General features: G+C 38.6%; 5 protein-coding genes across 8 annotated transcripts; 3 read left to right on the forward strand and 2 right to left on the reverse strand.

Moving 5' to 3' along the window:
• Positions 1 to 398: 398 nt before the first annotated feature.
• LOC128211765 (dual specificity protein phosphatase 2-like) lies at positions 399 to 11,988 on the reverse strand. Its single transcript, XM_052916808.1, has 4 exons — positions 11,352 to 11,988; positions 6,985 to 7,091; positions 3,759 to 3,978; positions 399 to 3,391 (listed from the first exon to the last, which is right to left on the reverse strand). Exons 1-4 carry the CDS (start codon positions 11,770 to 11,772, stop codon positions 2,979 to 2,981), a joined length of 1,161 nt encoding a protein of 386 aa, XP_052772768.1. The 5' UTR covers positions 11,773 to 11,988; the 3' UTR covers positions 399 to 2,978.
• A 6,292-nt stretch (positions 11,989 to 18,280) lies between these two features.
• On the forward strand, positions 18,281 to 21,613 carry LOC128212226 (uncharacterized). Its single transcript, XM_052917563.1, has 3 exons — positions 18,281 to 18,818; positions 19,107 to 19,203; positions 19,702 to 21,613. Exons 1-3 carry the CDS (start codon positions 18,357 to 18,359, stop codon positions 20,082 to 20,084), a joined length of 942 nt encoding a protein of 313 aa, XP_052773523.1. The 5' UTR covers positions 18,281 to 18,356; the 3' UTR covers positions 20,085 to 21,613.
• Positions 21,614 to 21,884: 271 nt separating this feature from the next.
• Positions 21,885 to 27,796, forward strand: LOC128211792 (uncharacterized). Of its 4 annotated transcripts, none has more exons than XM_052916860.1 (3): positions 21,885 to 22,072; positions 25,326 to 25,727; positions 25,945 to 27,796. In XM_052916860.1, exons 2-3 carry the CDS (start codon positions 25,361 to 25,363, stop codon positions 27,408 to 27,410), a joined length of 1,833 nt encoding a protein of 610 aa, XP_052772820.1. In that variant the 5' UTR covers positions 21,885 to 22,072; positions 25,326 to 25,360; the 3' UTR covers positions 27,411 to 27,796. The 4 variants fall into 4 exon arrangements, with proteins under 4 accessions (XP_052772820.1, XP_052772821.1, XP_052772822.1 ...); XM_052916861.1 differs by lacking the exon at positions 21,885 to 22,072 and adding an exon at positions 22,902 to 22,942; XM_052916862.1 differs by lacking the exon at positions 21,885 to 22,072 and adding an exon at positions 22,913 to 22,938.
• A 1,540-nt stretch (positions 27,797 to 29,336) lies between these two features.
• On the reverse strand, positions 29,337 to 42,215 carry LOC128210329 (uncharacterized). Its single transcript, XM_052914608.1, has 4 exons — positions 41,428 to 42,215; positions 40,957 to 41,086; positions 40,033 to 40,271; positions 29,337 to 33,070 (listed from the first exon to the last, which is right to left on the reverse strand). Exons 1-4 carry the CDS (start codon positions 41,980 to 41,982, stop codon positions 32,003 to 32,005), a joined length of 1,992 nt encoding a protein of 663 aa, XP_052770568.1. The 5' UTR covers positions 41,983 to 42,215; the 3' UTR covers positions 29,337 to 32,002.
• Positions 42,216 to 51,354: 9,139 nt separating this feature from the next.
• On the forward strand, positions 51,355 to 60,609 carry LOC128210182 (acanthoscurrin-1-like). The gene is made up of 3 exons (XM_052914360.1): positions 51,355 to 51,471; positions 59,775 to 59,973; positions 60,117 to 60,609. The coding sequence occupies exons 2-3, from the start codon at positions 59,781 to 59,783 to the stop codon at positions 60,557 to 60,559; spliced, it is 636 nt and encodes a 211-aa protein (XP_052770320.1). The 5' UTR covers positions 51,355 to 51,471; positions 59,775 to 59,780; the 3' UTR covers positions 60,560 to 60,609.
• Positions 60,610 to 72,089: the final 11,480 nt, after the last annotated feature.

Below are 72,089 nucleotides of genomic sequence, written 5' to 3' on the forward strand. Positions count from 1 at the left end.
AAAACACACGCCCATTCGCCTAGGGGTGGTGTTCATGGCAGGAAGTTTTTAAAACACACGCCCAATCGCCTAGGGGTGGTGTTCATGGCAGGAAGTTTTTAAAACACACGCCCAATCGCCTAGGGGTGGTGTTCATGGCAGGAAGTTTTTAAAACACACGCCCAATCGCCTAGGGTGGTGTTCCTAGCAGGAAGTTTTTAAAACACATGCCCATTCGCCTAGTGGTGGAGTTCATGGCAGGACGTATTTAAAACATGTGTCAATTCGCTTTGGGATGTGCTAAATGCAGGAAGTATTTGAAACACATGTCAATTCGCTTAGAGCAGGAAGTTTCATTCGCTAAGGTCAATGTAAAATCGTTACATATAGATAAAGATTATAATGCATGACAAAGGCAGTTTAGTATTTAACATTTTATTTTAACAGTGTAATTTAAATGAACAACTGTGTGAGATAACGAAGAACGAAAATGGTAAAAAAAATGAAAACACAAAAATAAGTCTGTTTAAACTCAGTAAACAGTTTTTAACTGCTAACAAAATAATGTTCAATCATTCAGCGTGTATTTGTACATTTGTACAAGTTTTACCATATAAGGAAATTATACAACTTGAATAACATTCTGCGGTTTTTAATCTGAATAGGTGTAAGAAGAGTCAACAAGATGATTAGCTTTATACAATGAGCCATCGCGCCTAAAATAAGGCTGAAATCATGGAACTACTTTTCTTCTAAGTGTGTAGGATAAATCATTTTTACCACACCCTTTATTGAACAATTGTTAATATCGCTTAACAATGAAACGATCTCCTGATGTCATCATTTCGTTGGTTGCAGTTTTTCGTCTATTTTAAGGTTCACGTTGAACAATTAATTATGTTATTTGTTTACGCCTTGTGATCCCATATATAGTTCTAGTATCATCTGAATGATTTTGATGTGAAGATTAAAAAACCCGAAAAACAACCCACTTAAAATAAGTTTACAAAAGAGAATGTTTTTGGCTTGCAAATTAGTTAGATTCATGTACGATTCAACGAAAATAAAGACAAACTTACAAATTTCTCTCTCTCTCTCCCTATATATATATATATATATATATGTATAGTGTGTGTATATAATCATTTTGTTTACTTGTTTTTTATTAGCAAGCACTATTGTGTAAAAGATATCGAAATGATAAACCAGGGTCACAAGACATCAAGTTTATTATTTGAATATGAATATAATCTCCCATGGCAGGATCAAATAACAAGCCTTTATATTGTTCACCGAGATCTTCAAGTGTCACAGTGAATAGTTGACTTCAACGTTTACATAATAAGACTGGTGACTAACAATCATTATTCATGCAAGGAAATTAATGGCATAAAATCTTGATTAGGCACACGCTGAGACAATCTTTAAAATTATAAAGGAGTGGGTGGCTAGCTGTTCCTAGCAAATCCATACACGCATAATTATGTATTCTTATTCAGCAATTGAAATGCATTCATGGTGCAAAATGATTTGTAACATATGCATACAGTTTGTGCTAATAACATTGTTAACCAATCCTTGGTCTTTTGAAACGCGCAAATATATTATACCAGTATAGATACCATTAGCATACTTTTAAGTTAATAGTTGGAGAAGTTATGGCGATAAAATATATCAAAATAGCTTGACGACCAAATTCTTTGTCATGCATAGACTATTAAAATAATTATGAACACTTTTATAGAACGGCAACAAGTCAACTACTAGTATAATCTATACTTTTCTCTGGTATTCCAGAGTTTTCTTTTCGACTGAAAAGGGGGTCGAAATTCCACACCATTTAAAATCTCAAAATGTAAACTATTTACAAAATGATGATTTTCAACTCCTATTTTAGTCCACAAGTATAGATGTGTTTAAATTCAGCCTTATTCTCTAAAAAGTATTAAAATCCAGGATCTTAAAGAGGGCTTTGCTATCATTCTTTGCTTGAAATATGCTATGGTAAACTCACAATTTTAGTCATTTATCCTATTTTATACAATTTTTTAAGGACCCTGTCCCAATCCAAAAAAAAGTGGAAAAACCACTTTCGTCATACACAAAAAATGAAAACAAATTCTAACAGTTTTAACAAAATGTAAATGAAACTGTTGAACATCAGTTATTTTTGTCTTAGAACCCTGAAGTCAAACCAAAAAAAAATGTTAATATCAAAATATAATAATTTGATTATGCAAAGTGTATGTTTCAATCTTTGGTAAGTTCTGTGAATAATAAATAAATGACATAATTATCAGAGAAGACATTAAAAAGTAGTGCTTCGTTTAATACGTTGGAGCGTTATATGTGTTTTGTACATACAAATGATATATTATGTTGATCGAAAAGTGATCAATGTTTTCATGATACAAAATGCAAATGTATCCCATTAGAGAAAAACAAATAAGGTCAACAAAGATGTGTTTATCTATGTTTTAAGGTTGGCACTGTTAAACAGGTCCTTTAAACAAAATTCGTTAAATACAAAAATTGAAGTTTCCTGACTTCGTTTAAAAACGGACATTGGACTTTGATTATGCACCTTTAAGGAAAAAAACAAACAATATCCAAACATGTAATGACAAAATGTTAATGTTTTATACAATGCCGAAATAAATTCATCTATGCTACAATGGTAATTATCACAGTTCAAATTTTGAAGACGTGATCAAATCACGCCCGTCGTTTTCAGACAATGGTTTTCAACGAAAATCAATTTCGTTTCGGTTGTCGATAGGTAGCAAGTTTTGAACACTTCCAAACGCTCGAAAGAGCCTGAGTCTGCCGTGAAGCCGCTCAATAACGAGTAGCCCGTCACGTCTACTTGACTAAAAGTCACGTCAACGTCACGCGTAGACACTATCGACTGCGGGTTTCTTTCGGATTGCCTCGAAAAAGCTGCCACATCAGCGCTAAATGGCTGAGATTTCTGATCCTCACTAAAACCTGGTGCAAGATCAGATCGGGGATACAAGCTCCCTCGGTGAAACCGGCGCAACCGCTGGTGACGTCACACTCGACGACGCGAACGTGAAGTCGAACGCACCGCTGGACGCTGAATAGTCAGACACTGACGTCGATGAACTAGTGGCGTCAAAATCCACCGAGGCGAGTGACGTAGAAATAGAACAAACCGAGTCAGAAATGTCAGACATCTTTCTACAAATCAATTCTTTTTCAAACTCTTTGAGCTGCTGCATAAAGTTGAGGTTCGGCGAGATGACACCGCGGCGCGCGCGCACGAGGTCAAAGGCGTCCTCGAGCGTCATGTCGTTCTTGTACATGATGTAGGCGATGCAGACGGTAGCGGAGCGGCTGACTCCCGCCTGGCAGTGGACCAGCACTTTCCCGTCATTGTCCCGGGCGTTGTCTGCGATGAGAGACAAGATAATGTTAAAATGAGGTTTGAAGGATAAAATGTACAATGTCATGGTAAACTTTCATTATTTTTAAGATTTTCGTAAAAATATAATGCAGTTCTCTTTTGTTACGCCGAATTTCGTCTTCATCGGTATTCTACAAGCCTGTTACTTCAGTACGGACATTCTTTAAAAGCGTAAATATTCAAACTTAAAATTTAAACAGGGTATTCAACTCAAAGAGCGGAGTGATATGAACATGCTTGGCATTTAAAGGGTCCTTACCTTAGTGTGTATGGACCAATATAGTGGCTTATGTCAAGAATATGAAAACAAAGTTTAAAAATATAAATAGATGGTTTCACTGGTACTACTTACCAATGAAGTTAATGGCTTCGAGGAACCAGTCTGCGAGATTGGCCTGGTCGTTGTCATTAACGGGGATGTTCATATAGTCAAACTCGCCCTCGAACATGTTCTTGCACGTGGTGGACACGTTCAGGAGGCATGTGACACCCAGCTCCCGCAGCACGGCCGCCTGGCACGAGTGGGTGGAGTCGCCCAGGTAGAGTCCCGGTATGATCTCAACTGGACCTCCCTGCAGACAGACAGACGAACAATGTAATATTTAATTGTACATGTGCGTGTATGTTTTTTTAAAAATAATTTAGGTACGGGTGCCATCACAAACATACTCGACAATTAAACATTGCAGACATAACAGACAGACAGACGGACGGACGGACAAGACAAGCCTATGGACAAATCAAGACAAGATGCACATACATACATAAAACAATGCCGACAGACAGTGTCAGATGTATCATGTATATATATATAGGTGTACGTGTATGACTGCTTGTGTTCACAGATATATTTAATCCTTTTGTTCTGTTTTTCAAAGTACGCGCATAGTATACAATAATGATACAATAATGATTCAATAAAGATACACACGTGTATCGTTTATTCTGATTCAGAAGCTGAAAATATGAAATACTGTTCAACATGAAGCTTACTGCGTACAGTTAAGAAAGGAACTATAAAAGGCATTCTGAAAACTGACCTTTAATTTGATATGATTTACCTAACATTGAATGTCGCATACACGTTTTGAATGCATAGCTATTACCTTTTAAGTATCATTATCATTTGATCTTGAATCATGAATTAGACCCACTTTGTGTGGGCGGCCATGTATTCGCGGTGTGCAGTTTCTCCTGATAACGCGAGCACATCTCTATATATGGGGAAAGGAAAACCGCAAACTTAAATGGATGAGTTATAACATACATGTACATTACAACCACTGTTTTGACCCAACAAACGGACACTTGCTTTCAGTATTAATTTACTTGACGACGAAAATTACGAAATACAGACTTTATTTGCTTTTTGCTTTGTAGCGACATGTTATTTTTGGCGCTAATCGTAAATTATTTCTATTATTGGTTCTTTATAGAGGAGTTGTCTATATCACTTAATGTGTATTTAAATGAACACCATAATATAGACACATGTCCATTATATGGAACGATAAAGGACTCGCATTTATGAGATTTAATAATAAAATGTCCAAATACATTGTAGTTCGTATCGAGTGTTTTCGCCATATTCGGTCTCTTTCAAAGCAAAGGTCGTGTTTCCCCAGTATATTATAGCTCAATGAAGACCACTGAAGCTTTGACAATAGTAGGTATATAAAAGTAACGATCATTTATTATATAGCAATAATGTGACAAAAATATTATGTTGTCATTTACGCTCCCTTTGATAAAAATCATTGGCGACAAACGCGGCGCAAACCGCAGTCGCCATAATGCTATTGATACAAAGTGGTTTGCGGTAATAGAGTCAATTGATCTGAGGTCACTCGTCAGTAAACCTCAGATATTACAATCCTTGCTTCAAGTAATTTATGTTCCGTGCTTTACCCACTGAGCCGATCAACTTCTATGAAAAACCGCATTATACAATAAACCTACAATCCTAAAACCAAAATTGGGTTTTTCACCTTATTGAGCAAACCTCATAGTTGCATCATGGTTATATGTAATTCAACACTCAGATATGTGTAAAAACTACACAGCTTGGCCGAATATGAAACCTCCCTTGTAAAAAAACACACACAAAAGCACAAGAAACCCTCAAATATTATCTAATTTCAATAATAGGCAGGGTGATGTATAAAACGTGCCTATAAATAGATCTGCCAAACAATATCTAACTCCCAATCCCGTTAAAAACAGTGTGTAAACCTAAAAATAGCCCGGACCGTTCCTAATGCAGACTAGGAACTATTTCTTCCTTGTGTGAAATATCACGAATATATAGTAGCTATCGGCACTCCTGAAAGCGTGGAATGGATATGTTTCTGTTCAGCACATGATGTTCATTACCTGACGGGCTAATTAATAGCGAAACACTCCCCCGTACATCTTTAATTAAGCCTAAGTACCGATAGTTATCTTTTACACGATGCTCATGTTTTTTCATCCTATTTTTACCACACCCTCATCTCTGGTGCTATAATTGAAAAATAAAGTCATCAGATAAAAAAGAGAATCGATCTGTTATCATTGTTTTATGTAACTGACTCTTAGTGAACGAAGTTCATTGAACTCTGATGTCAAGTTCGTTGATTGCCTATAGATTAATATCAAATCATCAATACATTTTCAATTATTTTGTCTGTAATTGCTTTTTCTAACATGAAAACTGTTCTTTTTGCACTTGTCTTAAATACTTTTAATTTATGTTATCTTTATTATGGACAAAATAAAGAATGTCCCTGTATGTTTTTAATAATGTACCAGCGTAATGAAGAAACTATATATAGAAATAAATACCAGCTCTTAAAACCCCCCTGAAATTAAATAACAGTTTTTAAAGATGACTTAATTAATTTTGAAAATTGTCACACGCTTTGAGGTAGTATCTCTCCGTATCACGAAAAATGTTACCATCGAAAGGCATGACGTTGTTTCAGAAAAAATCGTCTTAGGCACAGTTTCATTTTCCCGCTAGTACATGGAACACCACCCGGAAAGTTCTTCAACTTCAAAGTTCAATGATTATCTTGTGTATAACCGCGGTTTTCCATTACTTCAAAGAAACGTACGATATGTGTAATTTGTTTCATTTTGTAAATTCACAAGTGAATGTAATACTACATGATGGTGAGCATTACATAGTTTTTTGCGAAGTTTTTCACCTGCACGTGTTCAGGTGGGATGGCAGACAATTTTCGGCCGCATTCAAATTAAATTTGTCTTCATTCTAGTTCAAATTTCGTGACGCCAGATAGGTATGATTTTGCAGTATTTGAAGGCCGGGGATCGGGCGATAATTATTCGAAAATTGTTCTGTGATGTAATACTCTTTATATAGGAACCAATACACAAATAAAAACACACGATTGTTTATATTTAACTAAAGCATGACTTTCCTGTTCTACTAATAGTTAATCGATGAAAATACTACATGATTTTGTTGGACCTTTTCTGTGTTATCTTATTCACATGACTACTACTATTTGCAACTATGCATTGTCAAGCTCTTGTTCATAATTTCAACTGGAAACAAACTTAAAGACGTGTTTTACCTTGCCAGTTCTGTACTTCGGGGGTGGGGCCAGGGAGATGATTGCAGGGTTCCCATTCTGGCCCACACAGAGCGCCGGAAATTTCTCCTGGAAACTAGTAAACCCACCTGAAAACAGACAAACACATATTTTGTTATTAAATGACATACAAGCAAATATACAGCAACCAACCTTTTCAGGTAATATTGCAATAAAACATTAAATCGATGGATTATGTCTACTAAAGTATGCTCTTTCAAAGTCACGGTAGGCGATATGTGAAGCGAACTACTTTTTTGCCCTTGTCCAAAGGGACGCGCGGGTTTAAGATAAACAATTTCCGGTAATTTCAGTTCAAATAGGCCTGAATTTATTTAAATCACGGCGATACTTGAAATGATAGCTTTAACAAGGCAATTTAAACATTAAACATCTCTCCGCTCGCAATAAAGAAAGCCTGTCATTTTGATAACACGTCAAGACGGGATGTTGTTGTTTAGTACCGGAAGGAGGGGAAATAAGGCATTTCCGGCCGTCGGAAGCCTGTCATTATACATGCATCACATAAGTGTGACAAAACAGCTCGAATGATCAAATGTCCAAAGATCGATACCAATCCCAGCCCGTGATTAGGATGTATTGTTTTTCTAACATTACAAAGTCTGGGTACTGATTATAAAGTTAATTAATGTGGTCAACCTGGGATTGGAAATTGCGGTCATGTTTATAGTAATAATAATAACAAATACACGTGGTAAATGAATAATTCAACATTTTCTCACACCTTGGTCACGATGCTTGTCCATTAACATCATCATTTGCGGATAGAACGTTTAACTTATTTCTTTCTAAAGTCGAAGTAAACAAGTTTTATGATACAATCCACATTTTCTGTTTCTTTGAAATCAAAGCAGCCCACGGGGCACGCCGCGAGTCTGAGCAGGGTGGGGCAGGCGCATGTAACGAACCGTGTTTCCGAATGGCTCTTCAGTACACAGTACAGGTTAATAAACGACTTGGAAAATCATAAAAACATCCTAAATTAGCACCAAATCTCAAAGATTATCAGCATGTTATCCTAATTTCCGGGTGTTTTACCTGAGCAAGCAAAAGAACAGGTAGAGCAATAAATATCTCTTAAATCTCTTATTTTTTTCTCCCGCTATGCCGTAATTACGCGTCTGTCGGCAATATTTCTGAATTACGGAGTATTTTTTCCAGAGCAGGCACTCCCACCTAACTAGCCTGGTTATGTTACGAGATCTACTATAATCGCAAGCGGACTACTTTTATTGGAAAGATGTTTTCATTCAGAACACTGCTATATTCCGTTCAGTATGGGAAATCCAGAGCCCCATCGATCGATCGCCTTTACTGAGAAAATTGTCACAGATTTCATTCAACAACATAACTATGCCACTGATTTTCTTGAAAGGAAATACAATTTCATTCATGGGCTGATTTTGTACCTGAAATGTAGCATCCTTAAAGCGAGTGTTATGTTTTTGGTGTTGAAGTATTGTGTAATGCAATTTTACAATTCCATTCAATTTCTATTAACCGATTTTTCGAACGTTTTCACAAACGACATGAAGTAGAAAATTTGATTTAAAGTGACGTCATAGACTTCAAACTTAATAAGCGCAATGCAATTGCTCGTAAGCAGACGAAACTTTCCCTAACAGCTGACGTCAAAAGGAGAAGCTCATAATATCCGAAAGTAAGAGATTCTAAATATGGCATCAATGCTGTTTATGGTCTTCAAGGCTAACGCGTTTTTGTCATCTTTAATTTGTATGACTTCTAGCAAAAGTTCGTCAGTATTATTTACAAGTCGTCACCGACTGTGATGTCAACATATATTATTTAACAAGTTTAAGGTCATGTCGGTTGAAAACTTGCAAGTACTTTCTGATCAAATGAAGGTTAACATACACGATGTTGGTGAATACAAAAAGTTATCTGTAGCGTCAGAAAAATTGGGCAAGATTATCGTAAAAGACGGTATGACTAGGTTTGTGGTTTTCGCTATGATTTACTTAGACTTAGTAATATCCAATGTAAACAATTATCACCCGGTATGGCGCAATAGCCGATAGTTCTCAGTAGGGGGCCAAATCAGAGTCGCGCGAGTTTCATAATGGCCTATTTAATACAATTTTCGAATCAATAGCTTGGCGTGGGGGTAAAGAACTAAAGATCCCAGCGTCTTCAAATTATAACCGCTTTGAATGAAGTAAAATAAATAGAATTAGTGCCACGATAAGTCAATAAAAGCCATAGGTCGGAATCTAAGCCAAGGTATTAGCACAATAGGCGCCTTTTCCGGTTCACCATTTTGAACATCAAACACGTAGAGGGGCATGGGTTAATGTCCGAAAACGATGGCAAATTGATAATAAATACACGAATAACAAATATGATATCCAACTTAAGCACATATATTACGTAAATGGTACATGCTTTATATATTATATATGCTTTCAATTTTATCATTTGATATCGCAAGACCAACACTTTGTCATGATTTCAGAAATTTTCTGAACTTCTTCATTAGTCAAATGGGGTATATCTCCGAAAAAGCGAGATTTGTTTTACTTGAGCCACACCTGAAAGAAGCTGCAGGCGCTTTGCCGATCCCAACTATTGATCGCCGAGGCGACAGCACCATCTGCGTCCTCCCGGCGCTTACGGACATGGATAAGACACCAAGGGAAATGAAAAGCGGCCATGGTCGCTTCTCATGTGAAATATCGCATGAATACGACACGGAAAAAGTTACATAACTACCTATCATCATGATTAATTCAAAACAGCGGTCTGAGTGCAACAGGCTTTCTTTTTTTCTTGATCACTAATTGGCAAAAAACGCTTGAATAACGAAACACACTGGATTGCTTTGTACGAGGTCATACTTAGATTAACGTGAATTCATGGATGATGTATAAGTAAACGAGAAAAAAATCATGAACATTTAAGAAGGCGAATGAGTATATTTGTTTTAACTTGCGAAATTAAAAAGACAATCCACAGCTGCATATGATATAGCTTTAACAACTTTATAAAATATTGTTATAAATGTTTCCACAATGCATCTTTAATAAACGAGCGTTCTAGTATATTTCAAGGTCAGGAAAGGACTTCCATCTTAATTCAGTTATGGCCCAAAATTTATCTACTGTATTTCAAATCCATCTGATCTGCTTCAATAGTTTAATAGTAACGATTTCATCATATTTAATATTATAACCGAAGTACGAGCAACTCCATTGTTTAGCGTATCAACGCCTTAAAAGATCTCATGCAGTTCACCGATCTATAGAGACGGTATAATATTTGTATTTTGCCAAAAAGATAAATACCCCCACGCAGGTGTTACGATGAGCGTGTGTTAATACACAATCCCATTACTTTACCTTTTAAGGCCAAAAGGATTATAGGCAAGTAGATAGGAACATAATATTGGTATACTTGGCATACAGCCAGCGCTTCAATTCCCCCTGTATTTAAATTTTGAAATGTAATCCAATTTAAACTAAGGCACGTTTGCTGGCGAAGTATTGATCTATTCATATCAACAGTGTGTGTATTCATTCACGAGAATGTTGTAATTATCACTAATTAACGGTATAAAAGTCAATCATTTGCTTTCGTGAATGTAGCAAAACTGCGTAATGAATATATTTATGTTTGTTCGAGAGTAAAAAATAATTCCCATTCAAATAAAAAAAAACATGAAAAAGAAAACCCCCTGATCATATCACTTGTTTTGTGAACGGAACCTGATACTTCATTCTATTCATGTTAATACAATTGGTAGTCTAAAAACTAAAACGCCAGAGGCGACGTGAACAAAACTCGGTCATTCACCAGGTAAACAGTAAACGTAACGTCTAATTTCCTTTGCCGGCGGCGTTTTACTACAACGGAAACCGCTAAGTACCGTGCCTACTCTCAGCCCCCGCACGTGATTAAAACTTCACGTCAAGTTTACATTATGGTCTCTCAGCGAACAACTAATATATAACGTTACGCGTACACCTACATTACATATGTCCATGAGTGGGTTAGTCTAAGTAATTATCAATAACCGTGATAAACATATAGTTTTATACACACGGCAGGAAATGTCAAAATCATAGCATATCTGACATATGTCGAATAAAATTGAAGACATTTGTAATTTGATAAGCATCTATTCCTTTCAGTTACCTGTCATTTTAATGAAATTTACATCCAGGCGTGTCAAGTCCGCTCCATTTAGCTCAAGTTGGTTTTATTTATCAAATTAAAGTTGAATTGCAATCATTCTCGTGCAATGGCATATACATCTGCGCTTACAGTAACATGTGTATACTGTCTCGTACATTGTATGTAAAATGACTTACCAACAATAAAGTGGACCCGTTCTATCTGCACCTGTTGCTTCAGACTTTTCAGCACCGGATAGAGGTTCGAGTCCTTGGCCGACTCGGCCAGATCCGCGGTGTCGGCGTCATATAACACTACGCGCTCGTATTCGTTGTCAATCAACAGTCGTCGTCGGCGCTCGCACGTGACAATGTTTTCCAGATTCACGAATCCGTTTGAGCGTCGTTTCAATATAGGTGGACAGTACACATTGAGAGCGTCCAGTACGTGATTGTTGTTGTAAGCCATAAATGGCCGGCAGTCCAGCACAAGTGTCGTGCCGTCGTTGTTCTCGACATATTTTGCAGCGTCGGCGGCGGTAATGCCGCTCGCGATGTTCTCTTCCACGCCTGACATATCCATAGATATGCTAGTGCACTCTTTAATATCTTGTCTCATTTGTTCAGAACACGATCTCACAATTTCTAACCTATTCCCTCGAGTGAATGAACTACAACTGAAAAGCTATTGATAAATTCAATGACCTTATGAATGGAGTAGGAATACTATTTCCGCCACTTATGAATGAAGCCTCGCACTGTTAACAATTATCGATTATACCTCCGCGATAGTAAGTAGTTCTCTTAGCTAATCAGCGATAACAGCCCACGTATACAGATTTTCAAATGATTTTAAATAAAGACAACTCAGTCATAAGAATACAAAGCATGATGCACATGATATAAACATGAAATACTGTAACATTTATTTTATAAGCTTATGTCAAAACCACAGCTCCGCCTATTTTACCAAATTTGGCTAATGAATGAATGAATGCAGGCCCGTGAGAGAGTAAATATCAAAGGCTTGACCTAGTGACAATGTTTACATTTGGTCCAAAATTAGATAAAGGATGTCCCTGAATAAGATTGTATTTAGAAATGTGATAAAAATATCGAGCTGCCGCTTTTTGTTTACATAGATAGGGTAGGTAGAATTGTTCATATCATGAAGGGATGGACTTATTACAAAAACAGATTGACGGAATTGGCTAACATGCACATGTTTTCTATTCTACTTGTCCTATTTCATCATCATACCTATAGAAACATCATAACATCATGTTTACTAGCAAAAAACGACATAATGTAGCTCATCATCACATCATCATTATCATCATCATCATCATCATCATCATCATCATCATCATCATCATCATCATCATCACATTATCATCATCATCATCATCATCATCATCATCATCATCATCATCATCATCATCATCATCATCATCATCATCACCACCACCACCACCACCACCACCACCACCACCACCATCATCATCATCATCATCATCATCATCATCATCGTCGTCGCCAGCAGCAGCAGCAGTAGCAGCACTTCAACAACAACAAAAACAGCGGCAGTAGCAGTAACAACAACAACAACAGCTATACAATGCATTATATATAAAACAAAAGGTTGATTACAACAATTAGGTGTAACCATCATCTACACGTATCTAGATGACGGGATCAAGGCGAAGTATTTATTACAATAACTTTTGATTTATAAATATCAAATGTATTCGTTCATCCGTGATATGAATTGCTTGACATTTAAAATATGATATGAATTGCTTGACATTTAAAAAGGCGCAATTAAACGTTACTGTCTCCACAATCAAACTATTGAATGTGATCATTATCACTTGAGAACGTTAAACTTTAATATTTCGTTTTTTTTAATCAGGTTGTTGACATTTGTCGACATTGCTGGAGACATTGCGGACAAAACTGAAGGTATCCGATGATCATTGAACAGCTTTTCTGACACAACCACCTAACACTCACCCTTCTCTCCCTTCCCCCTCTCCCCCCTCCCTCTCTTTCTCTCTCTCTCCCCCTCCCTCTTTTTCTCTCTCTCCCCCTCCCTCTCTGTTTCTCCCTCTCTCCCCCTCCCTCTCTCTCTCTCTCTCTCTCTCTCTCTCTCTCTCTCTCTCTCTCTCTCTCTCTCTCTCTCTAAATAAATAAATAATTAATTTTAGATACTTAGTGGACGGTGATAATATAGAATTACAAATTTATTGAAATGCATCAGTTAACCCACGGAGCATAGTTTGTTTCACCTGGATTGATTCTACTGTCATGGGGATGTTTTCCTGCATGATAGAAAACAACAGCAACAACAACAACTAAAACAACAATGACAGTAAAAAAAACAAAAACAACAACAACAACAACAACAACACACCACCACCACCACCACCACCATAACAATCACCATTAACACCATCACCCAAACCAACAACAATAACTACACCACCACCACCACCACCACCACCACCACCACGACCACCTACACTATCAACAACAACAACAACAGCAACAACAACAACTAAAACACCACCAACAACAACGAAAACACCACCACCAACAACAAAAACAAACAACAGCATTACTCGGTAACTGTATGGTGTAAATTTGCCCGAGTGCAGGTAAGTCAAATACTTGTTTATTGTCTTAAGAGGATAAACGTGGGTAAGAAGCGGAGATTGTTACATTCAAGACAAAGCGCATTGTTGTTACAAGAAACAAGGACCACCTCATGGATCAGCTGCACCTTCCCATTCACTGACATTGAATGGTTTTGTCCAGATTTATTTTAGTTAGCCATGAATTATATTTAAACGTGATAAATTACTTGATTTGAAAATATCTTTAGGATTAAAGAAATCATAAAGTGTTCCACAACTATGCTCATCTAGCCGTGGATACTGTTGTCACTGTTATCATACGATATACAATACCAAACAAATTCAGTGCGGAATGAATTTAATGTTGAGAATTCCTTATTAAACTACAAGACATGATGACGTTTGTGTTGATGACTGCCGGACACTAGTTCACAATCCTATTTATTGTTTCATCGAGGCCGATGTAGATTCACTGGCTGTATCAGATATGTGCTACATAATTATAGTTTTAATGACTGTGTCAGATATGTGCTACATATAGTTTCAATGGCTGTGTCAGATATGTGCTGCATATAGTTTCAATGGCTGTGTCAGATATGTGCTGCATACAGTTTCAATGGCTGTGCCAGATATGTGCTACATATAGTTTCAATGGCTGTGTCAGATATGAGCTTCATAAAGTTTCAATGGGTTTATTAATTATGTGCCCAAATGAAGAGTCAATGACTGTGTCAGATATCTATCCCATAAAGGATATGTGTCCAATGTAGATTCAATGGCTGTGTCAGATATCTATCCCATAAAGGATATGTGCCCAATGTAGATTCAATGGCTGTGTCAGATATCTATCCCATAAAGGATATGTGCCCAATGTAAATTCAATGGCTGTGTCAGATATCTATCCCATAAAGGATATGTGTCCAATGTAGATTCAATGACTGTGTCAGATATCTATCCCATAAAGTATATGTGCCCAATGTAGATTCAATGACTGTGTCAGATATCTATCCCATAAAGGATATGTGCCCAATGTAGATTCAATGACTGTGTCAGATATCTATCCCATAAAGGATATGTGCCCAATGTAGATTCAATGGCTGTGTCGGATATGTGCCCCATGCAGCTTCAATGGCTGTGTCATATATGTGCCCCAAGTAGCTTTAATGGCTGTGTCATATATGTGCCCCAAGTAGCTTTAATGGCTGTGTCATATATGTGCCCCAAGTAGCTTTAATGGCTGTGTCATATATGTGCGCCAAGTAGCTTCAATGGCTGTGTCATATATGTGCCCCAAGTAGCTTTAATGGCTGTGTCAGATATGTGCCCCATGTAGCTTTAATGGCTGTGTCATATATGTGCCCCATGCAGCTTCAATGGCTGTGTCATATATGTGCCCAAAGTAGCTTTAATGGCTGTGTCAGACATGTGCCCCATGCAGCTTCAATGACTGTGTCATATATGTGCCCCAAGTAGCTTCAATGGCTGTGTCATATATGTGCCCCAAGTAGCTTTAATGGCTGTGTCAGATATGTGCCCCATGTAGCTTTAATGGCTGTGTCAGATATGTGCCTCAGGTAGTTTCAATGGCTGTGTCAGATATGTGCCTCAGGTAGTTTCAATGGCTGTGTCAGATATGTGCCTCATGTAGCTTCAATGGCTGTGTCAGATATGTGCATCATGTAGTTTAAATGGCTGTGTCAGATATGTGCCTCATGTAGCTTCAATGGTGGTGTCAGATATGTGCCTCATGTAGCTTCAATGGTCGAATATGTGCCCCATGTAGCTTCAATGGTCAGATATGTGCCTCATGTAGCTTCAATGGTCAGATATGTGCCTCATGTAGCTTCAATGGTCAGATATGTGCCTCATGTAGCTTCAATGGTCAGATATGTGTCTTATGTAGCTTCAATGGTCAGATATGTGTCTAATGTAGCTTCAATGGCTGTGTCAGATATGTGCCTCAGGTAGTTTCAATGGCTGTGTCAGATATGTGTCTAATGTAGCTTCAATGGTCAGATATGTGTCTAATGAAGCTTCAATGGCTGTGTCAGATATGTGCCCCATGTAGCTTCAATGGTCAGATATGTGCCCCATGTAGATTCAATGGTCTGATATGTGTCTAATGTAGCTTCAATGGCTGTGTCAGATATGTGCCTCATGTAGCTTCAATGGTCAGATATGTGTCTAATGTAGCTTCAATGGTCGAATATGTGCCCCATGTAGCTTCAATGGTCAGATATGTGCCTCATGTAGCTTCAATGGTCAGATATGTGCCTCATGTAGCTTCAATGGTCAGATATGTGCCTCATGTAGCTTCAATGGTCAGATATGTGTCTTATGTAGCTTCAATGGTCAGATATGTGTCTAATGTAGCTTCAATGGCTGTGTCAGATATGTGCCTCAGGTAGTTTCAATGGCTGTGTCAGATATGTGTCTAATGTAGCTTCAATGGTCAGATATGTGTCTAATGTAGCTTCATTGGCTGTGTCAGATATGTGCCCCATGTAGCTTCAATGGTCAGATATGTGCCCCATGTAGATTCAATGGTCTGATATGTGTCTAATGTAGCTTCAATGGCGGTGTCAGATATGTGCCTCATGTAGCTTCAATGGTCAGATATGTGTCTAATGTAGCTTCAGTTGTCAGATATGTGTCTAATGTAGCTTCAGTTGTCAGATATGTGTCTATTGTAGCTTCAGTTGTCAGATATGTGTCTAATGTAGCTTCAATGGTCAGATATGTGTCTAATGTAGCTTCAATGGTCAGATATGTGTTTAATGTAGCTTCATTGGCTGTGTCATATATGAGCCCCATGTAGCTTCAAGGGCCAGATATCTGTATAATGTAGCTTCAATAGCTGTGTCAGATATGTGACCCATATAACTTTAATTTTCGTGTCAGATGTGTGCATCATGTAGCTTTAATGGCTGTTTCAGTAATGTTCCCCATTTAGCTTTAATGGCTGTGTCAGTAATGTGCCCCATATAGCTTTAATGGTCAGATATGTGTCTAATGTAGCTTCATTGGCTGTGTCATATATGAGCCCCATGTAGCTTCAATGGTCAGATATGTGTATAATGTAGCTTCAATGGCTGTGTCAGATATGTGCCCCATATAGCTTTAATTTTCGTGTCAGATGTGTGCATCATGTAGCTTTAATGGCTGTTTCAGTTATGTTCCCCATTTAGCTTTAATGGCTGTGTCAGTAATGTGCCCCATATAGCTTTAATGGTCGTGTCAGATGTGTGCTTCATGTAGCTGTAATGGCTGTGTCAGTAATGTGCCCCATGTAGCTTTAATGGCTGCGATAAATTTGGGCCCCCGTGTTGATTCAATGGCTGTATAACATATGTGCCTCCATGTTGTTTTTGTGGCTGTGTCAGATATGTGCCCAATATGGCTTCAATGGCTGTATTCAATTTGAGCCACATCTAGTCAATAGTTGTGTCAGATCTGTGCACACTAAAAATTCAAAGACTGTGTCAGAAAGGAAAATTTCTTCTGTACTTGGTTCGTTGTAATGTATTTCAGCTGGATTGTGATGAAAATTCCAGGTTGTAACAGAAACCAGTTATGTGTCCGTTTCGGAAGCCAAGAGGGTGTTTAATTGTTGGAGATCGAACCAACGACCTCCGTGTTGAGAGGCGGGCTGTGTATTATTTTTAGAAATAATGCTTCAAGTTGCATTAATTTGAACAGTTTCATACTACTAGTATGCTCAAAACATTCACGGAGGCGTTTGGCAACGATGAGAAAATATGCTGTTTACATAGTTCACGTTGTTCTTAGCCTTGTATCACATATCAGCAATGACAACAGCAACAATAACAACACAACACATCAACTGAGCCGAATTTCAATTTTTATCAAATATGCGCGTGGGATTTTCCGTGAAAGTTTAAACCGTCATATTTACATCATTCTCGCATACATCTTGTGTTTTTTGAAAACGTTTTTTTTTTATTTCTTTGTTTTAAATGTGAGAGAAGAAATCAAAATCAACTATAATGAAACATGAACATTAAACGAAAATACAGTTTATAATCGGATCAATACAAGGGCATACACATTATTTTCAAAAATAGTATTTTTAATAGTAAACGAACTAAAACGCATCCTGCATTAAAAATGGGTCGGAGCAAGCCCCGAAAACCTTATACCAACTTGGGCCCAGTCTAGCTACGCCCCTGACAAATTAAAGTTAAATTTAGACTCTACCGAGGGAAGAGTTGTTGCGAAACAAGTTTATATCATCACTCAAACAAAAAAAGAAGGTAATGCGAAACACTAGAACAAACAAAGTAACATGACTAATATTAACAAAATTTGAGCTATAAATGATCATACAAAATCACTGATTTAAAAAAGTGATCATGAAAAGGCAATATTGATTTTGTCAAACATTTACCTCAATGCAATCGATATGTATATCGTAAACAAATACTTTGTTTTAACTTTCGCAACTTTTAAAAGCCGAAAACCAATTGACAGTTGCGTATGATTCATTCTGCTTTAATTAAAACCTTTCAAGTGAAAACGCATTTAAAGTTGCATAGTACCATATAATATGGCGGATATGACGTCACCAAGACGTTATCTTGAGACTGGAAGCGGCTTACGGTGCGAATCTGCGTGGAGTCCAATGCCAGAACACCTTATCAACTTCCGGGACAAGGCAGACGAGCCACCATCTCCGGATGTAGGAGTGAGCAGAGGCGGAAATGAACACATATGTAGCACGTGCGATATGACGTTCAAGACGCGCGCGCAGATGATTTACCACCAGGCGGCCTTCTGCATCGGCAAGTCGCTCGACGAAGATAGTATTCCTTCACCGGAACTGGATTCTCCGGAACCAAGTCTTGGACTTCCGGCCGAGGCGACGACGTTGGTTGAAAAATCGAATAAGTCACGGTCGTCGCAGCCGAAGAAGTCGACGGCTCGAGCTGCAGATGATGCCATTGTTGACGGGGGAGACATAGCCGGCGATGGAACTGCCAGGGAGAAAACTGACGCAGACGCCACAAAGGTATATTACATTATTATGAACTTCTTTCTTTTTTCTATGACATGCACTTACTTAATTTCAGTTTAGGATAACTCAGGATTAGGACATAGCCCCCATTTTTATTAAGAATACCAGTACTTAGTTGCAATTAGTTGTTATTCAGACATAAGGCAAATTCGCATTTAAGATTGATTTTACACACAACATAACTGGTTTCTAGGCAGGAACAGGGCCTAAGTTTTGGCCTTTACCTGTATTCACAAAATGTATAATAAATTAATTACTGTGTCTTCTCATGAATGTTTTAAGCCAACACAATTGCCGGTATGGCGGAAGGCGTCGAACGGAACGGTGCCCCCACACAGCTTTCGGACGGACAGTCTCGCATCCTCCGCTTTATATGTCTGTAAGTGCACGTTGAAAAAATCTGATATTGTTTTTTTGTGCTTCAATCTATACAGGAACTCCCATATCCCGTGGGCAGAGCTTAACTGTTCAATAACTAAGGTGCGTTGTCAAAGCGCTCGTGTGTTAGTTCAATAACTAGGGTTGTGGGTGCCGTAACATAATGCGAAAATAGTGAATTGGACAGCAGATAATGAATAAGTCTTGTCTGGGTTATTAGGTTGAGCGAGAAATGTACTGTGTGGAAAGTTAAAGAAAGAACAGTACGTGTAATGCACCAGTCAATTGTTACCACGGTCCCCAACCCCCAGGTCCGGGGAATAGCGGGGACTTTGACTTTTGGTCCAGCCAGGACCCATTTCCTCGGCTATCTCCGGTATACACCCGGATCTGGGGCTGTGGTTACAATTCACTGTTTCATAACTGTAAACGAGATATAATAATATATCTACAACGAGATGAATGTTTCTACCTACATGACAACTTTTTTACCCCATAGGTCTTGCCCACATACGATCAGAGCGAGTTCCGGGTACAGTTATCCCGGTTGACGGAGGCGCTACTTTTGTTGTCGACGGAGAAGAGTTTAAGGGCTGCGAATATGACGTCATCACCGACCCTGGAGAGCAGTTAACATGGGAATGCTGTGACGTTATCGGTGGAATCCCTCGGCGTGCGATAAAGGGAGGCTACGACAAAAACGGACTACAATTATTTATTTCTCGAGTTACTGCCCCTGACGGTACGTGGTGGTGTGGTAAATATGCGCCGCAGGAACAGCAATGCAGCTACGCCTGGGACGGCGGGGTGTACACATCAAACGACATTGAATTTCTTTGTCTTAAACCTGAAGAGATTAACTCAGAGATATTAGAAACGTAACATTCGAATGCCTTTGAAGTTTTGTTTTACTGGACACATGATCGCACATCGGACAAAGGGGCAGTATAAACGTAACCACAAACACTTCGCCTTTATGAGTGTCCCCCCTTTATGCCATCTTCTCGCTGGTTAGTTATCACGCGACTTCAAAAAACTTCTGAATGTACCTTCATTTTTTCTTTTCTTTCAAAGTACCATTTCTCGGAAATCATTTATAATTGTAGGTTTCATTCGTCATTGTTTCTTTATAAGTGCTTCACGTCTAGACGTTAATTCCGACGTCATATTTGTGGATATATAATGAAATAAAATGGATGCCATCCTCATAATTATACCAATTAATAGTGTGTTTTACGTACCACAGACCTATAAAATCAATATCGAATAACGAATACAATCGAACCTGCTATTTCGATTTATGACCGAGTATGTTATCAAAATTAAAAGTAATGATTTGAATAACGTTGCATGAACGAATTACAAACTGAGAGTGAAATGCTGTACATAAAAGTGTTTAAACATTCAAACAATGTAATCGTCAACGTAAGATTTAATTCAATTAGTGTTTACGCTCACACCCCTGGCAATCGCTGAACGGATTCGATAGTTTAGAAGGTTTTCGACATAAAAGACCGCCAATGTTCTTTGCCGTTTAGTCATTTATTGGCTTTATTTAAAGTGCATTGTCCAGCGGTTTAATTCCCTTAAGTGATAAAGAAGACCAAAATTAAATAATATTTTTTTTCTTAGATATAACTTCAGTGACACTCTTATAAGTTTAGTTTATTCTTCTTCGTTTATTCAAATGTTTTACTGAACATTTCTATTGTATAGTGAATGCAATCATATGTAATTAATATTCCAGCAATTCATACGTTTATCTCTAGTTTTTGATATTAATTTTTTTATTTGATTTAAGTAGTTTTTCCATTTAAATCACCAGAGGAAAACTGTTTCCTCTTGATTTTATGAACAACATCTTCTTTTAAAGCGGAAATTACGTCATGTGCATAAACACGTGCCAGATCCTTTATTTTTTTCACGAGTGGCGAAGCGAGGGAAATTAAATACGATATTAAACTGAAATCTTTAATATTTCGTTTATATACATAAATGCCTTTTCCCGGAGTTGTATTAGTGTTGTGATTTTTTCTAAATACCCTTTTTTGAAAAGAGTGTTTGCTACACCGCTTACCAAGGGATGCTTATCACGCAAAGTCTTAAATGCTGACGACATACCTGTCATTCCTTTTTCAGGCTAGTCGGGATTTTTTCTAATATTTTTTTAAAGTGTTCTATTTACTCGTGTTTTAGTGCAAACATTTACTAGGAACATTCATCCATGATTTTTTATTAATGCATCTTTGTTCCAAATAAAAACAGTTAATCGATGGAAGTATTTTTCAATTGAACAGGGCATAAATTCATGACCAAAATAGCACTGGTCGCCATTTTCTAAATTATTTTCTTTTGTAAAGGCCAAAGGTGTAAGCAAAACAAATGTGAATCAATATCGGATTTACCACAGGTGCTCGTCACATTGCCTGGATACAGTAATAAATAATTTTTTATTTTTTTTTATCTTTTTTTTTTTTTTTTTTTTTTTTTGCAAGATAGTGAATATTTGTAATTTAAATTATTTTTTTTCCACAATTGTTCATGAAAAAAATTCGTATATAAATATAAATAAATATTCCAAGTTTTCGAGTTTGTTTCATAATACAACGGTCGTGAGTCACCACTAGCTTTCAAAGATTCGATTCGATTGAGGACGGGTCGTTTTCCAGACAAAGAGTGAAGACAACGCTAGGTTTTCGACAGATTTTTAAGCGGGTGGGGTAAAAATATCACTTAATTGTTGTGTGAATTTGCCAGGAAGTTGATACTACAAAGTCACATAGTTAAAAAAGAAATTTGATCGATGATATAACATCGAATCTATGTTTCAAGAGAACGTTTGAAAAACAGGATATCTATTCTTCTATCCGGTAAGTTATGTTCACTTGCAAAAATACATTTATTTAAACACATGCAACTTTTTTATATCAAATTATTATTTGGCAAGACTTGATTTCAAAAGTTGTTCTTAAGCGTGATATTTCCACTCCTTAGTTTGCATTAAAATATAAAATTGATAATTTCACTGTTGTTATTTCACCGATAAAACTTTATATTTCATCAAAAAACATAAATGAAACAATTTTATTCAACTTGTCCAGGAAATATGTTTGTAGGCTCGCCCAAGATTCGCTTACCAGCACATTTCTTAAACCCTTTGAATTAAATATAGCTTTCACCAAGCCCAACAAGTAGGTGTCCTCCGGGCACTCCGGTTTCCCCCACAATACATCACCACACTCGCGCGTCAAATCGTGCCAACAAGAGTGATAAATATATAAATGTTGTAATAACTTGTTTCACAATCGTTGTAAAATAAATAAGTTTAAACTAAATATATTATATGTATACTGCAGCATGTAAAAAATAATAGTATGCCCTCTGCACAGTTTCCAAGGAAATTGTCTATCCAGACCTTGTGGGAGATTGCCGAGTAGTTACGATTGATACAGCGGGCAGGGGCGGATCCAGAAATTGCCTATCCTGACCTTGTCGGAGATTTTAACAATTTGAACTCGGAAATGGTGCATGATAAGCGTATTTTATTCATATTTTTTTCTCCTCCAATATGGATATAACAATTAAACATTGACAATTTTAGAGGGGGCACAGTCCGGGTGTGCACCCCTCTAAATCTACAACTGGTGGGTTTATCTGTATGACTTAGTGTACTCTAACCTATATGATACAGTCACTAAACAAGGAAGTGTCATGGCGTCCTAAAAAGTATACACAAGTAGGTAATGTATTTCATATATCACTTTTTTTGTATTATATATTCATTTATGTTTTTTTACGCACATTTACGTAAACGACATTTTAATTCTCAGTTAATACGACCGTTTATTCAATACAGATGAGGATTTGTTTTAAATTACGACTTCACTAGTTTAATTAACACATTTAACTACGTGCATATATAAACGAAACATTCATTTATACAGTGGATCACCTAAATAGAAAGTGTTAATTTATAAATAGAATAGACTCTGTTTATTATGTTTTTAAACCCACAGGTAAATACATTATACATATATCTTCATGTGTTGGCTGTCCGCATGGTACTATTTAACTGTTTCGTCTGTATGATCCCTCGATTGTTTGTCAACTACGTTGTTAACGCCCTCATTGTTAACTTTCAAACCTGCTCTCGAAGCTTCATTGAGATCTGCAGTACTCTGAAACTGAAAATTTCAGATAACTGTTTCAGCTCACAGGTGATGGGTAGTTACGTTAACAAGACCCACCGTATTGCCACCGTATTGCCACGCATAATCCCCCCCAAAAAAAACAACAACAAAAAAACAAAACAACAACAACAACAACAAACAAACAAAAACAACAAACAAACAAACAAACAAACAAACAAACAAACAAACAAACAAACAAACAAACAAACAAACAAACAAACAAGACAAAACAACAACAACAACAACAAACAAACAAAAACTTAACAAAGGTGCAGATAACAAAAGTGTAAAATTAACTCAGTGCTGAACAATGGAGATCCACTAATGTTAAATGATTTGAAACGTACATTCTTGTGCAGGTCAAAACGTTTTATGCAATCCCCAGGAGAAGTCAAAATAGAAATTAAATCGTTATGTACTATTTTGCTTAAAACTTGTTTCATCAATGAAAAAATTGCTTTGAGTTTATCTAGTATCTAACTGTTGATAAAAGGGCAAACAGTTGGATTAAGTGGCTTATCCGTGGTCAAGTGGTAACCAGTGTCAATTCAGGATAGCAGGTTCGATTCCCCGCCGCATAACTAAAATATCCTTATTATATCGTCTTCCCATGCTCACACATCAGAGGTTTGATAATGATAAATCTAACCTCTGATTCAATCATGCAAAAATATAAATATATAATTTTCTTGACATCATCGTCGACCAATCAAAACGCATAGCAACATCACTCTGGTGTACGAGAATGCGTCTTCCTGGAGGGACGTTAAATGGGGGTCCCGTGTGTTATACACTGGTGCACGCTAAAGAACAAGGGTAGCTCAAACCAGAATTACATTCTGTCTGTGCACTATGCTCCAAAAACCTAATATGACTAACAATCTGCACCAGTCAATTGTAACCACGCCCCCAGGTCCGCGGATTAGCGGGGACTTTGACTTTCGGTCCAGCCAAGCCCGGGCAAAATCTCCGTCCTGCGGGGACGAACTTCTGGTAAAACCCCGCCAAATGCAGCCGCACCCCAGGGACCCTAGGTAAGACCCATTCCCCGGTATTTTTGCGCCGAGACAAAAACCACCGCATTCACCCAGCACTGGGGGGCCACCTGGAAGGTAAAAACACGGCACATTTCCCCGGCTATGCCCCGAATACCCTCGGACCTGGGGGGGGGGGGGGGGGTAACTGGTGAATTATATCGGCTCACGAATCGCCCAATGGGCATTGCCCGAGTGCGAATATAAATAAACTCAAAACCACCACCATCGCATGATTTGACGCATGGTTGCATTCTGTATCATGAATTAAAAACGCTAGGCCTTGCTGCAAACTAGCTAGAAATGATACTAATCCTTAATTACTAATGCCATTGATTTATGACGTCATATCCGACATTGAAAATCAGGAAAATGTCGAGTGAAATCTGAGTGCAGTTTCGTTGGTTTAATTTTAATTGCGCTCAAACATGGAAATTATCAAAGGAGACATAATATACAAAGGAATATTACGATACGACGCTTTCTAACGACCAGTCTTGTTCGGTGTATAAACATTTGTCTCGACCACTACGCAGTTTCGACGGATACGCCCTCGACGTCAAACTACAGTTCAAACTATCTTCTATATATCCACTAGCGGATTAAAAATCGTCCAAGTTTACTCTTTATTTCAAGAGAAGAAGACCAAAATGACTAGAAATTTATAAAATTGTGTAGGGGGAGGACCCCCAAACACCCTGCCGACCCTTTAAACCAAATAAATTTCGTTTCTGAGGGAGGGGTGCAAGTCAAAAGGGAACGCCCCTAAGATACGCACCCTCTTACGTCGAGTCATGGATCCGCCCCTGATATCATTTGGTAACATGAAAACAGATTTTGAGCATGAATCATACAATAAATTAGTTCTCAAATTCAGCATTATTATCTTAACTTTTCAGAAACATAAGCACATACTATTCCAAATGCAACGGAGATGACGGAAGAATTATCCGAAACGCTATCACAGGTGACGTTAGAAGCGGAAGCCGTGGTCCACGACGTTTCCATAGAGTTGGAAGCACAAGGCGACGCTGCCGTGGCCAAATTCCGAGATGACGTCACATCAGAAGCCGAATGCGTACTAAATGACGTCACAGCTGAGTTGGCTGAACAGGGAGACGCCGTAATAAAGCGAACAGACGGTAAACTAGCAGAGAGCGGACAGGCGGCCGTGTTGGCGTTTGAGCGGCAGGCATCGCGTTACGAGACGGCCGCCCTGGACAGTATCGCCTCCGCCGCCTCAAAGGAGCGCGACTACTTGCGATTTGTCAGTCGGGAACCCTCCATCATTAGTCATACAGGTATGATAAACGGGCGATCACAAAATGTTTGGAATTATTTAAATATCTATGTTCTTTAATGCAAACCTTTCTTATCAGATAATACACACATCGTCAGTTTTTTGCGTCATAGAGAGCTAATTGCAGTCCTTTTGACGCGTCGTATTTGTTTGTCAAAATACTGCAAAATTAATACGACAGATTGACCATGGACTAGAATACTTACATTCCGTTTCAGAATTCCAGCGGCAGCTAATCCAACATTACGAGAAGCGACACTGCTCTCTGGGGTTGTCTCCCCTGCTTTCTGATTCCGACGAGGACCTAGAGACGTTCTACGTGCCACCAAAGATAGAAGTTGTAAGAGAACGAACACGACTGAGAATGAATAAAAATCAAAGCACTGTGAGTGCGCAGCGGCAAGTGCAGTGTTTCCGCGATATTTTCTACCTTGGAAATGAACGGTTATGTGATATTTACCTGCAGGGTGAGTCAGGTATTGGGAAATCTGTCTTTTGTACGAAAATCATTCAGGAATGGTGTAAAGCTAATAAAACTTCAAACAGTGATGACCCTACCACAATAAGGAATTCGACAAACCAGCAGTTTTGTGATGTTCGAGTCTTTAGTGAGTTCAAATATTTGTTCTTTATTTCTCTTCGAGATTCGAGCGAGGTAGAATGTGATATTGACGCAATGATTGTTAATCAGGTGATCAAATTTTTGCCGAAGGACTACAATATTGAGTTTTTGCAGAGAGTTCTAGCCGAGGAGATTTGTCTTGTGTTGTTAGATGGACTGGACGAATGGTCGCACCCGGAGCAGTCCTTGCATAAATGTTCATGTGGTCGTCAAATATCTTTACCATTCAGGCGAACACGAGAGAACTGCACAATATTGAGCACAACGCGACCATGGGTAATTCAAACCAAAAAGATTAAAAACTCAGAAATTGACGTGCTACTTCAATTATGTGGTGTTTCGCACACCGACATGTTTGTTGAGAAGGCGCTTTCGTTTTTCAATGAAACCCATGATGAACAAAAAAGTGCTGACGATTTTCATGCCGTGATTAAGTCTTATGCCCTGGAGCATTTGGTAATGTTCCCCACGATGTGCATTCAGTTACTGTGCTGCTGGTACGCCGATCTCCTCGTAGACCGATCTCAGACACAGATATACAGCTCAATGGTGGACATGATGTTTGGGCGGGCTAAAGAAAAGAAACATGATCACAGTTTTGACTCGTCGGGTGCATTGTTCGAACCGTCTATGTATGTAGACTTTGATATGCCAGAGCTGTTCTCAAATGCGATGAATATTCTTGACAACAGGGGTTTATTCCTGTCTTTCGGGAACCTCGCGTACAACACACTTGTGGACTGGCAGGGTGGCTCTTCCGGTGTGTTTGACGGGCGCTCCGTCTGGGACTATCTCACGGGCATCGAGTGGTCGGCAGCTCTCGAGATCGGTATCCTGACCCAGCGGCCTTCCCAGAGTTTCCTCACAGAGCGGCGGACCACCTACTCATTCCTGCATCGGTCCATACAGGAATTCATGGCGGCCGCCTACATCGCCATTTGCTGCGAGAGCCACGAGGAATGCTTGCAGTGTCTAGACAGCGTGTGCGCAGAGATGGATGCGCTGGCAGACACACGGCAGCGCATGAAAGACTTTATCGCTGACATGGTGATTACAAAATGATCCTGAGTTTCGTTTTAGGTCGCCTAACTCGCCTTTGATTCGTTGTCTTTGGCAAAGGCAGGGATGTTGTCCGCGTCTAAAGAGGTTCATTGGTTATCAATATACACATGACCACACTGATAAACCGCATTATAACGCAAATGGGTAAAAAGTCCCAAAACTGAAATATGTGTCGAGTTATGCCAAATGAACGACTCAAAAAACTGGAGGAGCGTTAGCACTCACTTTCGACGATCTTGTTTGCCTCGTGCATACTCGTGCTCACTGCCTTCGCATTATGGAAGTATTAGATCAACCCAGGCATTTCATTTTGCAACACATTGAGAATAATACAGCATATTTTTAACCAGGTTTTCAACGAAAACCGGGTTATTAGAATGAGGTTGTCGTTGGGCGGGCGGGCGGGCGGGCGTCAAACATTGGTTTCTGTTTAATAACTTTAGTTAGCATTGATAGATATTGATGAAACTTGGTGTGTAGGTAGCTTATGGGAAGAGCTAGCTTGGGATTGCTTTTGAGGGGGTGGGGGTGGGGCTAAGGTCAAGGTCACTGTTACTAAAAATATAAAAATGGTTTCTGCCCAATAACTTTAGTTAGCATTGATAGATATTGACGAAACTTGGTGTGTAAGTTGCTTATGTGAAGAGCTAGCTTGGGATTGCTTTTGAGTGGAGAGGGGCTAAGGTCAATGTCACTATTACTTAAAATAGAAACATGGTCAAGGTCACTGTTACTTAAAATAGAAAAATGGTTTCTGCCCAATAACTTTAGTTAGCATTGACCGATATTGATGAAACTTGGTGTGTAGGTAGCTTATTTAAAGACCTAGCTTGGGATTGCCTTTGAGGGGGGTGGGGTTAAGGTCAAGGTCGTCTGTTGCTAAAAATAGAAAAATGGTTTCTGCCCAATAACATAAGTTAGGATTGATAGATATTGACGAAAGTTGGTGTGTAGGTAGCTTATGTGAAGAGCTAGCTTGGGATTGCTATTGAGGGGGGAGGGGCTAAGGTCAAGGTCACTGTTACTTAAAATAGAAAAATGGTTTGTGCCCAATAATTTTAGTTAGTTAGCATTGACCGATATTGATGAAACTTGGTGTGTAAGTTGCTTATGTGAAGAGCTAGCTTGGGATTGCTTTTGAGTGGAAAGGGGCTAAGGTCAAGGTCACTATTACTTAAAATAGAAAAATGATCAAGGTCATTGTTACTTAAAATAGAAAAAAACGTTTCTGCCCAATAACTTTAGTTAGCATTGACCGATTTTGATGAAACTTGGTGTGTAGGTAGCTTATGTGAAGAGTTAGCTTGGGATTGCTTTCGAGGGGGTGGGGCTAAGGTCAAGGTCGCCTGTTACTAAAAATAGAAAAATGGTTTCTGCCCAATAACATAAGTTAGGATTGATAGATATTGACGAAAGTTGGTGTGTAGGTAGCTTATGTGAAGAGCTAGCTTGGGATTGCTATTGAGGGGGGAGGGGCTAAGGTCAAGGTCACTGTTACTTAAAATAGAAAAATGGTTTCTGCCCAATAATTTTTTTAGTTAGTTAGCATTGACCGATATTGATGAAACTTGGTGTGTAAGTTGCTTATGTGAAGAGCTAGCTTGGGATTGCTTTTGAGTGGAGAGGGGCTAAGGTCAAGGTCACTATTACTTAAAATAGAAAAATGGTCAAGGTCATTGTTACTTAAAATATAAAAAAAACGTTTCTGCCCAATAACTTTAGTTAGCATTGACCGATATTGATGAAACTTGGTGTGTAGGTAGCTTATGTACAGAGCTAGCTTGGGATTGCTTTTGATGGGATGGGGCTATGGTCAAGGTCGCCTGTTACTAAAAATAGAAAAATGGTGTCCGCCCAATAACTTTAATTAATTGGCTATAATTTCTGATTGCCCATAACAAAAACCTGGTTTCGTCGCATTGCGGCGCTTCTAGTTTTTATTAAAGTTAAAATTGTAACATTACATCAACTATGTAAATGGATACAGTGTTTAACAAAAGTTTTGATTATAATTTATGTAAGCTCGATTCATATATATTTGATCTGCGAAAAATTTGCATGTCAAAAAAGAATAAAACATGAACAATATTGTTTTTGTTTTGTAAAAGTTCAAAAGTTTGTATTGAACTCATGTTTGAAAACGCCTGTTTCGCTTTTGATAATAGAGTTAACTATTGACGCCTCAGCTGAGTCATAAATATGCTAGCAATGCATTACAAATATTGCAATACGGCTGTATATCACTCTTGACATCACATCATCACACCATAACTAGAATCATTGCGCGATTTAAAAATGACGTCAATAAAAAATAGTGCGTCATTAAAATGTAATTTATCATGTAATTTTTACAGCTCAACTTCCATCCCTTACATGAACTGCCTTTCGGCAAAAGTTGTTATCATCCGATGAACGCAACATCTTCGAATGTTCGGATCGCGAATCATCGCATAAGAATATACATGCAAATTATTTATCTTGTTTTTGTTTATTTGTTTCATGTTTCGTAAAAATAAATCAACATTTAAGAAAGTGTAAATTAATGATATGTTTAATAACGTGCCTTTTGAGTGATATAAAACGGTAATGTATATGATAATAATAAGGATATATATAAATACTGTGTTTTGGTGCGGGAGGCCAGTAATGTTTATAACCAGGATACTGGGGCCAGTAATGTTTATAAGCAGGATATTAGCGCTGCGTTTTGGTGCGGGAGGCCAGTGATGTTTATAAGCAGGATACTGAGGCCAGTAATGTTTATGACCAGGATACTGGGGCCAGTAATGTTTATAAGCATGATATTAGCGCTGCGGTTTGGTGCGGGAGACCAGTAATGTTTATAACCAGGATATTAGCGCTGCGGTTTGGTGCAGGAGGCCAGTAATGTTTATAACCAGGATATTAGCGCTGCGTTTTGGTGCGGGAGGCCAGTTATGTTTATAACCAGGATATTAGAGCTGCGTTTTGGTGCGGGAGACCAGTAATGTTTACAACCAGGATATTAGCGCTGCGTTTTGGTGCGGGAGACCAGTAATGTTTATAAGCATGATATTAGCGCTGCGTTTTGGTGCGGGAGACCAGTAATGTTTATAACCAGTATATTAGCGCTGCGTTTTGGTGTGGGAGACCAGTAATGTTTATAACCAGGATATTAGCGCTGCGTTTTGGTGCGGGAGACCAGTAATGTTTATAACTAGGATATTAGCGCTGCGTTTTGGTGCGGGAGGCCAGTAATGTTTATAACCAGGATATTAGAGCTGCGTTTTGGTGCGGGAGACCAGTAATGTTTATAAGCATGATATTAGCGCTGCGTTTTGGTGCGGGAGACCAGTAATGTTTATAAGCATGATATTAGCGCTGCGTTTTGGTGCGGGAGACCAGAAATGTTTATAAGCATGATATTAGCGCTGCGTTTTGGTGCGGGAGACCAGTAATGTTTATAATCAGGATATTAGCGCTGCGTTTTGGTGCGGAAGGCCAGTAATGTTTATAATCAGGATATTAGCGCTACGTTTTGGTGCGGGAGGCAATTTATGATTATAATCAGGATATTAGCGCTGCGGTTTGGTGCGGAAGGCCAGTAATGTTTATAATCAGGATATTAAAACTACGTTTTGGTGCGGGAGGCCATTTATGTTTATAATCAGGATATTAGCGCTGCGTTTTTGTGCGGGAGGCCATTTATGTTCATAATCAGGATATTAGCGCTACGTTTTGATGTGGACGTTGATATTCGTCTCTTGTGGAATTTAAAGAGATTTTGATTTCACTTGGTCAGCGTTTCGTGAAATCCTAATCTGCAAAAATCCACTCCTATTATACTTTCATAGCAGTTATCTAGTGAACAGCTAAAGTAGATTTCACGGTACACCGATCAGTTAGTAGGCGTTCTGATTTCCAAGAAAAATTGGTGTCAACAAATGACGTCATTGATGTTCAAACAGTGTAACAGACAGAAATTGTATCGATTTTTCAAACCCTTTAAAGGATAATTATTTCATGAATAAAGATCTATATACTATTTGAATAATTTAGTACTCTTTTACACACATGCATGTCACAGCAGAAAATCGGCAAAATCACATTTTTCATACAGGCCCTGATATTATTTTGCCCATTTCGTTACATGGTCTTGTTCAATCTCCAATGGATCTGGATGGAATCATCTGGCCCTGATTTCTCTAAACTTCTTCAGCCTAACAGACTGAAGTGGCTTGTCTGTATAACAAAACTTCTTATTTTAACCTAATATTGATACATGGAAATGAGTTTTTCTTGATTATCAGACAGATAACTTCAATAAACAATAAAAACCTTCCAAAATAGTAAATATTTCACAAGTTTTAGAAGAACAAAAACAGTGAGCTTAGCTTGATCGTGTTATAACAGACATAAGTATAGTTTCGAGAAATTGGCCCTAGGTCGTTTGTACGTCACAAACACTGACGAGATTTCTTCATAAAATGCCGTAAATGGTAAGCCGTTCTGGAACACTCTAAATTTTAAAATATCTCGAATTCTCCATTATTGAATATTGACGCAAACTCTATTCACAAATATATCGATGCATTCCTTTGGAACAAGTCCATTTATTCCAGTGTGGCAATGACAAAGTCATTACAGTTATCGTTCCCGACCCCCGTAACCACTATCCTCTCCCCTTCCGGTTCGAGACAGATCGTCCGAGGCGAGCTGATCACTTTATCGAACAGTATCCGGATAAGCTCCCCGGATTTCGACACCTGGTGGACATTGTGCGACTCTTTACCGCAGATGTAGATGTTCCCCTGGTAGTCGGAGGTGATCCCGACGGGTGACATCAGGTTCTTGTGGGAGTAACGGAAAAGGAGGCAGCCAGACAACGTGAGAGCGACCACGCAGCCTTTCCGGGAGTCGGATATGTAGAGAACCTGTTCGTGATGGTCCGTTGTGATGTGTTCCGGGTAGCTAAAAAGAGCGTTATCATTACTGTCTTTTTTGTAAAACGAAAGTAGCTTTCCGTTTAGATTGTATACATTGACGTACGGTTGTTTGCTCCATGGGTCACAGGTCATGGCGAGGCGGCCACCTTCAATGGGCGTCACGGCCCAGCACTCACACTTCGTGTGGAAGGAGTCCACGATCTCCATCCCCTTATCTAGACTGTGCTCAACCATGAGCACCGTCTGCTCCCCAGGGACCGTGACCACCACGCGGTTTTCCGGAAGTAGCTTCACGTCCCAGGGGTTGTTGGGCAGATCAAGCCGGTGCGTGAGGACGCCCTTGTTGTTGAAGAGTTTAAGACACGCGTTGTTCCAGTCGGCTAGAATGATTCGCCCCCCAGGAATGAAACACGACCCCGTGAAGCAACAACTGTTTTCATCAGCGGCGCTTGTGGCTTCGCATGTAGACATGTTGGCTACGTTTTTCTTAGAGTAGTCCGCGATTTTTGAAAAGGAGAGGAAGCCCGGAAGTTGAGAGGGCCGGGGGCGGGCGATTACGTCACCGATGCTGGACAGGTTGTTGAAGAGCTGCTCCACCCAGGGATCCTGCCGGAACTCGTAATCGATACGCATCGCCATGTTGAAGTCTCGCCGGAGGATCTCCTCGTAAACCGGACATTTCATCTGCAATTTCCGCTTGAGAACTTTGAACTCGTCTGATATTGGATCGCTCGCCTGAAACAAGCGCATTTTAAGTTCCTTAGAGTTAACACATATATATGCAACATTGTCTTGATAAAGACGAACTATTTGTTGCGGTAAAGTACCGATACATACGAGACACATTTTGGCAAAAGTTACTATTGAATACCTGGAAGTAGGATTTTTGTTATTGGTCCTAATTAATACGAACAAAATTATTATTATTTTTATTATTATTAATTATCTTTATTTATATATTATTATTATTATTATTTAAATCATTATTTAAAATATTATTATTATTATTATTATTATTATTATTATTATTATTATTATTAGTATTATTATTATTATTATTTTAATTATTATTATAATTATTATTTATTTATTTACATGTATTTATTTATTTTATTTTTTTGGTGTGTGAGGTGGGGGTTGAGGGGAGGGGTAAGTACTGAAATACACGAACTCCTTTTATTGCATACGTTACTGTTTTATACGAACTATTTCTTTGGGGGTTACGTACTGTTGTATACGAACTACTTTCTGAATGAGTACTGTTTGATGATTTTTGCCATTCAAGAACACTACCAGACTTCTGATTTACCCCAAAATTGATGACGAAACAAGTAAAATTTGTCTCCCATGTTTCCGTCTAGTTCTTTACCCGCTTAAAACTCATATACAGTCAAATCCGTTGGATCGAACTCGCTTGGCTCGAATTTCACATTGGCTCAAACTGCGCTGTAAAGGACCGATTTCTTTATACTGAATGTAAGCATTCCCGCTTGACTCGAATTTTCCGAGGCTCGAGGTATTTTGCCGGTCCCTGTGAGTTCGAGCCATCGGGATTCAACCGTATACACATGTTTTAAATGGAGACCATTGTTTTCTTGTATCGGAAAGCTTAAACAAATAACGTAATTGTTGATGCTGCTGATGGAATTTATGTATTAACATATAATAAAAACGGCAGATACAGACTATTGAAAAAAACAACAACAATTTCATGCGATTTGAAAATATTTTAGATAATGCCAACGGTACAGGCGGTCATTTAAATGCTCTTAATATTGGACCATATTTTATTAGATACATGTTGTTCAAGCGATTAAATATTGACATTGAAGACTGGCCATGGAAAATCAATTCTGAATTCATCCACTGTATTTGCTTACGGCGTAAACCCTCGTATTTCCTATTGTGTTTCCTGGCAGTGTACACGTGGGGGTAGTCTGCGATGAATGAGATAAAAGCATTTCAAGTCCATCCGTTTTTGAGATCATGGTCTATCACAAATAATTGTTCTATTCATCTGTCACTTACGTAACAATGGCAAAATAATAAGTTTATATATAAATATATAAAGGCTTGGTAATATATAAATATCAAGGGAAATCTAATTTTTTTTCAACGAAGGCCGTGGTTGCAGGTTAAGACAAATACATTATTTAGAGAAGGTTGACCCGCTGTTGACACGAAGAAAGGTCAACATAAAGAAGGGCATTTGTACAAACAGTTACTTAGAACAAGGTCGAAGCTATTGACAACGAAATTTTAATTCCATTCAATTTTCGAAATGGAACTAAACAGTTACCATTGGCAGGTCATTTCAAAACTTAAATACTTATAGTGATGTCCATTGCTTTAAATTTTAAATGAAGAATGTGCCGAATGTGTTGCTGTCCTTAAACATATGTTTGCTTTATTTCTGACGTAGTTTTTTCCTCCTTTAGAGTCGAGGTATTGTCGAATAGCGCTGATGTCGTTGTCTTTATGTGTAAAAACTCCACCAACTATAGCCCCTATAACCATTATTTAATTAATTCAGAGTATTCATTTGAAAATGAATACACATGATATCAACGACAATACTCCTAACTTATGTGCAAAAAAGCCCATAACTCTGCCTTTAATAATTATCAAGTTGTGTTTCCTTGTCAACGAAAATGGTATCGGTACCCTTGCTTTATAAAATATCCGAGATTGAAAATGCTGGCGATTTTTTTTCCAGTATGACTTTTTGATGATGACCCGCAACCAATTGGTTTAAGTTTTGGTTTCGTGGCATCAGACGTCCACTGCGCTATCCGAACAACCAATGCGCTATCCGGACAAACACTGCGATATCAGAACAACTACTGCACTATCCGGACAACCACTGCGGTATCAGAACAACCACTGCGGTATCAGAACAACCACTGCGGTATCAGAACAACCACTGCACTATCCGGACAACCACTGCGGTATCAGAACAACCACTGCGCTATCCGAACAACCACTGCGGTATCAGAACAACCACTGCGCTATCCGAACAACCACTGCGGTATCAGAACAACCACTGCACTATCCGGACAACCACTGCGATATCAGAACAACTACTGCACTATCCGGACAACCACTGCGGTATCAGAACAACCACTGCGCTATCCGAACAACCACTGCGGTATCAGAACAACCACTGCGCTATCCGAACAACCACTGCGATATCAGAACAACCACTGCGCTATCCGAACAACCAATGCGCTATCCGGACAAACACTGCGATATCAGAACAACCACTGCACTATCCGGACAACCACTGCGGTATCAGAACAACCACTGCGCTATCCGAACAACCAATGCGCTATCCGGACAAACACTGCGATATCAGAACAACCACTGCACTATCCGGACAAACACTGCGATATCAGAACAACCACTGCACTATCCGAACAAACACTGCGATATCAGAACAACCACTGCACTATCAGAACAAACACTGCGCTATCCGGACAAACACTGTGATATCAGAACAACCACTGCGCTATCCGGACAAACACTGCGATATCAGAACAACCACTGCACTATCCGGACAACCACTGCGGTATCAGAACAACCACTGCGCTATCCGAACAACCAATGCGCTATCAGAACAAACACTGCGATATCAGAACAACCACTGCGATATCAGAACAACCACTGCACTATCCGGACAACCACTACGATATCAGAACAACCAATGCGCTATCAGAACAACCACTGCACTATCCGGACAACCACTACGATATCAGAACAAACACTGCGATATCAGAACAATCACTGCACTATCCGGACAACCACTACGATATCAGAACAACCAATGCGCTATCAGAACAACCACTGCACTATCCGGACAACCACTACGATATCAGAACAAACACTGCGATATCAGAACAACCACTGCACTATCCGGATAACCACAGCGGTATCAGAACAACCACTGAACCATCCGGACAACCACTGCACTATCCGGACAACCACTGCGATATCAGAACAACCACTGCACTTTCCGGACAACCACTGCACTATCCGGACAACCACTGCGATATCAGAACAACCACTGCACTATCCGGACAACCACTGCACTATCCGGACAACCACTGCACTATCCGGACAAACACTGCGATATCAGAACAACCAATGCACTATCCGGACAAACACTGCACTATCCGAACAACCACTGCACTATCCGGACAAACACTGAACTATCCGGACAAACACTGCACTATCCGAACAACCACTGCACTATCCGGACAAACACTGAACTATCCGAACAAACACTGCGATATCAGAACAACCACTGCACTATCCGAACAACCACTGCACTATCCGGACAACCACTGCACTATCCGGACAACCACTGCACTATCCGAACAACCACTGCCCTATCCGGACAACCACTGCACTATCCTGACAACCACTGCACTATCCGGACAAACACTGCGATATCAGAACAACCAATGCACTATCCTGACAAACACTGCGATATCAGAACAACCAATGCACTATCAGAACAACCACTGCACTATCCGGACAACCACTGCACTATCCGAACAACCACTGAACTATCCGAACAACCACTGCGATATCAGAACAACCACTGCACTATCCGGACAACCACTGCGATATCAGAACAACCACTGAACTATCCGGACAAACACTGATCTATCCGAACAACAACTGCACTATCCGAACAATTACTGCGACATCAGAACAACCACTGCGATATCAGAACAACCACAGCACTATCCGAACAACCACTGAACTATCCGAACAAACACTGAACTATCCGAACAACCACTGCACTATCCGAACAAACACTGCGCTATCCGGACAACCACTGTGATATCAGAACAACCACTGAACTATCCGAACAACCACTGAACTATCCGAAAACCACTGAACTATCCAAACCACTGCACTATCCGAACAAACACTGCGCTATCCGGACAACCACTGCGATATCAGAACAACCACTGCGCTATCCGAACAACCACTGAACTATCCGAACAAACACTGAACTATCCGAACAACCACTGCACTATCCGGACAACCACTGCGGTATCAGAACAGCCACTGAACCATCCGGACAACCACTGCGCTATCCGAACAGCCACTGAACTATCCGAACGACAACTGCACTATCAGAACAAACACTGCGATATCCGAACAAACACTGCGATATCCGGACAACCACTGCGCTATCTGGACAACCACTGAACTATCCGTACAAACATTGCGATATCAGAACAATCACTGCACTATCCGGACACATACTGCGATATCCGGACAACCACTGCGCTATCCGGACAACCACTGCACTATTCAGACAACCACTGCGATATCCGGACAACCACTGCACTATCCGGACAATCACTGCGATATCTGGACAACCACTGCGATAACCGGACAACCACTGCGCTATCTGGACAACCACTGCGATATCCGGACAACCACTGCGCTATCTTGACAACCACTGCACTATCCAGACAACCACTACGCTATCTGGACAACCACTGCACTATCCAGACAACCACTGCGCTGTCCGGACAACCACTGCGATATCAGAACAACCACTGCGATATCAGAACGACCACTGCACTATCCGAACAAACACTGCACTATCCGGACAACCACTGCACTATCCGGACAACCACTGCGCCATCCGAACAACCACTGCGCTATCCGAACAAACACTGCGATATCCAAACAACCACTGCGCTATCCGAACAACCACTGCGCTATCCGGACAACCACTGCGCCATCCGGACAACCACTGCGCCATCCGGACAACCACTGCACTATCCGGACAACCACTGCGCCATCCGAACAACCACTGCACTATCCGAACAAACACTGCGATATCCAAACAACCACTGCGCTATCCGGACAACCACTGCACTATCCGGACAACCACTGCACTATCCGGACAACCACTGCGCCATCCGAACAACCACTGCGCTATCCGGACAACCACTGCGCCATCCGGACAACCACTGCGCCATCCGGACAACCACTGCACTATCCGGACAACCACTGCGCCATCCGAACAACCACTGCGCTATCCAAACAACCACTGCGATATCCAAACAACCACTGCGCCATCCGGACAACCACTGCGCCATCCGGACAACCACTGCACTATCCGGACAACCACTGCGCCATCCGAACAACCACTGCGCCATCCGGACAACCACTGCACTATCCGGACAACCACTGCACTATCCGGACAACCACTGCGCCATCCGAACAACCACTGGGATATCCAAACAACCACTGCGCCATCCGGACAACCACTGCACTATCCGGACAACCACTGCACTATCCGGACAACCACTGCACTATCCGGACAACCACTGCGCCATCCGAACAACCACTGCGCCATCCGGACAACCACTGCACTATCCGGACAACCACTGCACTATCCGGACAACCACTGCGCCATCCGAACAACCACTGCGATATCCAAACAACCACTGCGCCATCCGGACAACCACTGCACTATCCGGACAACCACTGCACTATCCGGACAACCACTGCACTATCCGGACAACCACTGCACTATCCGGACAACCACTGCGATATCCAAACAACCACTGCGCCATCCGGACAACCACTGCACTATCCGGACAACCACTGCACTATCCGGACAACCACTGCGCCATCCGAACAACCACTGCACTATCCGGACAAACACTGCACCATCCGAACAACCACTGCGCCATCCGGACAACCACTGCGATATCCGAACAAACACTGCGATATCCAAACAACCACTGCGCTATCCGAACAACCACTGCGCTATCCGGACAACCACTGCGCCATCCGGACAACCACTGCGCCATCCGGACAACCACTGCGCCATCCGGACAACCAATGCGCCATCCGGACAACCACTGCGCTATCCGAACAACCACTGCGCTATCCGAACAACCACTGCACTATCCGAACAAACACTGCGATATCCGGACAACCACTGCGATATCAGAACAACCACTGAACTATCCGAACAAACACTGCGATATCCAAACAAACACTGCACTATCCGGACAACCACTGCGCTATCCGGACAACCACTGCACTATCCGGACAAACACTGCACTATCCGAACAACCACTGCACTATCCGGACAACCACTGCACTATCCGGACAACCACTGCGCTATCCAAACAAACACTGAACTATCCGAACAACCACTGAACTATCCGAAAACCACTGAACTATCCAAACCACTGCACTATCCGAACAAACACTGCGCTATCCGGACAACCACTGCGATATCAGAACAACCACTGCGCTATCCGAACAACCACTGAACTATCCGAACAAACACTGAACTATCCGAACAACCACTGCACTATCCGGACAACCACTGCGGTATCAGAACAGCCACTGAACCATCCGGACAACCACTGCGCTATCCGAACAGCCACTGAACTATCCGAACGACAACTGCACTATCAGAACAAACACTGCGATATCCGAACAAACACTGCGATATCCGGACAACCACTGCGATATCAGAACGACCACTGCGATATCCGGACAACCACTGCGCTATCTGGACAACCACTGAACTATCCGTACAAACATTGCGATATCAGAACAATCACTGCACTATCCGGACACATACTGCGATATCCGGACAACCACTGCGCTATCCGGACAATCATTGCGCTCACCGGACGACTTACCTCGAGTATTTTAAGACTGTCGCTGGTTTCCTCTTGGATCTTCTGACATCGTTTTATCTGACCGTCTATCTGCTTTATGTGTTTGTTGTGTAGCTCGTCTAACTGACGCATGAACTGCTTCTGCTTCGATAGTAGGAACGCAATCACGTCCTCCATGACGTCAAGAAACTGATTGCTGACTTCCTCTTTGTCGTTCGATAACTGGTGCTTTAGATCGTCTCGTTCGTCTATCATTCGACCTGCAAATATTGGAAGAAATTGCAATGGTTATTATTGGTGGTAATCTAAAAAAAAATATTTATCTGAATAGGCTTTAGTCGTTGTTGTTAAAAAAAAACAATGTATGATAAACGTATCAATTACCGACAAAGAACTATTTGTAAGTAAAACAAGGTGTATATTTAAAAACAAACACGTCGAATTGCCGGAGGCGACCCTTCCTGTTGGTGCTGCGAAATGTGTAGTGAGCATATTCCAGAGAACACGTCGTGAGAAACGGGCCTCCGTGTTAGCGAATTCATTATCGAGGGTGCACTGCGTGGTCTTACACTTACCAGTAAATATGTCAAACTCTCGGTGACGGTCCTCCGTGTTAGGGAATTCATTATCGAGGCTGCACTGCGTGGTCTTATACTTACCAGTGAACATGTCGAACTGTCGGAGACGGGATACTTACCAGTGAATATGTCGAACTGTCGGAGACGGGCCTCCGTGTAAACGCATTTATTTTCTAAGGTAAGCTGTGGTTTAACACTTACCAGTGAATATTTAGAAATGTCGGAGACGGGCCTCCGTGTTCACGCAGTCATTATCAACAGTGAACTGTGTGGTGTAACACTTACCAGTGAATATGTCGAACTGTCGGAGACGGGCCTCCGTGTTAGCGAATGTATTAACAAAGATAAACTGTGGTCTAACACTTACCTGCAAACATGTCGAACTGTCGCAGACGGGCCTCCGTGTTAGTGCGCTCCTTCTCCATGGCCTGGGCCTCTGCCCACTCGTGTGCCGGAAGTACGTGCTGACAGCCAACATGTTCCGCCTCGACCACACTCTTTAGCAAACATTACGAGGGAAAATTAAGATAGTTGTATTTGCAAGAGTGTTTATAGTAAATAATTAAAGTTTAAGCAGTGAATGACGAGAAGATAAAAAGTTTTAAAACGGTTGGTCATAATAGCAGTTATCAGTTATTCATAAGCAACAAATTATGATTTGTTTTGAAGTAAAAACACATCGTTAAGATAAGACCTCAAAGACACGTTTAAAATGAATATAAATACATTACGTAAATTTATTTCACTGATCATAGAGCGCGTCTCCAGAAATTTAAATAATGGAGGCCCAATTCATAACATTTGTCTACCATTTATAAACATCCAGTTTTTTTTTTACCTTGCCCGTGACAAGCAGCCCGTGATCCACGCAGTAGAAGTCAACCTCCTCTTCATACGGGCCTTCCGGTGTCAGGGAAGTATGTGTTATCTCCGAAAGTTGCGACATTCGGCTGTCGTTGGGCAGCGGGATTTCAACGTCCGACGAGAGGTTGGAGACCATGGACGCTGCTGTCGATTGCCGGGGTTCGTCCTCATTCTGTTGCTGCATACTCACTTTTCCGCTCGACGCTGCGCCAATATTTACTTGAGTGGATGGTTTATTTGGAAATGAAATCACGAATACTGGTTGTGAAGAGGTCGATTTTGCTTTTCTTTTATTTCTATTCCCATGGGCGTCTTTATCGTGACTGCCAGAGAGTTCACCTATTTTCGTCTCTGTTTCGTCATAAGCGAATTTCCCGGTCCGTGTCCCCGGGGATCCCGGCGGGTTCATGTCCGCTAACTCCAGTTCGATGATGTTCCGAGACCGACTCCCCACGGGGCTGATTCCATTGTCCTGGGGCTCGAGTGACACAGTGCTCGAAAGGTTCGTGTGCAACCGTTTTCCTGCCATCTCGATTCAGATATGTCCCCACTTCTTTAAACAACTAATTATGGTGTTTTACACCAATTATGTAGCCAACTAATCAAATTTGAATTGAAGTCAGTTCTAGATTATTTTTTATGTACATAGTCTCGTGAATAAACATTTGTCGTCTGCTTATTTTTGAAAATCGAAATGCACCGATTAAGACCGATATTTATCATTTTTGCAGAAAAGTTTTTAAGAGAACTTGATCAGCTAATTGTCACACAACTACGTTTATATTCGTTAACTATAGTTCGCATTATGCTGCCTTTTAATTAAATCCAGGAGATATAATTGCACTTCGCGTCTCTCAATCTATTGAGAGGGAATTCCATAGCTACTATCCTAAACAAACCTATCAATGCAATCGTGTCATTGTCATGTTTCTGGAAAATCATAAATGTTTAATTATAATTCGTCCCGTCTGAGTTTTAAGTTATCATAGGAAAGTTCTCGGCCGACGGAGCCTGACAAACTTCAATAGAAGCTTTATTACAGTATTGATTATAGGGTGGATTTTCTATTGGTGATCTAAAACAATCGATCTGGCTCAAGTGCATTTTGAATTGCGTTCTATCACATGTAATAAATATTTAGATATCTAGTACTTTTTTATGTGCGTGGAGTTAGCACCGTAGCACCGTATCACCGTATCACCGCGGTGAAACGGTGCTAGCACCGTATCTCCATATATTGTCATATCAGTATACTTGTAGTATAAAGAGTCTCTTATTCTTGGATATGACACCTATTACACTGTGGGGGCAAGACCTAGCCATAGGTAAAAGTTGCATGTGAATAACCTACGATTTTAGGCCGGCAATGCCGTATTTGAATATAGGCACATAATAGCTATTTGCCACATAGTCAGTAACTCATATACAGGGGAATCCTTAATATCAGCGATGTGACCATAGCAATCTATGCCACCGTGTAGCCAAAACATAGGTGATAGAACATGTTAATTTCCTAGGATTTCAACTGAATATGCGGAATAAGGAGATGGAATAGGTTCCCAATGACTATTTATCGCATAAAATGGTATAACTATCAATGGTGCGAAAAACCTCAAAATGAGCATGGAGAACATAACGACCTGTGTCATCATGTAGCCGAGGACTAGGCCTAGGTAATAATATATGTGAATAACTTAGGAATTAAGGCAGGCTTTGCGGTAGAGGAACATGGAATAGACCCCCAATATATATTTGCCGCATAGTCATTAATTTGTAATGGCACGTAAACATTAAAATGAGCAAGTTGACCACAGTGACATGTGTCACCATGTAGCCGAGACCAAGTCCTTGGTGATAGTACATATGAATAACATAGGATTTTAGGCACGCTATGCGAGATACGTACATGAAAAAGGCTCTCAATGCCTATTTGCCTCATATTAATTACATGTTATGTTATGTTATGATATGACATTGTTCTGTCAAAATGCCGTGGTACCCAGCTCCCCTTCATCGATTAACAAAAGCGGCTGAAGGGCGGGAACCACCGGAACACTCAACGCTTTTCCGATGGTCCCCGTCCTTCGGCCGCTTTCGCTAATCGATTAAGGCGAACCGGGTACTCACCATTTTGACAGAACAATGTCTGGCTAGCGCTTGTGATAATTCGCATTTTGAAGCATTTTCGTCGTATACTGTTTCTCTCGACAAGAATACCGGTTTTAACGTGTATATAACGGGCCACTGCATCTATGAGCCAGGTATTTTGTTTGTAGCTTACGAAGAAGTTATAATTTTTGACGAGAATTGGTCTTTGTTTACATTTTCGCCGGGCGAACATTCTTCACTTGTTTCATGTTACAGTATAGGGTATTTTTTAATTTTGTCTAATCTCGTTTTATGTTTATGGCAATGCATTATTTTGATGATATACATGTTCAAGTATGTATAAAATATAATTTTGGCTAGTTGAAATTAATTATTGTGACCTTAATGAGCCTTTGTCATCAAGCCACTGTGACCTATGTCAGCTCGTTGCTTGAACCTAGTCCTAGATGATAGTACATATTAATTACCTAGGATTTTAGGCAGGCTATGCGTTTTAGGACATGAAAAATGCTCCTAATGCCAATTTGCCTCACATTTATTACATGTTATTGTACAGAAACCTTAAAGAAATTAAGGGGACCAAAGCGACCTATGTCAAGATGTAGCTTAGACCTAGTCCTATGTGATAGTACATATGAATTACCTAGGATTTTAGGCAGGCTATGCGAGATAGGGACATGGAAAAGGGTCCCGATCCCTATTTGCCTAATATTCATTACATGTTATGGTGAAGAAACCTTAAAACGGACAAGGAGACCATACCGACCTATGTCAGCGTGTATCTTAGACCTAGTCCTAGGTGATAGTGCATTTAAATTACCTAGGATTTTAGGCAGGCTATGAGAGATGGGGACATGGAAAAGGGTCCCAATGCTCATTTGCCTCATATTCATTACATGTTATGGTGCAGAAAACTTAAAACGAGAAACAGGACCAAAGCGACCTATGTTATCGTTTAGCAGAAACCTAGTCTTAGGTGATAGAATATTTGAATAACCTAGGATTTTAGGCAGGCTTTGTGGAATGGTGACGTGGAAAAGGCTCCCAATGTCTATTTGACCCATATTCATTATATTCTATGGTACAGCAACCTAACAACGAGAAACGGGACCATAGCGACCTATTTCACCTTATAGACGAGACCCAGTCGTAGGTGATAGAACATATGAGTAACCTATGATTTTAGGCAGACTATGCGTGATAGGGACATGAAAAAGGCTCCATATTTCTATTTGCGGCATAGTCAATAACTGGTTATGACGCTGAAAATTTTTAAACGATCAAGGGGACCATAACGACCTTTGCCATAATGTAGTCGAGACCTAGTCCTAGGTCATAGTGCATATGAATAACCTAGGATATTAGGCATGCTATGCTAGTTGGGGACTAGGAAAATGATCCCATTGCCTTTTGACCTATATTCATTACATGTTATGGTTCAGAAAAATTAAAACGAGAAACGGGACCAAAGCGACCTATGTCATCGTTTAGCCGAAACCTAGTCTTAGTTGATGTAACAGGATTTTAGGCAGGCTATGTGTGATGGGGACATGGAAAAGGCTCCCAATGTCTATTTGACACATATTCGTTACATGTTATGGTTCAGAAACCTTAAAACGAGAAACGGGACCATAGCAACCTATGTCACCTTATAGACGAGATCTAGTCCTATGTGATACTGCATATGAATAACCTCGTATTGTAGACATGCTATGCGAGATAGGGACATGGAAAATGCTCCCAACGCCTATTTGCCACATATTCATTACATGTAATGGTGCGTAAACATTACAAGGAGCAAGCGGACCATAACGACCCATGTCAGCGTGAAGCTAAGACCTAGTCCTAGGCAGGCTATGCAGGAAAGCGACATGGAAAGGCTACCAATGTCTATTTCCCTCATAATCTGGCATTGCTAGTGCGGGGAAACCTTAAAACGAGCAAGGGGACATAGTGACTTACGTTACTAAGTAGACTTGACCTTTCCCAGATGATGGTTTATGTGAAGATATAGGCAGGTTATGCGGGATAGGGAAATGAAAATGACTCCCAATTCCTATTTACCCAATATACAACTGAAACGGTGCGAAACCCTTAACACGAGCCTAGTCACTGTGTAGCCGAGAGTTTACCCCAGATAATTTCATATGTGAATTAGTTAGGATTTAAGGCAGATTTTGCGGGAAAGGGGCATTCAAAGGAATCCCAATTACTATTTAGCCAATATACAGCTTTTATGGTGCGATAACATTACAATGAATAGTAACCTATGACACTTTGTAGCCAATAACTGGCTTGAAGTGATGGTATATGGATCAACCTAGGATTTAAGGCAAGTTATGCTAAATAAGAACATGAAAAAGTCTTCCAATGCCTACCTGGCATTACAAACATGTTATGGTGCGGAAACCTTTAAACAAGAAAGAATACCATAGCGACCCATGTCACCGTTTAGCCGAGACCTGGCCATACTCGGTGTTGAAACATAAAAATAACCAAGGATTTAGGCATGCTATGCGGGAAAGGGACATACAATATGCCCATTATGCATATTAGTAATTTACCCGATATTCTTGCAACGTTATTGTGTGTTATTTTTTGGAAACATTAAAACGTGCATTGCGACAATATGGACATATGTCACTGTTCAGCCGAGACCTTGCACCAAATGATGGCATATATTTGAATAACCTAGGATTTTAGGCAAGTAATGCGGGATAGGACATGATAAGACTCCCAATACCTAATATCCAATATACAACTGTTATGGTGCGATAACCTTAAAACAAGCAAGCGAACCATAGGGACCATTGCCACTGTATAGCCGAGACTGGTTTAAGTTTATGGGATATGTGAATCACTTAGGATTTTAGGGTGATAATGCGGGATAGGGACATGAAATAAGCACCCAACACCTACCTGACCAACATACTTACCCTTTAGGCAGGCTATGTGGAATGGTGACGTGGAAAAGGTTAAAAGGCTACTTATTGGCAGAATAATTTTATCACTTATGAAAAAAATCTTGACACTTTATTTAATTCACATTATAATAAATAGTTCATTGTTAACATGAATTGTGTTAATGTACGTACATGACATTCTTGCAACAACTTGTAATGGATACTACCAAGTATGTAAATGTTGAAAATATATTGATTGAATGTGGTTTTACTGAATATATCTACATTATTTACAGTATGAAATTATTGTAATTTATAATCATCATATTAAACTGAGTTGTGTTTGTCGAAGAAATGTATGATAGTGATAGTGTGATTGTATGTTTTGTATGTTGCTTAATATGTAACTTAGTACATGTGTTTTTGTAATACTTTTTGTGTGAAGGCCATGCTGGAAATAAGTAGTATGTCTGTAATGATTGTACACTTAGTATGTAACCTTCGTTAAATAAAGTTGTTATTATTATTATTATTATTATTATTATTATTATTATTATTATTATTATTGACGAAATTTATTGCATACGGATGATTTTAATCCTCATTGACGAAATGAGACTTAAAAAGTGCTGAAAATGCCACTATTTCACTGAATTAACAAGTCACGATTGAACAAAAACAAGTAAGATATAGTTGTAAAATCATTCTGCCCTCGTAGCGCTACTTTGTCAGAAAAAAGGGTGATAGAACTGTTTATTTGTTATAAGAAAAACATTTACACAAACCGGGACCTTGACCACCAAAACAAAAAAGTCGAGTGCAACCTGCATGTGAAGTGGCATTATTCTAAGTCAAGTGGCTCTTGAGATATCAGGAGCTCAATGAACATTGGTTGTTGTCCTCAATTTGACCTACTGACCCAAAACAATAGGGGTCATATTTAGACAAGTGAAACCTACATTTTAAGAGACTGTTGACCATAAACTTGACCTTCGAGCTACCTACTCAGACAAAATTAGGGAGCTTAATGTTATTTTGCATACAAAAAAGCCCCAAACAACATTGGCTTTGTTCTTTGACCTTTGACCTATTGACCTCCAAACCAACATGGGGTATTTTGATCAAGTAAAACATACATCACTGACGTAAAGTTGCATGATCTTTGGTGCTCGATGTTTTGCGCAGAAATGACTGACTGACCCAAAAGACAATTTTTCTTAGGTTATTGTGCGGACAAGGTTTTTCTTAGGTTATTGTGCGGACAAGGTTTTTAAAACACTGCTGATCGTAACCTTGACCTTTGACCCACTGAACATTAAAACTTCCAGCTTCTTTTGAAGGGCAACCCACCACTGAACTTCCGTGATCTTAGGTCAAACAGTTTTCTAGTTACCGTACACGCAATATTAAATGAGCTACTAAGCTATTGATAGACCGATCTATCGACATTTGCTAACACGTTTGCCATTCTTCTTCTTCTTCTTCTTTCTTCTTCATCTTCTTTCTTCTTCTTCTTCTTCTTCTTCTTCTTCTTCTTCTTCTTCTTCTTCTTCTTCTTCTTCTTCTTCTTCTTCTTCTTCTTCTTAAAGGGGATTGGGACATAACAATTCCAAATATAAATGTTACTGTTCTCATATGATACTAGTAAGATATTTGTTGTTGTTTTAAGTTTGCACCAAAGCGAGTTTCCGTAGGATACTCGGTAGATGACAGAATTGAAATGCAACTTAGCCATTTATTGTAAATAACCAATCGTAACTACTCGGCCATCTCCGGCAAGCTTCGAGATAGACGCTAATTCCTGCTGGGTCCTGGCCGAGGTGTTCCGATTGGTAAATAACATGACCGGCAGAGAGATAACCCACAGTAGCGCTGGTTCGAGTTGCCTCGCTTTAATCCACAATGTTATTCACCAGAATGTATCACATTTTATGGATGAATTCGACGCTCTTTGACTGGGAAATAAATCGTTGCTATGTATACTAAGTATCAGGCAAAGAGAGTCTGTGCAATACATCAACATCCTTTGCAAGTCCAAACACTATGAGGCTGCAACCACCATTATGTTACGCGGCATATAGGACACTTTAAGGGGGTACTCGGTACTCAAAACGGCGCAAGCTTTCGAGATAGTTAAATGGTATTTTTACGTAGTATTGGGGTAAAAACTGAAGAGCATTTTTCTGTACGCATGGGGGAGAGTGTTTTCTCCCACATCCCCGAATGTCACACATAGAATACCCCATTCCTTTCCTTGTATGTTTTCGGACTTATAAACGAAACAGTATAAAGAACAGTGTTCACTCGGCAATTATAAGCCTTTTTTCTGAATAGATTAACTGTTTCATATTCTGCGTCACGTTTATGAGATAAAATGTTTTGAACGTAGCAAATTTTGTCATGATGGATAGTTTAAACTTGGATACTATGGAACTACCAAATATTAACGCTGACCAAGAATGTCTTGACCCTGATCATGGTAAATTAGACGAAGCCACATAGAGAAATTATCTGTATCTGAAGAAGTACTTGCTAGAAATGGCTTAACGGATAACCGAAGAATAAATAAAACAATGAAAACTACAATCCCAGCTGATGAACATTAAAGGCACAAGGCAAGGGCCTAAACGATAGCAAACTAGAGACACAAACGTATAAACACCGTATACACAAATACAAACACCACAGACAAACATAAGCATAGATTGGTGATTCAAAGGATTGAGGAAAAATACCAAGAGTAACAGAAAATGTTGGAGCGTCCAGAGAGGGTTACCATTTTACACTTTAAGGTTAAGGTTACATGTGAAAGGTTTGTTGAGTGTGTGTTTATTTTTGGAGGAACATAAATAATAGGCGTGCTCTTTAACTTATGGAAACATGCTAACGAATAAAGGGATTAAGAACTGGTGCGACATTGCAGGATGATGTAAGGCAATTGAAAGAGTACTATTGGGTTCTAGAATTAATGCACCAGTCAATTGTAACCACGGCCCCCCAGGTTTGGGGATATACCGGGGATAGCTGGGGAAATGGGCCGTGTTTTTACCTTTCATGTGGCTCCGCAGTGCCGGGTGAATCCGGTGGTTTTGTCTTCGCGCAAAATATAGCGGGGATTGGGCCTTAAATAGGATCCCTGGGGTGCGGGGGCATTTGGTGGGGATTTTACCATCAGTTAGGGCCCGCATGGCGGGGATTTTACCCGGGGTTGGCTGGACCGAAAGTCAAAGTCCCCGCTTTTCCCCAGACTTGGGGGCCGTGGTTACAATTGACTGGTGCATAAAGGAGGCGTAACGAGAATACAACGTAAATCCCAGACAGTCCTAAGATATATCTGTGTAGGCAGTTACTGTGAATTTATAAAATAGAGATTTGAGTCTATTGACCAAAAATCCTACAATCAGGACTCAACCATTTGTCAGTTTAAAATGCACCAGTCAATTGTTAACGGCCCCCCAGGTCCGGCATATAGCGGGGACTTTAACTTTCGGTTCAGCCAATCCCGGGTGAAATCGCCGCCCTGCAGGGATAAACAGCAGATAAAATCCCCGCAAAATGCCACCACACACCGGAGACATACTAGGTTAAGCCAAAACCGCGCTAATTTCAGCCACCACATTCACTCGGCACTGCGGGGCCACCTGGAAGGTAAAAACACAGCCCATTTCCCCCATTATTCCTGGTATATCCCCGGACCCGGAGGGCGGGCGTGGCTACAACTGACTAATGCATAAGAATGACAACATAATGATTTGGCTTGTGCATGAAGTGTACAAGGATGTATTGAAATGTAGGTGCTCACACACCATGAATCATCGGGATGAAGTGCTAATATCTCAGTTTAACTTGTTGTTGTTTTTCTGGCCGTACAAAAACCTTGAATATACGATATAATAACAAACATGCATTTGACCAATTGTAGTCATATGATCAGGAAAATATTATAGTCAAGGAAGAGCTAAGTAACTGATTTTTATTACTCAACTGACTTATCATAGCAAGTCTGACTACCACCTTTTTACCAGTTGACACCCATGGTATTTCACTGCTATCCATTGCTAAAGGTCAAAACTTAAGAACGTACGTCGAAGGTCAAAATTCAAGGACAATATTGATATGCGTTTGAAAACTATACACAATGCTCAAATTTCTTTGCTGTAAAAATGTCATGGTCAATGTGATGGAAAAATTATAAAATGTGTAAGCAAAACTGTACACCAGATCAACATTTCACTGCTATAGCCTAAAATAAAAGAAAGTAGGTCAAAGGTCACGGTCAAGGTCATACGAGGTAAAACAGTTGCGAAACTGTACAGAGGTCACGGTCATTGTATGAACAGCTGTAGAAGTTCAAACAATAAAGTGGTCACACAAAGTGTATAGATTTTAAGTAGTTTTGTATCGTTATAAGGACACTAAATCTGTTACATTTGCTACGACAAGGTCACTTCTTCCAATTTTGAGGTCATCTAGTGAAATTTTGTTGAAATAAAAGCGTCACAATATTTATATTGCAGCTCATCTAAAGACGGACAGACAGATAGACAGACGGACAGACCGCAATACTGACTACATTATATCTTCGTTTAATTATAAAAACATTGCAAACAAATGGGAGATATGCAAAGACATTAAGCGACAACAAGTTTCGAAAAAAAACGTGATCATACTAGTAATAGTTTTGTTAAAGAAAAACAGATGTTCTTACGAAACAAATGACCGAGTAATTCATCACCCTGTAACTTTTTCTTTGAAGAAAAACTACGTAAGTGTTGATTCCGTAATATAGCCAATCATAGCGCTGTATGAAGTAATTAATTTAAAATTAATAGGTTTCAAAGTGATGGATGATATACATTCTAATTTGATCAATAGGGTTGACAATTAAGGTGCAGTTAGTAACACCTAGTAGAAAAGACTGACTGTCAACAGTGAACGACCTTTTATTTTGAAACATTTAATTTTTCTACTCGGGGACAGTGGACATTTCGGAGCTGAAGAAACAGGTAACTACTAATTTTTAAAACATGTATGAATTCATTGAATTAATTTTAACTGCTTTTTTTCGGAATGATTGAAACAATTAATGAACAAAAAGTGCGAGTTTCTTTGTGTGATGAAAAAGAGTCGCAGTTGTCGCTAGAAGTGTTCGAACACTAAACGCGTTGGAAATTTTAGTAATTATATGCATATCTATTACATCTACATTATTGACAATTTATATTTCGCAGTATATAACATTTTTGTTGTCAAGCGTATAAGTCTTGTATTCGTCTATTGGCAATATCCGAAGGAAACACCGCTGTATTGTCCGTGTGTTGTCCGCATTTTCGTCTATTTCAATTGAAAATGACTCTAAAAAGCAAGATCAAACGTGAAATTAATTTCGAGTTCTAAGTATCTGGACAAAAGGTGAAGGCCATTACTTCGCAAAGAGCTAGGGTATCACACCCGGATCTCTTGTATCTCACTCTGTTTCTTCAAGTCTTCCAGTGTCTTGATTTGACTGCGAGTTGCTGTCAGTTCTATTTCATGTCACTTATGGCATTTAAACACAATTTTAGGTCGTGATGGCGTCTCGGTATGGTCAAGCCATAAAACAGTCAATTGGCGCTTGATAAACTCAAACATACGAGCAAATTCCATTTCGCTTGCCCTACTGCGTTCATACGTTCATACAGTATAAAACGCAAGAAAAATTGCGATCAATACTTTTATCCTGTCACTTGCATACAAATCGGTCCAATTAAAAGGTTCCGTGTAAATTCTAGTACATTAGGACGGTTGACCACGTGATGTTTATCTACAGTCAAGTGGTCATGTGACCGCGAAAACGGTCTCATTTCTATTCTGAAATATAACAGGTAAAGCACAAATAATGCTTCAGTATCTTATCAATAGTCCTCAAACAAGCGACCTCAACAATCACTCGCCCACAAAGTCCCATCATTCTGCATGATAATGACACTGCCAGAAAATCTACATGTGCACTTAACCCACCCGCTAATGCTGAAAATATGCAGCATTCAACGACCATTTATGTGGTGAATGACAACGTCTCACTTACAAAAGAAATGAATTCTTTCTTCGCCGGTGCAATTCTGAATATCTAACATTTTATCTTTTAATTCAACATCAATAAAGTCCATTGAACATGTGGCGATTGTTTGTAAACACACGTGATCTTGAACCATGACCTGTGTAGTCTGTGACTTGCGGAATAATTGTTACATGATTAGATATTTGGTGACTGATCCACGTTTATGTATTTTAAAAAGCTTTTGTGTTTTGAATTGATGCTGACGTATGGAAATGCAATTACCTCGACTTTAAACGTACTGAATGAAATTGAACAGTTTTTAGAACTATTTTTGGCCAATGTGAAACATGGGTATCTAGTGTACCGATGTGAACAGTAAAAACAGTTGTCCCCCGTTTTTAATTTTGATAATTTTAAGAAAAAGTATCGTGTTTTATTAAACAGAGTAAGAGAATAAATATAATGATAATATCTGTTATGTGCTTCCGGTCCCGATTAATAATAATATATGCCATGTGTTTCCGTTCCGGATAGAAAAAAAATCGACCCGATGCCACCTGCGTTGCCAGGAAACGAGGCTTGCCGAAAAAAAGCGCGTGCGATGATGTTTACTGACGTCATGACGCGCAGTAATTTTTATTCACTGCATACGTCAAGAAGTTCCTTCAGTATCACGTCTTTTAAGGGTTATTTTGTTTTGTTTTTAATATATTTTGTAAAGTTAATGTTTATGGAACTAATCTATTAAAAGATCATAATTATGGTTACATAAAGTGTATAATAAAAAGTATTACGTCAGAGCGCTCATCTGGCATGGGGGAGGGGGGTGCCAGATGGAGTTTTCCAGCACCAGCACTGGTGTGCTAGAACGAAAAATCCGACCCAAGGGCACCTGCGTTGCCAGGTAACGTGGCTTGCCGAGTTACCCAGCGTGCCAGAGGTTCGGATTTTTCTATCCGGACCGGACACACATTTTTCATTTTTCTAGCTTACTTTAAATTACTTTTTTGTGAAAAAAAGGACATAGGAAAACGCATTTTTATACATTTCACCATAGGTTTTTTCGATGAGACACGTGCTGTGACGTAATACTTTTTATTTCTTTTACTTAATGTTGAAATCGAAGTTTAATGGATAAATATGTCATTTGCTTTATTTCTAACCAGATTTGAGTCAATTGCTTCGGCTGTTTTATATTCACATCATCAACTAGTTCATGTTTAACAGTTCGCAACAATGTCGTTAAATCACGTTATCAACTTTAACAACGTTCTAAATAATCGGGCAATTGCGATATAAATATGCTTAAAGCTATTAACGTCATTTTCTATCAAAAACAACCTCGGATGTATGCCGGTTCATCAGAAGAACATAAATTTTGAATTATATTACTAATTTAATGTAGTGTTTTAACTTGTATTAGTATATCTGAGTTTACATTGATTGTCAGTGAAGTGTATTATTGCAAACACAATTAAGATCCCCATAAGTAAAATCATTAAGTTTATCAGCTAAATTGAAATTACTACGCGATCTACAGCATAGTGTTCCGATTTATAACATTGTAAACCGTCGATATACACCCGAGGTTGTTTTCGATAGAAAATGGCCGAAGAGTTCCGAATGATTAACGCACAGTGGTGTAATGGGAATGAACTCCTTCTATTTCCTTGTCCGTCGTTTGACCTGCAATGTTAAGCGACATGTGACCTAAAAGTACATGTATGATTTTTTAGACTATCTGCGCATGCGCGCAGGTAGTCTTAAGGCCGCAAACTCCAAAGAACTACTTCTATTCATGTCGTTTAAACCAATTTTTTGTCTCAATGCGCTCTATGTTTAGCAGAATGACGTCGAAACCATGAAAATAGATTAGTTGTATTGCAGTCCGAGTATGAGTTCTTGCTTGTTCGGCTATTTCCGCGCTGTATTTCTGTATCCCGGCGTTTTATTTTTAGCAAAATATAACTATTTTTAGATCGCTATATTTATCCGATTAATGTGAGTCAAATAATAGAGGCTCTGGTAGGAAGGTTACATAATGATTTTCATTCTGAGTTTAGCCCAAGATGTTCCAGATATTATTACCGACCGAAAGTGTCCAATCGCCTGCAGGGTTTGTTATTTTAACCTGACGTGACCCTGAAGCACGCTTATTTGTAATGGTGCATTTCTTATATTACTTTTATGAGATAAGAAACAAAAATGATTTTCTGAGTGTCAAAATAGTTGTATCTCAGGTTTCGCGTTGCTAATGCTTCAAATACTATGATTTGCCTACTACACAATAACAAAATACTATTCATTCTATGATTTTTAGGCGTTTATATTATTAATAAGATGTTTTCATTTTTGCATAAAAGCTTTGTTCAAGTGTATTCTTGGCATAGCATTAGGCTTTCACTTTATGTTAGCACACATGCCCTGATACGACAGTGAGTTATGCAAAAATTTCTTCAAAGATACTTACATAAAACACAAATAACATATTATCAATAAAACTTGAAAAAGCACAATCATATTCTCATTTTAGAACAGACAATTTCCGATAATCTAAAAATAGTTTCAACTACATTTAACTGACCGATATTCTAAACATAGTTTCTACATATATTAACTGACCACATGTTTGTCCTCACCGCGGGAAAACGACCATCTGATAACCTCTGCATTTTGAAAGGAATTATTGCTAAAGTTGTTCGTAAAATAAAATAATTTTACTTAAACAATTAAAACGTGTATGTTCATAAAACTTGCCTAACGTCTGATTTCTAATTAAAGCATTGAAAAACCTTTAGAACCGATTGAAAGAGGCATGCAATATAACTTTAAATACATGGGGATGGGGGATACGACGACTGAAGTGATAGGCTATGCAGTTTGAATGGAATTATTGCTGAAGTTGGTTTTAAACAAATGATTTTCCTTAAACAAAACGTGCATGTTCATAAAAGGAAATGGTATATATGATGTTTTATACTTTCCTATCGTATGCTATCTAATCAAAGCAAGGAAAAACCTTTAGAAACGATTGAAAGGGGTATGCATTGTAACATTAAATACGTGGGGATGGGGGATTACGACGATTGAAGCGACGTTAACATAAACAAAATGACACAAGGCGCCATAAAATAGATATAGATATGTTTTTTTCTCGCCGAATCTGGACACAAGCGCTCTTGGCCCTAGGCACAGTCTTCACTTTTATCTATGTGCCCTTCACCCATCCCCATCGTTCAAATAAAATTTACATCTCTCACATGTTTGCCCGCAGATTGTCTTTCAGCGCATTCGCGCTTTGATTTTCTTATGACTTAATCCTACCAACGATAAACCATGGAATAAATATGAATTATAGCATTAAAGAATGTCAGAACTGTCAGATGGTCTAATAAAAACAGCTGCGTAATAATGCTTCATAATAAATAATTAAGATCTCAGAACATGTATAACAGTACTAAAACGTCTCTCGGTCATTTCCAAAGGTACATCATAGAGCCTCGGTAATGTCCGGAGAGCAGTTTCAATAAAGATATTAGTCGATTTCAGTCGTAAATGGATATTATCTTAGTGTCATAGTTTCAATTCTTTGCTACATAATTTTGTGATTTGAACTTTACCCAGTAGAAGAAATGAATACATAGTTTTGGAAATAAAAAAGGCGACGTTTTTACAGGTTTAAGCTATCGTAACTACTCGGCCATCTCCGGCAAGCTTTGTTTGATACCGGCCGAGGTGTTCCGATTGAGATTTAAGATTATTGAAGTTACGACTAAAATCCGGGCCCCGGGACCTTTTTTTTCTGAGACAAGTATTAATGTCACACATAATAACCTTTGACTAAATGTAATCCCTATTTAAACTTTTGCAAACACACATAACGTCCTTTGGCGGACCCGTGGTTTTGTGGTACCACACTTGACTGTCAATCCAGGGGTCACAGGTTCGTTTCCTCGTTGCACCACTAAAAATACTAATCTTGTTCCGAGAGGGCTTTAAATGGGGGTCCCTTATGACAGAGCTAAACACTTGTACACGTTTAAGAACCAGGGTAGCTCTAACCAGGGTTTCATTCTGTCTGTGCACTATGCTCAACAAACGTAAAATGACTAACAATCTTATCGGAGCATTCGCCGAAAAGGCAAGGCCCGAGTGCGAGTATAAATAAGCTTATAAATCAACACTATAACGTCATTCGACATAATTTAAGGCAATGTATTTGTATATTGTTCATTGTTCAAGGTTCGTGGAGTGTGATGGAAGACCCGCATATACCGATTAGTCAGGTGAAATGCCACAGTAAAAAACGTTTATTACGGCTGTAAATAGAAAATACATTCAAGAGGCGTGTAAAAAATCGTAAAAATTATCTTTGTTAAAAAATGAACTCGTACGTAAAATTGTGTCGCGAAAAAAATAGTGCTCAAAGCAACTGAACAAACAATGACAGTGAAAATAAGTTTCAATAATTGGTTCAAAACGTATCTAAGGCATTTAGTATACATTTTGAAAGTCAGACTATTAAAAAGTCATTTATCTTGAGCATAATGAAAGTTAGAACGAGTAATGTCTTAAGATTAAAGGTAGAACGAGTTATGTCTTAAGATTAAAGTTAGAAAGAGTAATGCTATGAGGTAGAAAGTTGTAACGAGTAATGTCTTGGGATTACGAGTAATGTCTTAAGATTAAAGGTAGAACGAGTTATGTCTTGGGATTAAAGTTAGAAAGAGTAATGCTTTGAGAGAGAACGTTGGAAAGAGTAATGTCTTGGGATTACGAGTAATGTCTTAAGATTAAAGGTTTAACAAGTTATGTCTTGGGATTAAAGTAAGAAAGAGTAATGCTATGAGATAGAAAATAAGAACGAGTAATGTCTTGGGATTAAAGTAAGAAAGAGTAATGCTATGAGATAGAAAATAAGAACGAGTTATGTCTTGGGATTAAAGTAAGAAAGAGTAATGTTATAAAATAAAAAATAAGAACGAGTTATGTCTTGGGATTAAAGTAAGAAAGAGTAATGCTATGAGATAGAAAATAAGAACGAGTAATGTCTTGGGATTAAAGTAAGAAAGAGTCATGCTATGAGATAGAAAATAAGAACGAGTTATGTCTTGTGATTAAAGTAAGAAAGAGTAATGTTATAAAATAAAAAATAAGAACGAGTTATGTCTTGGAATTAAAGTAAGAAAGAGTAATGCTATGAGATAGAAAATAAGAACGAGTTATGTCTTGGGATTAAAGGTAGAACGAGTAATGTCTTAAGATTAAAGGTAGAACGAGTAATGTCTTAAGATTAAAGTAAGAAAGAGTAATGTCTTAAGATTAAAGTTATTAAAGTTAGAACTAGTAATATCTTAAGATTAAAGTTAATACGAGTAATGTCTTAAGATTGAAGGAAGAACGAAAAATGTTTTAAGATTAAAGTTAGAACAAGTAATGTCTTGAGATAAAAAAGTTAGAACGAGTAATGTCTTGAGATTTAAGAAAGAACGAGTGATTCCTGAAAATTAAAGCTAGAACAAGTAATGTATTGAGATAGAAATTAAGAACGAGTAATGTCTTGGGATTGAAGTAAGAACGAGTAATGTCCCAACATTAAGTTAAAACGAGTTATGCATTAGGATTAAATGTAGAACAAATGTTATCTTAATATTAAATTAAGAACAAGTCATGTTTTAAGATAGGAACTTAGATCGGGTAAAGTCTTGGGATTAAAATTAGAACGAGTAAGGTTTTACGACTAAAGTTATAACGATTTATGTCTTAAGATTACTTTGTGGTAGAAAGTTAGATAAAAAGAGTAATTTGTTAAGAGTTAAGTACGAAAAAATAATGTTTTGCGATAGTGTCTTGGGATTGAAGTAAGAACTAGTTATGTCTTGGGAAAGAAAGTTAGAATGGGTTTTGTCTTGAGATAGAAAGTTAGAACGAGTAACGCTTGGGAAAGAAAGTAAGAACTAGACGTCATGTTTTGAGATTGAAAGTCAAAACTAGTAAAGTATTCGGATAGAAGCTAGAACGAGCAATGTCTTGGGATTAAAATTTAGAACGAGTAATGTCTTGGGATAAAGCGCAAAAACGAGTAACGTATTGGGATAAGAGTTAGAACGAGTAATGTCTTGGGAACGAGTTATGTCTTGGCAACGAATTAAGTCTTGGGATAGAAAGTTAGAACGAGTTATGTCTTGGGATAAAAGTTAGAACGAGTAATATTTTGTGTTAGAATGTTAGAACGAGTATTGTCTTGGCAAGGAGCTATGTCTTGGGGAGGAAAGTTCGAACAAGTATTGTCTTGGGATAGAAAGTTTGAGCGAGTAATGTATTGTGATAAAGAGTAAGAACGGTATATGCCTCGAGTTTTGCATTGGGCTAGAAAGTTAGAACAAGTAAGGTTTTGTGAAGGACGTAAAAACGATTAATGTCTTGGGATAGAACTTTAGAACGAGAAATGTCTTGGTAAAGGACAAACGAACGAGAAACGTTTTTGGATAAAAGTTAGAACGAGTAATGTCTTTGGGAAGAAATTTAGAACGAGTAATGACTTGGGATAGAAAGTTAGAACAAGTGATTTCATGCAAAGGAGTAAGGTCTTGGTAACGAGCTATGTCTTAAGATATAACTTTAAAACGAGTAATGTCTTGGGAAAGAGAGTTAGAACGAGTCATGTGTCTTTGGATAGAGAGTTAGAACGAGTTATGTGTCTTTGGATAGAGAGTTAGAACGAGTTATGTGTCTTTGGATAGAGAGTTAGAACGAGTTATGTCTTGAGAGGGAAAATTAAAACGAGTTATGTCTTGAGATAGGAAGTGAGAACGACTTATGCCTTTTGATAGAAAGTAAGAACGAATAATGTCTTGGAAAAGGATGTTAGAACGAGTAGCATCTTCGGATTTAAGTTAGAACGAGTTATGTGTTGGTAGAGAAAATTGGAACGAGTTATGTCTTTTGATAGAAAGTAAGAACGAGTAATGTATTGGAAAAGGATGTTAGAACGAGTAACATCTTCGGATTTAAGTTGGAACAAGTAATATCTTGGGAGGGAAAATTAGAACGAGTAATGTCTTGGGAGGGAAAATTGGAACAAGTAATGTCTTTTGATAGAAAGTAAGAACGAGTAATGTCTTGGGAATGAATATTAGTAAGAGCAATGTCTTGTGATAAAAGTTAGAACAGTATCTAGACATTATTCAACATCGGTGAGCAGAGAGGTCATGTCAAGTGGAAGACCTTCAAAGAACAAGCTATTGACACGTATTGCTCTATTTGTAGGACAGAATGAATATCAAAAAGACGGCGGTGTTGTTGACAGCGTTGCTGTTGATCGACCTAATGTGTTTAGCGGAGGGGCAGGGCTATGGCAGGGGTGGTGGAAGAAGGCGTGACCGGGGATGGAGAGGAGGAGGAAGAGGCGGTGGCCGCGGTCGTGGCGGCGATCGTGGCGGCGGTGGCGGGCTTCTTGGCGGTCTAGGTATGGGAAACTATTAGTTAATATTTTCTGGTGAAACATAAAGGATATATTTATAAAATAGTTGAACATTTAAATTTACAGACTGAACAGAAAAAAATATCGCATAATTATGAAAAACCAATATCCAAACAATGTTTTTGTAGGAGGTGTCCTAGGAATAGCGGGGGCTGCATTAGGAGCAGCTGCCATTACCCGCGGAGTGACGGGGATGCTCGGATCCGGCGGAGGTAGAGGGTATGTGGGCGGTGGAGGGAGTATCTACAATGGTGGTCAATACATTCCTCCCCACTCCCACGGTGTTTCCCAGCAGTACGTTCCTCAATATGGCGGGGGTAGCTTTTACGGGATGAGCGGCGCAGTTGCTGATCCAATCTATCAAGGGAATGTCGGAGGGTTCGGTGGAGGATACGTGCCTCCATACATCCCTCAGCGTCCCGCACTAGCTGTCGCTCCAGCTGTGATCCCGTCGAGCCAAGGAAGCCACAACCGCGGCAGTCGCCGTGTAGTTATAGAGGAAAACTTCGATAGAGGACAGCACTCGAATAAAGGGAGACCAATTGTGGTTGGCCAACCCGTTTTCGTTTGATTTCGTGTTTATAGCTGTAGGCCTTTGTTTATTAAAGGGTGTGTACAAAGCGTTCGTTAATTACTTCTGTTTACTCAATGTACTTGCTTGAAATATACATCAACATACATCCGTTTGTATAGCGTCGCTTATAGACAGTTAAGACAGTTTATTAACAATGCATATAGTTCATGAGTATACATATATCAAAATTTATACATTCACAAGTGGACAAGAAAACAAAACAAAAATCATTATATTTTTATTTAAGCGAAAAATCATTGGATTTATTACAAAATCCAATATTTTTAAAGATTTATCTTTAATAATAAAGGATGCGATAGCGAGGGGAAAGGGTGTTAAAAAGCTTATTTTGTGGTGGACATACTTTAGTCTATCCATAATAGTAATAGAACACATTTCTTAATTTGAACGCATAATGGATAAACATGGCCAAAGTTCTATTTAATTTTACATTATTTGACTGCATTAACTGGTACATTTGGTCTTTTCCAATACTATTTATCAAAATGTGTGTTTCTTAGGACATTGTAAAGAGGACATTCAATAATAAAATGAAATTCATCTTTTAAAACACTGCATGATATACACTTTCTATCCTGAAAAACTATTGGTTGCTTATATACCTTGGTGTTTGCATTTTTATGCGGGCCAATGGCAATCGAGGATTTTCCAATTGTCTGACGAATTATTTTACGTAGCTCGAGTCTGACGAATACACTGAAACACCAAATGAGTTTGTTAAATCTGCACTATCACAGATTTTACTTTCTTTGTCTTGGAATGAGCAAATATTTGCAAATATCTGCAAACCAGTGATAAAAGACTGCTGTCAAAAGATAAGATCGCAGATTTTCATATTTCCGTTCGATTTTTTTTGTTTTATGGCTAAAAGCGTTACTAACGGTTTAAAAGAAATGCATTAAACATCAATTTTTGAACTTAAATATAAAAATCTGCGATCTAAGTTTTTGTCAGCAGTTTTATATCACTGATTCCATGCATTTTCGCATAAATTGGCTCGTTCCAAGACAACAATTAAAAAAAAGTTGTTAAAACGGAAAATCTGTGAGAGTGCAGCTTTATTACTTATTTCTTTTAGCTCGATTGAGACGAAAGCTGATAGCTTAAAGAAACAAATTGGGGACCGAGCCCACAACCTCTTAGCTAAGAGGCGGACACCTTAAAAGCCCAGATAGGATAGTTCATTTTTGACGGTCTACAGAAAATAGGTACGCAAGTAAGATCGTCGAAATTGAATTTCAATATGTACATGGTAGGCAGGGTAACAGTAATAGAGAAAATCAATTCTGTTAAAATGTAAGTCGTAAATATTTCGGTTATTTTGATGTTTATTTTAAGACAATGATCTTAAAGATGCACTCTTACTCCCAAATTAGATGTACCAAAATTAATACAATTGTTTTAATATACAAAAAAAAGATGAATAAATGTCGCAAACATTGGTTCTTATGAAGAATACCATGTTGCATTTTGAAGAAAGGTTCCGAAAACACGATATTTCTACCTAATGAGACAATATCAGATCGCACTTAATCTTTTAGCACTCACCAATCATTTAATATTTTGGCGTTTTCAGCTATTGAATACATGGGTACAATCTTGTTATCAGTAATAAATATTTGCCATAAAAGCATTATTCAATAAGTAATTTAAGGTTTATATTTCAAAAGTTTTGTCTGTTAAACATTTGTATGCATTGATTTTGAATAAGAGTGTCACATTACGTCAGTATCTAAATGGAAAAGACGGTTTAGGAAACGATAAAAAATGTTGCAAACTTTGACTTTTAGGCCACTCCAAAATTTTGTTCCTCAGAGTTTGGCGAAAACAATTTGGAGCGAGCAAGCGAAAAAATAACACAATTTTGTTAGTTTTCATAAAACCCGAAGCGAGCAAAGAGCGAACAATATTTATTTCTTATAATCAATATAAAAGATTGTTTAATATAATTGCTCTTTAACCCAGTGAAATTCCAGTTTGAACTGAATCTCTATTGGACAATGGAAGAATGTTCGAATACATAGTAACTATTTATTCTGACATTCGTTTTTAGTAGTACAAATTTAAGAAATGTTAAGGAATGAAGACACTTTATTTAAATGTATCAAAATTAATGGAACTGTCCGGAGTTCAGAATACTGCGAGACAATGCCAACCTTATCATATCTCCACAATCCTTTCGACACGAAGATTATAAGTATCTTCCATGGCCGAGAGTTTAAGATAGGTTCATTCCGACCCGAGCGCAGGGTGTATTGCGGAAACGAGGTTTACCGAGTTTCCGCAAAACACCCTGTGCGAGGGTCGGGATGAACCTATCTTACACGAGCGGCTATGGTAGATGGTTTTTCTCCCACCTCAGTTAAACAAAATTAAGTAAAAATGTATTTTTTGCTGGAACTCTTTTGTGCTTAGTGAAAATAATTGTGAATGAATATGCGATAATTCGTGGTTGTCATGAATATGCACGCAGTGATTCAGATTATGTTAATAGTCAAATCGGTATTTTAATAGTTCTAAGGAGAGTGAAGCATTAATTCTTGAGAGGTGCGTGAACACTGTTTTATTTTGACATTTGAAGCGAGAAATAATTAATAAGCGTTCTAAATAAGACAAGGTTTCCATGATGCTACAGACGACAGTCTTCAACAAGGGAGGTAATTACAATGTGGTGACCATTAAAAATGAGTTCCATACGGGCGTTTTATCTTCGCCCGTGGGCAAGATAAGAATTTCTAGCATGGTTAAATTATTGGATCTACTTATCTGAGGTGGGAGAAATATGTGTATTATGCTTTGTTTCAATGTATCATGAAAACATTCGTCCTTTTATCTTTGATAATCAAACTGCGAAACTCGAAAGCCACGAATGCACAAAGCCATACACTTGCATTATAAATAGGACCGCATGTAACTTTACTGAGTTTAATTTAACAATTGCCTGAATTGGAACAGCTATTATGTAGGACGTTGCCAACGAAGATGACGATGGTGCTATGCTAAACAAATACGACAGTGACAGACGAACTATTACTTTCCGAAGAAAAGCGAAGGTTAGTGTCATGTTAAGAATTGTTTCAAGTGAGGGATAGTTTTATCGGCACATGGGGATTCAAAAATGAGACGCTGGTTTATTGGCTCTAAAACCGCTTCATTACCCCCTTTTGACCATAAATTATGGAGGGACGACCTACTTCTACATTGACAATGCTATTTAATTTTCAAAAAATAAACCAGTGGGCTTTGGTTCAAACTGAAAAAAATGGTTTTAAAACTTAGGTAAACAAAATGTCATAACATCGTTAAACGTAATCCCCCCTTATTTTTAACATTCGGGATTTTTCTTCATCATGAAAATGTAGGAAAAAGAACCTTGTGTATTTGTCACAAATATGTCATAATAAAATAATTCTGTTAAAGTATGATAAAGGTAAGGACAAGCTGTTTAAACAGCCACATTAGATATTCATCATAATGTACTTCAACGATATCATGTCAAAAGAAGTCGTCAAAGAACATGACTTGAAAACATTTTTTAATAATAGATGTACTTTAATATCAGAGTCAGTCAGACGTTCTTTTTTCACATTATGATATAAATACCAGACCCATCCTTCAGTCTCTTCAGTCGTACTTCACGAGGTCAGGGACAGACAATGTCACGAGCTGACACCCCTGTTCGTAATCAAATGCCAATTCCTAATATAGAAACTAGGACATGACATATGTCTGTTCATTTTTACCGATATAGAATAAATAATTTAATTACATTGACATGTTGCGTACTTTTGCTCAATAGGAAGATTACGCAGAAGCCAACGGTCGCATGAGCTTTATTTGTAACGGAAATCTTGTTTGAAAAATGTCTGTAGATAGGCTCCCAATTCGCCCTTTCGAGTAGAAATATGTGACGTCATCTGCAAAAAAAGAATCATTTTTAGGTTTTCACGTTGACATCAAAATTGATTCAGAGATAACTTTATTGAGCTTATATTTAACAATGTTAAAAAATAAACTTAAGATCATTTAAAAAAATAAATGAAAAAAAAAATATATAAATATATATACACACACATAGCTATAATTGAATGCTTATTAGTCACAAAACCTCGCATGAATTTAAACGTCACTTTTTCTCCACATGACTCATTTTTGGTTATGCCGTCACAATTACTTTTCTTTCAATAAGTATATGCGAAGTTCACTTTTTAACCCAACATCCAGTGATTATGAAAAGACGTGGCCAGAATATTCTTCACTTTTCCAAGGTTTTCTGTTTGGGTACATGACCATTTTCGGATATATGAAGCTTCTTCGGGTACGTGACCATTTTGGGGATACTTGACCATTGTGGGGTATTTTACCATTTTGGGGGATATATGACTTGGGGTGAGGGTTTATGAAGAATTACATTTTACAATATACAGCAAAGCATACATCCATTTATCGTTCTTGTGGTGTGTTTTTTGCAATAATACAATACTATCGATTTGAAAACAGTACTTTTTATTTATATTAAATTGACCTATCAGTATATTTAAAAAAGTGTCTATTTAAGCGACCAGTTTATTGATCAATAGTACTTTACATGAAGCTAAATCATATTATTGCTCAGAAAACTTCTCTTACTCCGGTGCTTGATCAATGGCCTATAATGGGAGGAGAACATTCGAACACAGGGAACCGCGGTCATTACAGACATTAAAATATCATTGTTGAGGATAATGTATTTCTTGGTTACTGGAATTTCCTATTTTAAATATATTTATATTGTTGGGGATTTGAAGCAACCTCATATTCCAGTCATAAAAATATCGCTGATCAGCTAACATACACCTGAAATTTCAGCCATCTGACTTCGATATTTTGCTATAAATTATATTTTAAAACTTCCCTTTAATGACTTGCTCCTCCGTACATAGCGTGTGACAGGTCAATTTATTGTCGATATTTACAAGGATTCCTCCATACTTTGTATGTAATTATGGAACTCGTCGTATTACCCAGTAGAAACCCTGTGTCCTTCATAATCGTGGTGTGTTCTCCTCAGAACAATACCGAATAACATGTAGGTGTGTTAAAAAATAATTTAAGTCATCTGTTTTCCTACGGGAAAGTATTGTGATGGCCGATGTCGGTGTCGATCCCGGCGGCGTCGTGCAAAAACGTTAACCTTGGCCTGTTTAAATGAAACTTGGTATGAAGAGACAGTACGCACATGTAATGTCCACAACTCTGGCTGTAATTATTGTAGTTTTGTACCTAATGGGCTAAAAAACAAACAAACAACAACGACGACGACAACAACAATAACAACAATAACAACAACAACAACGACAACAGCAGCCACAACAACAACAACAACAACAACAACAACAACAACAACAACAACAACAACAACAACACAAAACAACAACAACAACACAAAACAACAACAACAACACAAAACAACAACACAAAACAACAACAACTACTACAAAAAGAACAACAACAACAACAACAACAACACAAAACAACAACAACAACAACAACTACAGCAGCAGCAGCAACAACAACAACAACAACACAAAACAACAACAACAACACAAAACAACAACAACAACAACAACAACAACAACAACAACAACACAAAACGACAACAACAACACAGAACAACAACAACAGCAGCAGCAGCAACAACAACAACACAAAACAACAACTTTTAGCGCATGTCTGGGCAGTCAACGGACTTCCCGGCCTGTGGGAAGTAGGTGTTATGACTGTCACTTATATCAGGTCTTGAACAAGAGGCCACAGTAGCAAAAACTTTGTAGAATCATTAAGGTCAACGACACGGGACGCTTCGGCCTAATTCCTCAATAAAAGAACGGTTGACCACCTTCCTTATTTGCCCCTGAAAGAGGTCATGGATTCCAATTCTATCACAAATATGCCAAATGACAAAATACTAATACAATGCACTAGGAAATAGCATTGTATATTGATCGTTACTGAGTTAAATGATATATCACCCGTATTGGTACAGGTTTTTATTTTTAATCACTTATGTTCGATTTCGTTTGACACAAAGGAAATGCATGTGCAAGATTGATCACAATCATCACTTACATCCGACTTGAGGAGAACTACACCGTCGCCAGTGCGAGTAGGTAATACATATTTTACAATTCATTGTTGATATTAATTGCAATTAACACCAAGGGCGTAGCTAGCCCTCTATTAATGTGGATTCATAATTGTGCTAAGGGGTCCGGGGGTATGCCCCTCGATTTTTTTTGAAAACCATGGTGCAATCTGGTGCATTCTGGGCGTTTCGATGTGCTTTATTTAGTACTGGAAAATGGACAGTATTAGGATCATGGAGTCAAGTACACATACTGCAACTGTGGCTGATTTTTTTAAATATTTTTGTCAGAATCATGTGGATTCAGCCGCTTACTCACGCAAAGACAGCAACGGGACTGGACACAGTGTGCAGGGAATGTCTATACTAAAATATTTGGGCGTATATTTAAACGTTAGTGTTAGAAAAGCATTCCCGACAGGGGCTACTGCTGTTAAATTATGATGGACATAACATTTCCACGATATATGACGTACATCATTCATTCCCTCTCGTGCTCAACCCGAGCCTTTCAAATCTGGCAGGTAACATGTTCTTCAAAAAGCGGACATCTAAACTTAGTTGTATATTATAAAGTAATACATACTTTCCGATAGTTTTCAGTGCTGTTTACTTCAGTATTAGTGCGGGTGAAACTGACTGTCCAATCGAACACAAAGGGTGTTAAACGAAAAGAACGCTACCTTCAGGTAGCAGTAATGTACATAATAGTACATATACATAAGTTCCTGATTGCTAGTTTTCATCTCATACACAATCTACACACCACTACTACCAAGGGCAATTACTCTGTAGCTATGTCAACACCTATATTTTGGGTTATAATTCCTCTATATCTTTATAGGCCATTACAGAAGAGCAACATAGATTAAATGATAGATTTTTATCCATTTTTAATGGGGGCAGGGGGTAAAATGTTACTTTCATTTTTCCTAAATGACTGTTTCCAATGTTGAATATGTGTTCATGCTTTTTCTCATTACATAAGGGACCATATACATGTGTTTCTAGACGAACCGCGTACAAGATTGTAACAATTCTCCTTTTTACATGTGACTGTTATACATCGAATTCGTGGGTATGAATAAATGCCGTTTCCGGACAGTAACGGATCGATACGCAAATGCAGACCCTAGTTCAATATTACTATTTTAACCAATAAAAATTAAGAGGCGGTGGGAAAAAGAGGGCAGGGGGGGGGATGAAAATTTAGGAATAAATTTATGTCGTCTAAATAGGGGCGGCTCCTGGTTTGGTGCGTGTGTGTGTGTGTGTTAGGGGGGGGGGGGGGGTCATGGTTGGTGGTGTTGCGTAACTGAGGAGGGGGTGGGGGTGGGGGTGCAACGTTTGACATCCTCCATCAGAACGGATTTGTATAGGGTTCAATATTGTGAGTAGAGAGTATGGGGATCCTCGACCAGAAAGTTTTAGCTTTTTGGGGTCTTATTTGGTACAGTTAATTGTTTTACCTTTTCTCGTATACACTTGACATTAAATGGTTATCTTTGACAATTTTTATCCACTAGAGTGCTATACTTATATAAATAATATATTTGTTAAGTTATTTATTTTACCCTTTCTCCTATAAACTTGACATATATATGTAGTCATTTTCGACAATTTTAATCCGCTAGAGTGTGTTATACTTATATAATTAATATATTTGTTAAGTTCCGTTGATTAGCGTATAGAGTACAGTGAGTTAGCTTAAGCGTATAGTGATTTGTAATGTGCGTGGAAAACAACAACTCTAACGTTACGTGCAGATTTTAATGTTTTCGAACGCTCTCACTTTAAACAGGTCATGATTTATGAGATTTGATAACAATTGATAAATAGTCATTGTAATTGACGAATAACACTACGATAAAACGATCACTGAAAGCGGATGTCAACGCTCGTCTGGTACTGTTCAGACAGAAACGGGGCATACGTTGACAATCATCAAAGCCAGCATTATGGACACTGGCTTACCCATGCGCGTATTTTCTTTTGCAACATGTAAACAAACGGTTTCATGTAATTACCAGGCCAATGTATAAAAGGGAAATCAATCAGACCCTAACAATTACAGGGGGATAACTCTTACTAGCTGTTTTTCAAAGTTATTTACTATCGTACTAAATGAAAGGCTGAAATTGTGGGAAATATTATTTTAACAGATGCTCAGTTTGGAATTAAAAATAAGCATAGTACTGCTAATCCTGTCTGTATTTTGCATTTGTTGATCCAAAAACAGTTTGAAAGCAAAAAGAAGCTGTTTTATTGATTATAAAAAGCTTACGATTGCATTGATAGAACCAGGCTTTGGTATAAGTTCATAAAATTGGGAATCGACGGGGACATTTTGCCCCTTTTTCTATCTATGTATAGCGAGGTGAAACTTTGTGTATAACACTTGGGAACATTGTCAGAATTTTTCAACTGTAACCTTGGCTTGTTTCAAGGGGAGATAACCTCTCCGAAATATTTCTCACTTTTCTTGAACGATATTGAAATGCATTCGCAAGAAAATATTAATGTCGGTATAACTGTTGACCAAATTTCAATATATTTATTGTTATTTGCAGATGATGCGGTTTAACAATCCACTAACACTTTGGCCTTGTATGGAGAGTTGGGTATATTGAACGCCATATCAGAATGGTGAAATACTTTTTAAAGCTCCAATCAGTAAAGCAAGAGAACTGAATTTTAAATGCTGTATTACAACGTCTCCTTCATGAACTGGGTGTCAAGAGTTTGTGAGATTCTTCAATTATCTGGTCTCAATGAAGTATGGCTTTATCCTGGTTCTGTGAAAATTGAATGTTTTGTGCCTGTTCTTCGGAGTAGACTTCGAAATATTTATATCAGTAATTGGAGATCTGGGTTAGACTTATTCTATGCTCTAGAGGTATTCCGTGAAATTAAAGTACTTTTATAATCACATTAGAAATATATTTTATTGGTGCGAAGTAGTAATAAAATACTTATTAGAAAAATAGCAATGTATTGTCATAAGACGTTCAAACTTCGTGATTCGTTGATATAATTTATGGGTCATGGATGTTTTCTATCTTATTTGATAGGGTAGAAACTCATATTTTTTTAGTTGTATGTTTTGTTATGTTTGTATATGTTTGCATTATTTTCCTTGTCCTTACGCTGTAATCTAATGCACTTTATTACCCATTATACGCTGTCATATGTGGTTATATAGATAACCAATACATGATTACTGTTTGATCCATCTTAAATAACATCCGATTGTATTTAATTTTCCATAAAAATATGATATAATATAATTTTATTCTCATCATATAAATCCCAGAAACAATAAAATCAAATAAATGTATCGTATAATATGCTATGAAAACTCCAGGTTGCAACTGGACACATACAGGGGCGTAACTAGCCATTTATTCATGTGTATTCATAATTATGCTGGTGGGGTACAGGGGCTCGGAAAATTTTGAAAACCATGGTGCAATCTGGGCGTTCTGATGTGCTTTATACAGTACAGGAAAATGGACAGTTTACGGATCATGTAGTCAAGTACGCATACTGCAACTTTGGCTAATACCTTTTATTTTCTTTTGTCAGACTTATGTGGATTCATCCGCGTACCCACGTATAGGCAGCTATATCCTAAATGGATAAATTCGACATTTTGTACAAAGGCCATGTATAATGTCAAGACATTCCTTGGAAACTGCAGGTGTATATGTGCAAAACATAAAGAACGTTCACTTGGCGAATAACGAAATCGGATAATGATCTAGTACTTTACTACAACAATCACAGGTTGAATAATTACACACAGGAACGGTCCAATGCTACACGATAGATTTCGGACCATTTTTACTAAGTCAAGAGCCTTAACTGTTTGTTAGACAAAAAACGTGTGCCAATGACATCTCAGGCGCTAAACAACCATTGCTGACCTACTTTCAACATTTTAAGTGTTAAGTGTTTTGGTGTAAAACAATTGGGTACGTTGAAGCGACGCAATGTTATCATACCATTGTTTTACTTAGTCAAGAGCCATAAATATTGTAATATGAAGTAAAATGATATATTGTTAAAACTATGAAATGTCAAAGAAATCGGTACACCGTCGTTCCATCTTGACAAACATTTCAATGAGGTTTCATGAGTGCAAATCCAGTTATTTTGGCTTTACACACGACACACACATGTTCATGGACGCAACGAGGACCGTCGCGACTAGACGAGACAAACGCATTTTATTATACTTGAGAACAGCATAAGAACAACGAGCTATGCAAATATAAGAAGTTGTGTATATATTTACACCGCCACTGAGCTGGTCAACGGCAATTTATTGAAATTTAATAAAAAAATGTGTTTGGCTATTTCAAGACAGTTCAAGCATGAACTACTTAATGTTATAGGATGGCCATTATTTAGCTGTGCGTCAGAAATGAGGTGATGTGATCTTTCATGAAAAATGTACGTGCAATGACTAAAAACAATGAACATGGTTTCAAGGCTGAACTTATGGCAAATCATGGCTATATACATCTATTACATTTTTATACGCAAAATAACTTCATTGATAGGTGTATTTGTATATAATGCAATATGCTATGATGCTAAATATCAATTGTGAATACATGTTCTTCATTATATTGTCCTGAGTTATTGGTCTGTCTTTTATCAACTGTTTGTATGTATATTTCTTATACATTGTTTGTTCTTTGTTTAGTATGTCTATTCATCTAAAGTAATAATGCATCTCTCTCTCTCTCTCTAGCAATACTTCTCTTTTGAATTTGAAGCTTGGCTAGATTAAAGGGACTAGACACCAGATGATACAATTGCTAGCAAAAAGAAAATTGTCAAAAACTTACATAAAATTGATATCTAACGCGCCGCATTTTACTTACTGATGTATCTCATCGCATACCACATATTTCTTTTACAGTTTTTTTAGTATGTTTCTATTTTAAATTTTCTTGGTTTGTCTACCACGTACATCTTAGTTAATTTAAAAATAGCGTCGATATATGTACCTGTACTAATCACATGACTTTCACATGCTATATACACACTATAAACTGGGAAACCATTACGCGCTATTTTTATGTTGTTGATTTTTGCTTTATGTTTTTGTGTCTTTTTGTATTATGCTCTCTACTGTACTACTTAATCTTAGTGTGTTTCTATTTGTTTATATTATCACCATGACTATGTGTTTAATGGCCATAGGCATTTGTATGCCGGTCTTTGCCAATAAACATTTAACTTGAACTTAAACTTAAACATGTAAACTTAGCTGAGACAACGACAAAATAGTTATTTAATAATTTAAAATGATGTTCTTTCGGCCTCATACTATCTCATTTTGCCATTTCTATGCCTGTTATGTGGAAATAA

This window comes from Mya arenaria, chromosome 12 (genome assembly GCF_026914265.1).
Source record: "Mya arenaria isolate MELC-2E11 chromosome 12, ASM2691426v1".
In the NCBI taxonomy this organism is placed as follows: Eukaryota; Metazoa; Mollusca; class Bivalvia; order Myida; family Myidae; genus Mya; species Mya arenaria.

Coding starts and splice junctions, on each gene's coding strand:
- LOC128211765 (XM_052916808.1), bottom strand. CDS start 11,772: ATGAGACAAGATATTAAAGAGTGCACTAGCATATCTATGGATATGTCA. Junction 7,092..11,351: donor ACGGGTCCACTTTATTGTTG/GTAAGTCATTTT, acceptor GTCTGTTTTCAG/GTGGGTTTACTAGTTTCCAG. Junction 3,979..6,984: donor CGAAGTACAGAACTGGCAAG/GTAAAACACGTC, acceptor GTCTGTCTGCAG/GGAGGTCCAGTTGAGATCAT.
- LOC128212226 (XM_052917563.1), top strand. CDS start 18,357: ATGGCGGATATGACGTCACCAAGACGTTATCTTGAGACTGGAAGCGGC. Junction 18,819..19,106: donor CTGACGCAGACGCCACAAAG/GTATATTACATT, acceptor GAATGTTTTAAG/CCAACACAATTGCCGGTATG. Junction 19,204..19,701: donor ATCCTCCGCTTTATATGTCT/GTAAGTGCACGT, acceptor TTTACCCCATAG/GTCTTGCCCACATACGATCA.
- LOC128211792 (XM_052916860.1), top strand. CDS start 25,361: ATGACGGAAGAATTATCCGAAACGCTATCACAGGTGACGTTAGAAGCG. Junction 25,728..25,944: donor CTCCATCATTAGTCATACAG/GTATGATAAACG, acceptor ATTCCGTTTCAG/AATTCCAGCGGCAGCTAATC.
- LOC128210329 (XM_052914608.1), bottom strand. CDS start 41,982: ATGGCAGGAAAACGGTTGCACACGAACCTTTCGAGCACTGTGTCACTC. Junction 41,087..41,427: donor GGCTGCTTGTCACGGGCAAG/GTAAAAAAAAAA, acceptor TGTTTGCTAAAG/AGTGTGGTCGAGGCGGAACA. Junction 33,071..40,032: donor ACAGTCTTAAAATACTCGAG/GTAAGTCGTCCG, acceptor CGCTTGTTTCAG/GCGAGCGATCCAATATCAGA.
- LOC128210182 (XM_052914360.1), top strand. CDS start 59,781: ATGAATATCAAAAAGACGGCGGTGTTGTTGACAGCGTTGCTGTTGATC. Junction 59,974..60,116: donor CGGGCTTCTTGGCGGTCTAG/GTATGGGAAACT, acceptor ATGTTTTTGTAG/GAGGTGTCCTAGGAATAGCG.